Source organism: Zalophus californianus, chromosome 3, assembly GCF_009762305.2.
Source record: "Zalophus californianus isolate mZalCal1 chromosome 3, mZalCal1.pri.v2, whole genome shotgun sequence".
Classification (NCBI taxonomy): Eukaryota; Metazoa; Chordata; class Mammalia; order Carnivora; family Otariidae; genus Zalophus; species Zalophus californianus.
This window is the reverse complement of record NC_045597.1, coordinates 121,202,766-121,274,854: the sequence shown is the minus strand read 5'-3', so window position 1 is coordinate 121,274,854 and position 72,089 is coordinate 121,202,766. Positions and strand designations below refer to the sequence as shown.

Here is a 72,089-nt window from a genome sequence, read left to right as displayed (position 1 = left end):
AACAAACCTGAAAACAAACAATAAGAGCGCCCTGCAGAAGGAGACATGTGAAGACATAAAATAATTTTAAAATGCCAATGATGTTTGCAAAGGAACCAAAAAAGAATGAGGAAAATGTTGATAGAGACCTATATGTGTAGGTGCTCAAGATCATTGGTCTATTGAAACCTGCATGTTATTTAGCGTCCTTCTTAGGGTAAGCTGGTTTGTGGTAATAAATGGACTAAAACGTCTTAGGTTTAACACAGCAGGAATTTATGTCTAGCTCTGGTAATGGTCCTGGAGAGTGCTTAGGCGGGCAGGGTAGCTCTGCTCTGTGTAGTCACCCAAAGGACCCAGGTTCATCCAATATTAAAGCTCTGTTATCCCCTAAAGTGGTGTTTCTCCATCTTGGCAGTACTGACTTTGTTTTGCGGGCTGTCCTGTTCATTGTTGCATGTTTAGCAGCATCCCTGGCATCTAATCACTAGAAGCCAATAGCACCCTCCACTGCCCCTTCTTGACAGTCAGAAATGTCTTCAGCCATTTCTAGATGTCCCCAGTGGGGCAAAGTATCCACTGCTCTAAGGCCTCATTACCATTTGCATTCAGCAGATGGAAGGTAAAAGAACACAGAAGAGACATACCCATTCTCTTTCAAGCTCAGATCCAGAAATGGGAGATATCTTTTCCTCTATATTCCTCTGGGGAGACCTAAGTCATACAACCACCTTGAACTTAAAGTGGGGCTGGGAAATATGGTCAATCATGTGCTCAGCTACAATCTTGTTATTATGAAAGAAAAAAAAACACATTTTGGTGGCTACTAGTGGCCTTTGAAACACATTTCAAAAAATTAAAAGCTATAGTTATCCCACAGTTTGGGAGCCTATGAAGTAGCTGTCGCTATCAGCTTGTTATGCTTGTGAAATAGTTGTGTTATACTTAATGGATGCACAGCCTTGTCCTTGGATCATCCATCGTTCCTGTCTCTTCACAGTGTTAGTGAACAAAATCACATGGAGGCTACAGGCTTAGTGAGAGTCACCGCAATCCTGAGGGAGCTCTCCAGAGTGTGTGATGTGGTACTCTCACACTGCTTACAATTTTACTTTGAATAAGTCTGGTTTTAACTATTGCATTTTAAAGATACACAGAGAAAACGATAGAAGGCTAGAGGAAAACAACAACAAGCATTACAGGAAAAGGAAATAGGCTCACCAACGGAGGTTAAAAAAATCTTTGGATAGCTAGCTAGTAGATATCTTTTGTTATGTAAAGGAGTTATATTTTTTAAAGCTGCAGATGTAAAAGTACTCCTCATGGAAAACTAAAGGATGATACACAAATTTTGGAGTAAGTAAAATTTTTTTTTTAGATTTGAATGAAGAATTTAAACATTGAGGCAATAAAATACTAGAGTGGATCATATCTGAGAACAGAGAGAGAGAAAGCAGAAGCAGCAGAAGCAGGAGGAGGAAGAGGAGGAGGAAGGAGAGGAGAGGGGAGAGTGTCTCCTTTGATGGTATGTTTGGCTATTTATCGAGGCAGGACTGAGCTCATTCTTCCTTATTCCTTTCTACCTTCCTAGTATAAATATGGCACACATACAGTGACTCGAAATGGAGTTAAACAAGTATCTCCATGCTGGTCTTTGTAATCAAGCCAGAAAGTTGGTTCCTTTGAGAAAAATAGACTGTCCTGAGGGATTTGGTGTAGTTCCTGTGCTTTCGAATCAGATTTCTTGGAATTAGACTTTCCCTTCAAGAAATTCTTCCAGATATAATTTTTAAAAATATTAATGGAATTTTATCATGTTTTTGTCAGGTAGGTTGTAGGACACACTCTTAAATAAACATTTGGTGTCTTTTTAATAATAAAAATGTAAATTTTGGCTAAAGTGGCTTCATTGTACATTTCCAAAGAAAGATTTCACATCACATATGTTCATACACTCATGCGCCAGAACTTCAAAATCAACCTCTATTCCACTTTTGATTTAGTATGTTCTCTTTGGCAATTTGCTTGCTCTAGAAGCCTACTTCCTAGATCTGCTCTTTCATCTGGAACTAAGTTTCTTATTATGAAACTGTGCTACAGACCCACCATTGGAAAACATCCCTCTTTAGGGCGTAACTTGGCACCTGCAGACTCTTGTACAGCAACAGGATGTGACAATTTAGGACGAGAAAACAATGGTATATATTGTCCTACAATAGAGTTCGACATGACAGAAGCAATTTGAAGGGGCCAAATGTAGCTTGCCAAGACTTTTGTTCTCTAAGGAGTCAGCACTGACTTTCCTGATACACTGGTAGCACGTTTAATTAAAGCAAGAAATAAACACTTGAGTTTTGTCTTTAAAGTGTAGTAACTGGTTACAGTTTTTAAACCTCTCAATTTGTAGATGAAGAATGGGTACAAGTTAGTTCCTAGTTGCAGAGTATAAACTTCAGTGGGCTAGCTTATTATCCGGGATATTATTTATCTAAAGATTTTGAAAGCAAATCAGGATCTTAAATGAAGGCCGGAAACACGTGGGGGAAAACTACCTTCTTACTGGTGGGAATACACAGTGATAGGAAAGTTCCCAGTTAAAATGACTGTAGTACTCTTAGCTCCCTTAGGCCATGTTCCACATTTTCTCACTTACTTCAAGACCCCAGCCTGTGCTCAGTGCCTTCCCCAACTCCGTGTCCTCCCATTCCAGCTCAGCTCCCCCCGCCACCCGTTTTACACCCTTGAAATTCATTTTCTCCCTCTTTTTTGGTCCTGAGCATCAAGTGTTTTCCCCTTAATCCCCTTATTTGTGTTTTTAATGTTATAGTGAGTGCATCTGCCAGGCATGAGCGCTGTTAATTTCTCTTTTCAACGGTCTCCCCCCATCCTACAAGATGGGATGTGGAAGATTACCTCAAGTCCTTTAGGCAGACTTTTCAAGTTACTCTGCCTTCTCTCTCGCTCTCTTCTTGAAGTTTGCAGCCTCCAGTACCACATCATTCAATCACTTCTTAGTCTTTGCAAATGAACTTCTAAGTGGTACCCTCCTAGGTTTTTTATACACCTGTTAACCATTGTTTCATTCCTTTTCCTCTTCTATATCTTCAAAGTAGGTGTTTTCCGAGGTGCAGGTCTTCATCATCATCAGTCTCCTTACTTCTCCATATCGACAATATCAGGCACACACAACTCTTACCTTGAAGTAGATAATTAGTGATGATGTTATCGCGATGCCTCTGTCTAGATGGAGATTATGTTCTACGTTGTCAACTGCCTGTTGCAAATCTCTAAATGTGGTATGTTCCAAAATAATGAAAACGCAACTTCCTCTCCATCTCCCCAAACTGCCTCATGTTTCCAACTGTCCCAGTTCTTACAGGCAGTCAATTGCTAAGTTCTAAAAAGTTTACGTCCACTACTTTCCCATCATCCTCTTCCTTTCTCTTGGCACCTCTTAATTAGAATCAGTACTATTTTACTAGTGTTCTAAATAATCTTTATGCCTTCTATAATCTTTTTCTTTGAAGTTATTTATTTGTTTTTTACTATCATCATATTAGATTCCAAGTTGCTGTTTCACATCAAAACTTTCAGTGGACCTTTCTTACATACTGAGTGTATTTCAAAACCTCTTAGCTTGGCATCAAAGTTGTCCCTTCGTGCTACAGTGGGAAAGAATAAGACTTCTTAAGTGTCCTTAGGAGATTAACTGACCCTCTGTGAAATCAGGAAAACGAAAATTTGAGTTGACTAAGACAGTTTTCTCTTCTTGCTCATGTGGAGTGGTTGTTGTAATTTGGCTTTGAAATACTTTATAAAACTATTCGTTATAGAATTTCAGGTGAAATGGATGTCAGTTTGGTATAGATCTTCAGTGTTCATCAGTTTAGATTGACAAGTTTTCTTACTGTTTGCCCTCAACCATAATTGCATTTTATTGCTACAGTAACTATTTAAATTCCTTTTAAAATATAAAAACAAAACATTATCTGCTCTAATTAGGATGGCTGTCTTCATTTGAAATGAAATTGCAGCTGAGATGATCATTGTCTTTCCAGGAGAATTAACAATGATGGAAGTAATAAATGATACTCAGATTAGGATCAGATGATTTTTCTACCAGTTAGAATGAGTTACGGTTTTGGTAACTGCCATATTGCCATTTAGAAATCAACTAATCCGAAAGCTAGAAAATGTTTATGGGCCCATACAACCTTCACTGCCTGTTTATTTCGAAAGCAAGAGCTAATGGAGGTCAATTAGAAAAGACAATAATCACCATCACTTCAACAGCTTTCGCATCCTCTTACACACCAAACGTCCTAACCAGACAAAACTAAAAATACAATCTGGAGAGGAAGCCTTTTCTAAATCAAATTACATGAAGTATTTAATTCCCTGCGTTTTTTGGTAAATGGGTCATAACATTTGCCTCAAGCGGTCACACCTTGAAAATGTACTTGTCCTAGACAAGGTTGCTGATGTCACGCTTAGGTGTTCATATCCTAGGAAAGGTTTGCTGTTGAAGCTGAGGTGCATCTGATTCAGCCCTGAGGCAGCAAAACTGGATGAAGCAGTTTTTTCCCCCCTTCCCCTTTATAGTGTGTGATTTGTGCAACAGCTTTGGCTTGGCAAACAGGGAAGTGTCACCACTAAATCGGCTTTACTCTAAGGGCACAGTGTGCCTGTTTCTCAACTCAGTGACATCCAAATCCAGGACCATTTTACTTCAAGTGGAATACACACACAGAGCAAACATTCCCAAGGTCAGATGTGTGTGTTCCTTATTTTCCACTGCAAGAACCATTTCCCTGGTTCAGCAAGAAGCACAGAACTCATTCATGCTACAGAACAGTAAACTCGGGCAGGGGGAGGGGGAGTTCAAAGGATCACTCTTTTTTAAAGAGACGATATTAGGCAATCAGGATTTATGGGATAATCCAATTTGGAGGAGGAGGGTGGCAGCCCAGGTTTACCTTCCCGAGTACACAGTTGACAGTCTATCTGGGGGACAGCCAGATGGCTAGGGCAGAAGGAAGAAGACAAGTGAAGCAAGTAACTGTGCAATTCCAGCAATATGCCATGACTTTTCAATTTCACTAGTTCAAGCAGCGGTAGGGTTGGGAACAAAGTCGTTCGGATTATTCCTTCCTTTCCTATGTTCTCTTGATGGAATAAGGAGTTGTACAATGATGTGCATTTTGTGTGTGTGTGTGTATGTGTAGGTGCTGTTACTATTATTTTGCAGTTCTCACAGCTTATTTGTGTGTAAACAAGATCCAGCCACTTGCTCAAGGGGACCCTAATTGTCTGGATGCCTGTTGGGGAACGGACAGTGTGGATTTTTCTTTTCCTTCAATCTCCTGCTTGTAAGAGACAGCATCACAATTGCAGATAGATGGCTCAGCAAATACCTCTGGGCTCCCCTCCACTTCTCAGTGATGAATGCTCTCCTATGGTTTCCTTTCGGGTTGTGCCCCTCTGTATCTCTTACCTTTTTTCCCCTTAGTTTTATGTAAATTGTGTGTGGATAATGGAATGAAATGGTTTCCATGGAGCTGAACAAATATAGGTCATAGTGTAAGGAACTCTTCCTCTCTTGAAGTACACAGGTGAATTTGCATACAATTTTAATTATTCAGTTCTATAAGTAGGACTGAAACCGTTGAGCTTCTTGTGAGGTAGACCTTCATTTTCCCTCATAAAACATGTATGTATAGATACAACAAAAACTCTCACTACACAAAAATGTTAGAACTTAGTAGAGAAAAATCAGTTGGGGAATCTGTGTTTTCAAATATATTTTTATGACCTATTAGCTGAGTGACTTTATGCTTTACTTCTCAGTGCATCAGCTCCGAAACTCTAAATGCACTTGTCTTTTTACGCCTATCATACATCTAGGCTACTCCCCTTCATTTATTAATGTGCTAATTAATGCATTCGATAAATGCATAAGCTTTGGAATCGGACAGACCTGCAATTTAATCCCAGTTACACTTCATACTGGCTTTCATTTGGGAAAGATAGTGAAGCTCGCTGACTATGAATTTCTTCAGGGGTGAACATGGGATGATCATTACTACCTTACAAGGCTGCTGTGATGCAGAAGGACATGTGTGTATACCCTACATGATCCGGGGTCTACCACATGACAGGGGCTACAGCGGCTGTGAGAAAGCAACCCACAGAGTTCCAGCAACAGGGAACATTTCTGATCAAGAACATCAGCTTTGTGATCTGAAATTCATGAATGCATGGGCAATGAAGCCATGTGTAGGCTGCTCCCAGCCAACGACTGTGTACATCAGGGATAGTAAAGCAGGGTTATTCCTGGAAGACAAGGGCCTCCTTAGCATGGGTTGCTTTGGCTCAACGACACCTTGATCTTGGTCTTGAACCTTCCTCATGCTGCAGGGCAGCCTTGGACACTTCCACATAACCTTCCTTCTCTTTTACTTGCATTGTGGTCTGAAGGCTCTCCCAGCCTTTCCCAGCTCCTTCCTCATGTTCTCTCGTAGATGTTTCTCCTAATAAAACGCTTGCATCTTGCTGTCTGCTCCTTAAAGAACCCACACTAATACAGGTGCTCATTAATAATGGCTGTTTTAAAGATTATGCTTATTACCTGCTATGTGCAAAGCACTTTCTTGGGCTTAGTGTGGGACACAAAGCTGAATTAAACATATTTCACTATTTCAAATAAGTAGGATCATGATACTGATGAGCTGTGTAATAAGGCTAAAAGATATAATATTGAAAACTTTTACCCCTTAGATGAGAAGTACCATAAAAATTAATGATGGACAAAATAAAATTAAAGGGCACCTTTTAAAGTAGTCATTTAGAAATGTGACACCAGTGCATTTCTAGTCTCCTAATATCACTTTGCTCTAGCATAATTCCTCAGGCTAATGTTTGAGACAGAGATATACAATAAAGGATTTACAATATGGGCTTAATTTACTCTAAGATAGGCTATGTAGTTTGGTAATCATAGCGCCATCAGAACTATGAACAAGTTGGTAGTGGAGAGAGAAAGAGGCTTTGATTAAATAGACTTCTCCCATTATTGTGATCTTGGGTCCTTACACTTCTTATTTGTCAAAGTAAGTTTGAACCAGACGAGCAAAAGATCCAACATTCTCTGAACTAGGTTCAGTAGCTCCACACCCTTTCAGACAGATTGATAAGGTGACGATTGGAACATTGAGATGCGTCATTTTATGAAGGCTTCCATAACTGAACCAACCATCCCCACTGCTAACCTTTGGAGAAGAGTTTCTGGAAGGAAAATTGGCTTTCTTCTTCCTCTCTTTGCTGTCTCTCAACAAGTAAAGATATGTGTATATGTGTATGTGTATATATTGGCATGGATGTGTGTGTCTGTTTTGGAAATAGAAGAGAATTTTGTTTTTAGTTAGAAAAGAGTTATCGAATACTGCTTTTAAACTTTCTTTATGTTTTACTTTTTAATAATTATTTTAAAAAACCTATAGACCACTGTAGACATAACTCATTAATTTTCACTCTCCCAGGCAATGGGACAGGGAGGCATATGTTATTATTACAGTTTTACAGATTAAGATCTTAAGAAACCCAAATTTGAATCGCTTTTTCAGCCTCAGGGATAGATCTAACACATGCTGATTTCCAATTTCCATTTGACTCTACAGATATTTCCTATAATTGAGGAAAATTTTATTAACAAGTCCAAATATCTTGAATTTTTGCCTTTCATCACAATTCTGCTGGATACCAGGAAAAAGCATTAATAGCTTGACTGTGTAATACACATACCAAAGGGTGGATTAATGAGAATTATCATCCACGAGACAAAATAATTCAATTCAGTTATTTCAATCAGAGCAATGATTCTTTCTTCATGTAAACACCAAAGTTCATAAATAAGCTGTTCAGTAAATTCATGTTGGAGGCAGGAAGTTTTCAATTTGTATAACTTTCCTGTCTTTTTCTGCAAATCCAAGGTAATATTTTGCATAAAATCTGAGATCATTCCTGCTGCTTTGGTTACTGATGACAGTTCTTAGGACTGCTGAGTCTGGACTTGAGTACATTTCAGACTTACCTTGCCTAGTGCATTCCTCCTGACCAGACTTCACCAGGCCCACGGACCCTAGATTGACTGCCTGCTTCTGTCTGCATCATCCTTGTAGATTCTGCTTGGGTTTTTTCACAGAATGTACACTTTTTTTTTCATACTGAATGATAGAGTTTTGTACTTCCCCTGTCCTCCTCCTACTTTTCTGGCCATGCTAATATATAAAGTGTCTATGGATTGATGCTATCCCCACAGCACTGATATTTAGTTCCTGGAAGCTCTCTCAATAAGTCATTTGTGTAAACGTGAGTTGTTCTTAAATATGTCAATATTTTTTTTTCAGTGAACGTATAAACCAGAAATACACCTGAGGTGCTACTAGCTTAATTTTAATGTGGAATTATGTCCCTTATTCTTTAAGCCTGTGGTTCATTCCAGAACTTTTGTATATTCTTTTCCTAAAGTTTTTATATCCACCTTAAAGTTTCCAGCGTCCTTCTGCTCTTATGCTCAATAAAGCTCCAGACTTTTCTTCCATCAATATGTACACAGAAAAGTGATAAATATAGCCTTTTTCAATTTTAAGGTTTTTTTCTATAAATATTCCTTAAACTTGTATCAGCTGCTTTTGCTTGAATTTGTGTGAGACAAGATCTGAGTTGGCACAAAACTGCACTAGTCATTTGAAGTTTAGCATCTCAACAATTTCTGGTGTTCCACGTAGAGCAATAACTCTGGAGCATCTGTTATCTGAAGGGTGAGGACCTCTTATTTGGAGAAGTGTGCCTCCCAATTTATCCACAGTCACAGACTTGACACCCTTCTCTGAATATCTACAGGTCAGCTCTTGGGATATTTCAGGGGGAAAAAGCTTCCATGGCCAAATCATTGTAAGAATTGTTGTGTATTTGAACTCTTCAGGCCTTTGTTTTTTAGAGGGACCTGCCCTCAAACTTTGATTAGGAAAAAAAAAATTGTCCACAGCCTATTTTCCACCATTTGGGGAGAGAAGTTCCCATGGACTCCTTTTGTAATATAGTTCAGCATCTTAGAAAATTTACTGACCAGAAATTCTAATATTTAATCTAAGCAGCCCCTGTTTTGGACCTATTGTTGACTCCAATTTGCCATTGATTAAATGCTGTTATTTAAATTGTTAATTTCTTGAGGGAAGAAGGAATATCTTTACATGACTTCTGTGACATGTTGACATACGTTAAATATGTGAATAAAATTGGTACTTCTATCAAATACATTGGTGTGAACCAAATAAAAATAGAATACTCTTGTTATATATGTAGCTACTTGGGTAATGGGAAAGGCCAGCATCTCTTTCTAAAGACCCTATGCCTTAACATGGGAATTTTTTTTTAAAGATTTTATTTACTTATTTTGAGAGAGAGAGAGAGAGAGAGAGAGTACAGGCAGGGGGAGGGGCAGAGGGACAGGGAGAGAGAGATTCTCAAGCAGACTTCTCACTGAGTGCAGAGCCTGACTCGAGACTCTATCTCACAATTGTGAGATCATGACCTGAGCGAAAATCAAGAGTCACACACTTACTTGACTGAGCCACCCAGGCACCCCTTAACATGGGAATTCTTTTTTTTTTAAAGATTTTATTTATTTATTTGAGAGACAGAATGAGAGACAGAGAGCACGAGAGGGGGGAGGGTCAGAGGGAGAAGCAGACTCCCCGCCGAGCAGGGAGCCCAATGCGGGACTCGATCCCAGGACTCCAGGATCATGACCTGAGCCGAAGGCAGTCGCTTAACCAACTGAGCCACCCAGGCGCCCAACATGGGAATTCTTAATCCTGGCTGTGTAATAGAATTACTTGGAGTGATTTTAAAACTTGTGATGCCCCACAATTACATTGTCAACTGATTTTTGACAAAGCAGGAAAGAATATCCAATGGAAAAAATACAATCTATTCAACAGATAGTGTCAGGTAAACTGGACAGCAACATGCAAAAGAATGAAACCAGACAACTTTCTTGACCATATACAAAAATAAATTCAAAATGAATGAAAGACCTAAATGTGAGATAGGAATCTCTCAAAAGTCTAGAGGAGAACACAGGCAGCAACCTCTTTGACCTCGGCCTTAGACACATCTCTGGAGGCAAGGGAAACAAAAGCAAAAATGAACTATTGGGACTTCATCGAGATAAAAAGCTTTTGCACAGGGAAGGAAACAATCAACAAAACTAAAAGACAACCTACAGAATGGGAGAAGATATTTGTAAATGACATATCAGATAAAGGGCTAGTATCCAAAATCTAGAAGTAACTTATCAAACTCGGGGCGCCTGGGTGGCTCAGTTGGTTGAGTCTGCTTTTGGCTCAGGTCATGATTTCAGGGTCCTGGGATCGAGCCCCCACATCGGGCTCTCCCCTTAGTGATGAGTCTGCTTCTCCCTCTCTCTCTGTGATCTCTCTCGCTTTTGCTCTCTCTCAAATAAATAAATAAAACCTTTAAAAAAAAAGGAACTTATCAAACTCAATACCCAAAACCCAAATAATCCAGCTAAGAAATGGGCAGAAGACATGAACAGACATTTCTCCAAAGAAGACATACAAATGGCTAATAGACACATGAAAAGATGCTTAACATCACTCATCATCAGGCAAATATAAATCAAAACCACAATGAGATACCACCTCACACCTCTCAGAATGGCTAAAATTAACAACACAGGAACCAACAGACGTTGGTGAGGATGCAGAAGAAGGGAAACCCTCTTACACTGTTGGTGGGAATGCAAGCTGGTGCAGCCACTCTGGAAAACAGTATGGAGGTTCCTCAAAAGTTAAAAATAGAATTACCCTAGGGGCACCTGGGTGGCTCAGTTGTTAAGCGTCTGCCTTCTGCTCAGGTCATGATCCCAGGGTCTTGCTCCACGGGAAGCCTGCTTCTCCCTCTCCCACTCCCCCTGCTTGTGTTCCCTCTCTCTCTGTGTCTCTCTCTGTCAAATAAATAAATAAAATCTTAAAAAAAAATAGAATTGCCCTAGGACCCAGAAATTACCCTACTAGATATTTATTCAAAGGGTTTAAAAATCTGATTCAAAGGGACACATGTACCCCAACATTTATAGCAGCATTTTCAACAGCAGCCAAATTATGGAAAGAACCCAGACGTCCATTGACTGATGAATGGATAAAGAGGTGGTGGTGTGTATATATATATAATGGAATATTATTCAGCCATAAAAAATGAAATCTTGCCATTTGCAATGACATGGATGGAACTAGAGTGTTTTGTGCTCAGTAAATAAGTCAGTCAGAAAAAGACACCCTATGATTTCACTCATATGAAGAATTTAAGAAACAAAACAGATGAACACAGGGGAAGGGAAGAAAATAAAATAAGATAAAAACAGAGAGGGAGGCACACCATAACAGACTCTTAATGACAGAGAACAAATGAGGTTTGCTGGAGGGTGGTGGGTCGGGGGATGGGCTAAATGGGTGATGGGCATTAAGGAGAGCACTTGTTGGGGTGAGCCCTGGGTGTTATATGTAAGTTATAAATCACTAAATTCTACTCCTAAAACCAATACTACACTATATGTTAACTAACTTGAATTTAAATAAAGTCTGGGGAAAAAAAAGAATTTGTGGGGATTTCAATTCTGGCTAAACCTTCAGGTTCTTACCTCAGGGGACATCACAGTGAGAGCTGAGGTTTTTGTACCCAGGCGGTTTTTCCCCTTTGAGTAAAATAACATCAAAAACAAAAACCAAAAACAAAACAACAAAATGTGATGCCCTGGTCCCATCCCAAACTAGTTAAATCAGAATCTTTGAGGAGCAGGAGGATATGGGGCCCAGGCATCAGCATTAAAACTCCCCAGAAATTCTAATGCACAGCCATTGGTTAAGTAGTGAGCCATTTGTTGGTGAAATATGAACTCATTTCCGATGATTTTCTTTATGAAAGTTGGTGCCAAAGAGTTGGATTTTTCTGCTTAAGGGTCATCTGAGGAATTGTTGTGGACTCCCGGGACTTAAATTTCCCAAGGCACACCTTGGGGTATGAGATGACCTCTGTGTGTGCTGCCAAAGAGCTGACTTGACCAGCTGGGTAAAAGCCAATCCATGGGCAAACAGAGCCTGCGATTACCCCATGGTAAATGTTCTCTGAGCTTTATGTTCCCAGGATGGAGAGAAATCAGTTTGGACTCCCACAGGCTTTAATGTCTGAATAGAGTTAAGAGAAAAGAATTTGTGGGTTAGCTCCCTGCTTCATTCACATACTTGCAGACACCTCTTTCTATAACCCCAGGGTCCAGGCCACTTATTTATTTCTCAACTCCCTTTGGCAGTTAGGTCTGATCAACATCTATTGGCCAATTGAAGATACAAGTATGGTTTGCCAACATCATAAAGCATTAATGACAATATAATATGTTTACATGCAAAAAACCAAAACCATAAAAAAACCCAACCCTGCAATCCATTAACACCTGAGTAACATACATTTGGGTGAGTAAGCAATGGATAGTTTCTGTCAGATCACCCCCTGTGAAATCACCATCTTCCCCCTGCCCCCATGCTGTTGATTTCTTTCTCGGTGACTCCATCTTGGTTCTGAGTGTGGGGGACCTGCCTACCTTAGTCTGGTCACAGGGACCTGTCACTGTCTTGTCTCTCCCCACATGGGCAAACACCGAGGTCACATGGTAGGGGTGGCTGAGTGGTCTGTTGAGATTTTCATCTCCTCGACCTCCAAGGAGGCTGGATGGCCTCAGGGTGGCAGATGACACAGGGCAGCCTCCTCCTGGTACTTCAGTATGTTCTGCAAATATGATCACTTTCTATGTGTCCCACGACATGAAAGAGTTTTGGAGGTATATGTTTTCATGTCCAAAACTGAATTATTTTTTTGATTTGAGAATATATATATAGGCATAGTTAAAATATTATATCTACTTAGTAAATTCCATTTACTAGAAAATAAAAGTCTATATTTTATTATATCACTTAAATCTTGACATGTATTAATTATGTGTTGGGCCATAATGAGACCTAATTTCCATGAAGGAATTTCTTCCAGACATTTCTCAGGTAATTTGTCCTTTTTGAATCCTCAATCTTCAGAAAAATCGGTTGAGAATTCAGGAAAATTGGAAGAGGCATTATGATTCTCCTGTGAAAATTAAAGCTTAATAATCAAGAAGTTACTGGTTTGAAGGAATCCACTGATGTTAAATCAAAAGCAGGAGCAGAAAACACTGACAAGGGAGTTGGAGTGTCTAGAAACTGGAATGGAAGGAAGGGGGAGAGAAGTGGTCACCATCTAATCAGCCAGTCTTGCTTGGAGTTGTTGCCTGATTGTGTGTGTTTGTGGCCTTGTCTGCTGCTGACACAAGCCAGTCTTGCAGATGAAACAATTATTAATAAGTCCATGCACATAATACATTTTATACAAGTCCTATGAGTGGTCCTCCACGAGATAACAAGTTTTGGAAGAAAATAACTCTTTAAATTGGAAATTTTGACATGTGAGACTGTGTAGTGCTGTTAACTTTGCTAGGTGATCCAAATGTTTCCTTCTTTTAATACTACCCAATAATGTACTCTGTAGTTTTCCAGCATCTGAATATTTGCTGGAGGATACAGTTCCTTGTAAGTACTTTAGCAGAAAAAATACAAGGAAAAGAAGTGAATTCAGTACTCAGATAAGTAGGCAAAAACCAATCTAAATCTAAATTAGAAAAAGCAATATCAATTTCGACAGCAAAACCAAAATCAGAGCAAGCAGACAAAATATTTTCATCATTCAAAAAGGAATCAGTTCATATGAAGTAATTTGCACCCTAACACCCAGCTTGAATGTACTTTTGGATGTACTCTTAGCATTGCAAAATGAAAGCTTTTCTACATCTTTAATATTTGTCATGGAAAAAAAGTCAAGACTTTTGGATAAGGTAATTAATGCTTTGTATGTTTAAAATTTCATTTTAAGAGTAGCAGCTCTTAAATATTAAATCTTTATGGTAATGTTTTTTAATTTTTTAAAATGAATTTTTATTGGTATTTTTGTACTACTGATTTCTTTTAATGTTTCCAACTATCAGATGTTTATATCAGATAGAGATCATTTTTATGTTACTGAATTTTATAATATATATTGTTTTATAATGTTAACAAGTCATGCCTTTGTTACAGCATGTTTTGTTAACAGAAAAACCTCCCAAAGTTTAATAGAAAACCTCAATCAGAAAAATGATTTGCTATTTATTATCATGGTCACTCTTTTTTAATTAAAAACACATAAAATGTTATGAAAAATACATAATGCTATGATTTGGGGAATCCCAGGGAACTTTTTATGTCCTAGTATTGAAGATTAATATCAATAATTAATATCACTAAGATATAAATGTGATATCCTAGGGACCAGTACCAGGGAAAGAGAAGAGTTACATGAAGCCCCGGCAGGGAAAAGTTGGAGGGTTAAGCCAAGTTCAATTACAGGGTGTCAGGACAGAAGCCTCTAGGAGCAGAATGGCGTGGACACCAGAATTGGAATCCTGAAGACACATCAAAGTCAGGAAACATCAGAGGCAAATGAGGGGGCAGAAGGGGAGTTAAAAAAGAAACTAATTCCAGGGGTCAACATCTTCTGGAATCAAGATTGCTTTAAAATGGCTGAGCATGGATCTCTGTGGTCCTTGAGGCAAGAGATCTTAAAGGAACAGCCTATTGTCAAGTGCTGTCTCCTGCAGAGTTTAAGGATTTAAAGATACACATTTGATAAATTTACCTTCTGGTAATAGACCAGTGAGAGATGGTGCTAGGAAAGAAATCTATTTCTATAATCAGAATTTTCCTCACACTTCATGGATTATTTGGCATAACCTCTCCCCTTTCCTAATTTCTAAGCAGAGGACTAGGGGGAGCGGGAAGATAGAGAAGAGAGGGGACAGGGCTGATGGCTGAAATCTGGGGAAGTGAAGTCATTCATTAATCTGAGCAGGAGAGAGAACTGAGGTTTTTATTCTTTTTCTCTTCTCATAGGAGAGGGAAGGGAAGTATTCTTTGTCCAAGTTAGGTGAGAGACCTTGACGCAAACAATGAATCATGGAACCCTACATCAAAAACTAATGATGTAATGTATGGTGATTAACATAACATAATAAAAAAAAAGCGAGGGACCTTGAATATACTTGTAGAAATTGGAGGTGCCTAAGAGAAACAAAGATTGGCCTCCTGGTCCTCTTTAGACTTCTGTTAATATGATCTCTGACTACTTGGGCAGGAGGAAAAGACAGTTAGAGAGAAATGTCAGGCCAAGAGAAAAGATGAATAGCCCCGTGTGGTGCGGCACAGTGGTTGTCTGCTCCTCTGGGCCCCTGCAGTCTATACTAAGTGGCTAGACCTGATCTGATTGGCTGAAGACACACCTAAGAGGACTGGAGGAATAATCCTCCTGCAAGAAGCAGGGAGGAAACCTACCCACTAATTTGGAAGAGGTTGATACAGGGACATCTCCCATATTGGGTGTCGGTGGAAGGGGGGATCAGCTGCACCTGTGCCCACATGGAGCTCCAGCACTCATGTCTAGGCCACTGGCAAGTCTTCAGTTACCCAAATCAGCAGAGCTGATTCCAGCTGCACATCTAGGGTCTTTCCTCTAGTTTCTTCTAGGCAATCATAGTCCAGAGGTGTTTCATTGTCATTCCTGCCTTTCCAATTGTATTGATCTTTTCAAGTTCTTTAAATACACCACACCTCTATTTGTTTCTGGACTTCTATGTATGCTGTTCCATTTGCTCAGAATACCTCCTCTTGCTCAGTGACTAACAACTCTTATTAATTCAAAGTTTAGTTTAAATGTTGCTTCTTTAGGGAGGTCATCCTTAAATCCCTAGTAGTTTTGACCGCCATAAGATATGCTTTCTTACCACCCTGAAATTCCACTTTTTAACAAATATGTCAAGGATCATGCCTGTCTTGTTCAAAACTGCATTCTAGGATCCACTACTGAGCTTAGTGGTGTATGGGTAATTAAAGTACATTCTTCATCTCAACAAATGAAAGAAAGTAACTATAGTCACAAAGGGAAGAATGAGAAACCAGAATTCATACTATGAATAGAAATCAGTTGTATCCTATAAACCACTTGCACTTTGGGAACATTATAATGGCCTGATAAAAAGTCAGTTAAGTTTTTGTCTCTAGCCATTTACCTATAGGCAATCACAATTCCTATATCAGCATTAACAATACCAACTTTGATTGTTCTGTCTGTCTATCTATCTATCTACCTACCTACCTACCTACCTACCTACCTATTGGCATGGCGCATGGTTGGGAAGGAAGTTATGATTACACCCAAGCAGGTCTTTCACAGAGATGAAGTGAGCTGTGGTTGGTTTATGTGACATGCGCTGCAGCATCTTGAAGCATCACTTACCTTAAAGATCTCTACCTCCTTAGTCCTCATTGTGCTAGAAATCCCACAACTCAATTAAATACTCCTTTAAAGTGAAGGTACTAGGAAGAGATGCATTGTGGGAGTGTTGGGGTTAATATGAATTATGAAACAGGTTTCCTTTGGTCATCTTATGTTCACGTACCATTTCTCCTCAAGGTCTGAATCTTTCCTGAATGGTGAGCAAAGGGGCCCTGAAGGACATTAGGGACTCCTTAGCTTCTTTCTTGGGTTCGTCTCCAATAGCTTTGGCAATCCATGATTTCACCTAAAATGGGTCAAAAGATCGAGTCTTTTGTCATTAACAACCTTGGGGAGTGTCTGGGTGGTGTAGTTGGTTAAGCATCTGACTCTTGATTTCGGCTCAGGTTGTGATCTCAGGGTTGTGAGATTGAGCCCTGCATCAGGCTCCATGCTCAGCGTGGAGTATACTCAGGATTCTCTCTCCCTCTCCCTCTTTCCCTCCTGCTTGTGCTTTCTTTTTCTTCCCTCTCTAAAAAAAAAAAAAAAAAAAAATCTTAAAAAAAACCCAATCTTGGATGTCTGTTAATTTCTCTGAGGTACAGTTTATTCCTCTGAAAATTAAGGGTTGTAATTTATGATGTCTCAGGACTTTTCCAACCTTATCATTTAGTAAATGTTGATAATTATTCCCAATAACAGAATATAAAGTAATGAACTTTGAAAATTCTCTTATAATAATGCAATTATTCCATCTATTAATTAAAAGCATGGGCAATTGGTAATAAATATATTTTAAAAAGGAAGAGAGAAATTTATCTAGAACCCACCAAAGTGTATTAAAGAAGAAATCTCCCAAACATGATTTTTTATTACAATGTCCAGCTTTCCTTTCAAGGAAATCAAAGGAAGCACCCAACATTTGAGAAAGATGATCCAAACAGCAAAGTCTCTGGCTGGTTAAGAGAAGGAGAGGGAAAAACAAGATTACCTTTATGAAACACATTTAAGAGAGAAATTCTAGATGACTTTGGCTTTGACAAAAATCTCCCCAGGAGTTAAAGGTCATACAAATTTCTCCAATAGATCTATGAATGGATTGATGTGTTACCATATTACTATTACTTCTTGAGTGAACCTCACAACTCCAGGTTCTTTACTTCCATATTAGGAATTGAAAGGGATAAGAGGGATTAAGAAAAAGTTACCCTTTTGTAAACATTTCAAACCAAGTTTGCTCCCACCATGTACAAAGAGGTATTAGCGAGGGCTTACTCCCTGTGTGAGAAGTTGCTGCATGCTGCAGAAATCTGTGGCTGGGTTCTCAAGATGTCTCGTTTAAGCCAGAGGTCCCATTTCTCCTGAAATTCAAAGGTTATACTTTTGCTATAGGAGAGAGGCACACAAGGAAGATTCCTCCACAAAAGGTTGGGTGTTGGCCCTTCCTCTGAGACAGATACCATCACAGGGCAACAGGGGGTCTCAAGATCAGTGGATTGAATTTCTAGCCTCTTTTTAGGGGCCTTCAAACTTACAACAATTAATCCTTTTGATTGACTCTGGCTTCTAATCTTGAAGATAAGCTCAGAACATTTACCAGTTTTCAGCACTGCTCACCAGGCCAAGTCTTAGCACCAAATTATGAATTTTGTCATCAGTGACATTTCCAGTCTTCCCTTTATACCTGCCCACTTGGTAGCTCAAGTCGTCCTCCTTCTTCCTCTGTGGAAATTTATGTCAAAGTGTTCAGGATTGTCAGGGATTTAAAGAGATCAAGTCATTCAGTCATTTCATTTTTGGAAGAGAAAACTAAGATCTGAAGATGTTAGGTGACTTCCCTAAAGATATGTTTTTAAATCCTCTTCAGGGTTTCAACATAAAGTGTCTGAGTTAGTGACTGACATTGGGGGAATCATTATTCATTGGTTTGACATGTAGGTCACAAAAATTTTAACTTGGTATCACCTATCATTTCTAGATATTCAAGTGCCAATGCAGGCATGTTTCAAAATAATTTAAATATCTTTGAATATTTAAATCTTCTCCTGTCATTCATTTTTACAGCTTCTTAGCAAAAACGTTTTTGGGATATAAGTGTTCTTTGCTACTATTTTGAAAACAGTTGTAAACTATGAATTAAAAACTGGTTTCCACTTAAAGAGCATCGTATCTAAAAGAGAAGGGGTAAATACAAGAGCAGTTTGTGAGCCCACATTAATGAGTGACTTTAGTGATTCCAACACAATAGAGTAGGAAGACTCACATCGGGTGGAACCCTGTGAAACTCATGGTTATTTGCTTCTCGGAGTAAGCATGTAGGTAGTCTTCTTGGGGCTAGTACGCAAGGATGAATAGACTGGAAGGCGGAGGCATCTGACCTAGGATTTCTTTTTTTTTTTTAAGATTTTATTTATTTATTTGACAGAGAGAGACACACAGAGAGAGGAAACACAAGCAGGGCGAGTGGGAGAGGGAGAAGCAGGCTTCCCACTGAGTAGGGAGCCCGATGCGGGGCTCGATCCCAGGACTCTGGGATCATGACCCGAGCCGAAGGCAGACGCTTACCGACTAAGCCACCCAGGCACCCCCTGACCTAGGATTTCTAAAGTGCTATAAATCTTGCTCAAGATAGCTATTACCAGGATCTCAACACTTTTGTAATCCTGCTTGATGCAAAATGGTTCCCTGGAGACTTGCACTTGCCAAATGAAGGTCAACTTCTTTATAGAATCGCTAACATCAAACATCTTATGAGTAGGCAATCTCAGTGGAACATTTTGTCATCAACAGATTGGCTTCACTGCTTTGGGCTCCACCCCCCATCCTTATTCTCAATGTAAAAATTTACCCACCTGCTGCGTTGCTCTTCTCAAAGGTATTTTGTCAACCTTGTCAAAGAGAGTTATGATAGATTTTTAGTGTGGAAAAAAATTGTCGGTCTTTTAGGTAAGTGACGTGTCTATGGATATATTCCCAGTAAAATATTCCAGTGCTAAAATAAACAAAATTGTATAACTTTTGTGAACTTAACATTTCCCTCTAGATGTCAAATATTATTAATTTCTTAATATAAACATTGAAACATCTATAAGTTACTAAAAACATGTTCTTAAAATAATGAGAGGTAATAATTTAACACTAAGGAAAATATTAAACTTCAGCACAGTATGTGATTCTTTTAATTTAATGATTATTTTACACTCATTTTTAATACCCCTTCTGAAAAAGCCAGCATAAAAATTGTTGGTTAACATTCTAATCCTGAATGGAATACCAGAACACTCAGGCCTCTTGCTTTTACCACATCTTCTCTTAGGGCACTTTTCTTTCCTCAAGCACAGTGGGCTAGAAGATATAGCTTCACAGTAGAACCTTTTTCTGGTTGCTTTGCCCCCCGTCTGCTATTTACAACCTCTGGTGACTCCTGTACCCATTTTCAGAAGTCACCTTTGAGGAAATCATATTTCTTTTTTTTATGGAATTGAGACAATTTGAAAAGATAAGTAAAGCCTACCAAATAAAACCATGGACTTTCTGCTTTTGGTCCATATCTGTGAGGAAGTTACTCTCCCTTCTTTCTATTCTTGCCACGAATGGGATGCACTTGTATTACAGGTAGTTGTATTACTTTCCTTGAACTCATCTTCTCACCCAGTTTCCTAGAATGTATGTGGTGCCCATGCTGGGTCTGATGCTACGGGTTCACTGCTGCACAGACGACCTTGCTCTATTCTCGCTGAAGTACGAGAAGATAATGTCCTGTGTGCATCCAGGATTGAGAACAATAGAAGGTTAGTCTTCTCTACTGAAGGGGACTTAAACATCAATCCATGGACAGGAGGTTTCCAAACTTGGGACTGCCAGGGACCAAATGCTACCATCTAAGACCAGAAAATCGGGACATGTTCCATTAATAATTGACTTCAATGGTGCTGACTCTCCATCGAAAGGCTAATGAAGAGGCTTTCAGAAACCTTGGTTCATGTGGGACACCAAAGTGCCAGTGAGGATGAAATTAATAACTCAGGCTTTTTCAGGAACAATGATACCTTATCAGATCTTAAGCCCTGGACCACACTCAGAACTCTAAATATGAGGGTACCTGGGTAGGCTTGGGGACAGGGCTTCCAAATTCTGCTTTCTGTATTGCTGGCTATGCCACACTCATTGCATCCATCCTGTGTGTGTGTGTGTGTGTGTGTGTGTGTGTGAGTGTGTGTGTGTATTTCTACTTCTTTCTCTGAAACTAGCCTCTGTAGCATTGTTTTTCATATAGTGCTCGGAGCCTTTACAAGGGAAGAAAACCAAGAATTCTGAATAATTTGAATTTCCTCCTATATAGTATGTACCTTCTGGCGATTCAGTAGTACCCACCATATGCAAAATGCCAAGTTGAGGCAGAGTTAGGGGTCACGGGGGAATAAGATAGCCCAGTGTTTGGGGGATATTATCATCTGGGATGGGGAAACAGGCAGATCTATAAGTATTTATTGTGCAGGGCAGACCATGCTGACCAGTCCAATAGAGGTAGGGATAGCATTTAGAACATGAGCTCTGGCTTCAGAATGTTGTGCAAATCCAGTTGTTGTTATTGTTGTTGTTGTTTGAAGATTTATTTACTTTTTGAGAGAGAGAGAGAGAGAAAGCGGGAGCAGGGGTGGGAGGTGGGGTGGGGTTGGGAGGGGCAGAGGGAGAAGCAGACTCCGTGCTGAGCAGGGAGCCCAACTCAGGCCCCGATCCCAGCACCCCCATCCCAGGATCCTGAGGTCATCACCCGAGCCGAAGGCAGGCGCTTTAACTGACTGAGCTACCCAGGCGTCCCATAAATTCAGTTTTTATTGCTTAACATGCATGTGATTTTGGAAAGATTATTTACTCTCTAGCAGCCTTAGTTTTCTCATCTGAGTAACTACGGTTAAAATGGGATCTACCTCATGGAGTCATTGGGAGGATAAAGTGAGAGAAATTACACTGAAGTTCCCTTTTTAAAACCCAGTACCTGCCACACAAGCCTTACAGCTCAGTAAATGTGAGCTGTCATTATAAACAAAGTCCCATGGAAATAAGGGGGGAGATAAAACCCACATATCATTGAAAGCGTTAAAAAAAACCTATCTCCATAGAGGATTATAATTTAAGGCTACCTAGAGGTGGCTTTAACTTACACATACTGGTAAGTTATGCAGGTTTTACACGTCTGCTCAGTCTGTTAATTCAGTGACAAAATATGTACTTACAAAGGCAATTAAAGCAACTTAAAGTAACACTGTAATACATCATAGAATACCTCTGTAAGGAAACACAGTTGCTATAGATAATTTTAGATGGTTATGATTTTATGAACATTTTAAGAAGTAAAAAAAAAATCAGTAAGGTGTAGTGCTATTATTTTTAAACACAGACTTCAGAAATCTAAAACTGTATCAAGGAAGAGCTCTAAAAAGCACTTTTAATAAAGGAAGATGTCTCACTGCATGAAGGATTTACCTTTGAATACACGGATTCCTGGATGAATGGAATTTGGTAACATCTCAAAAAAATACATCTCAAGCATTGTTTTTAATGTTTCAATAAAAATTTGCAGATGTTAGCTTTTTGTACATGAAGGTCATAGCCAGGCTGAAAACACAGAAGGACAGACAATGTTGAGATGATATGAATAAATACCTGTTTTTGTTTTTTTTTTTTTTTTAAAGTTTGCCCAGGGAGAAGTCCAAAAAGGAAGTCTGACAGTTACACGGACTCTATCACCACAGGAATTGCTAGTGATAGAAGACGCTAAGAGAAGTAGGTTTGTTTTCGGTTGTGGTTGAAGCAGAGGAACTCACCTTCCTCAGAAATTAATGGAGGCTTTCAATCTTGCTGGCACTGCTACTTTATCATTCATATGACTAAACAGACAATCAATTTAGCCGCAATGTATGGGAATGAAGGGAAGTAGCAAATAAGCTATGAATGATGAGAACAGAAAAATCAAAACCCCCTTCCTTATTCTTTTTTAATGGCTAATACCAACAGGGACAAGGCCAGTAAAAAGAGGTTAATGAATTGCAAAGATTCTTTAGAAAGTGATTGACTGGTATTGAAGCACAGTCAAATCAGTCATAAATATTTACTTTTATTAGCAACAGTGGGTTGCCTGTTATTTTCAATTGATTTTTAAAATGGGCAAAAACCTACCACTGTGACTATTATCAAATGTTCCCAATTTTGTCAATATTTCTCTGCTCTAAACAATTCCAGAACACACATAGCCTCCTAGACCCTTATTTCAAATGTTATTGTTTTCAACACCCTTTCCAAAGGATTACAAATGACAAGTTAAAGTGAGTTTCCCTATATCATTAAGAATAATTCTAATCTTTTCATTTTTACAGTTTCTTCAAGTGGATAGAATGGCGGCAGTTGTGGGATGAACGTTCTTTGAGAATCTATATTCTACTAACATTGACTTGCTAACCTGCGGTCGTGTTATTTGCTTTACCAAGTGAGAATGAGCCATAAGAGAAACGTTTTTTTTTTCCTTTTTTAATTTCCAGCGACTGGGAGAGCTACAAGAGTTAACAGGGCAACATCGTTCCAGTTCTGAACAGTGTGCGATACTGCTGTTTGTTTACATCACTGGATAAAATGCTGCTTTATTTTGTAAAATCCAATCCAGTATAAGGACATTTTCCTGAAACTTGCTGTCTAGACCATAAAAAAGATGGAAATCATTTTTAACAGGGCGTTTGTAACATGAGGATCCAATAATTCAATTCAAAGGAACATAACAAAAGGAATTTCCTACAGATAACAACAAAGAGTTAATATTTCCCAGGGCAGACAAGTTTCCAATTCAATTAGTTTTAATGAACCTTCTGCTCACTGGTTACTGAACTAGAAAGAACAGCAATAAATGCCCAGAGGAAAGAGGGAGAGGATATTAAGGGAGGGCCAGTGTATAGTATATAAATTTCCAACTTGACTAAAAGAGTAGCCTTGATGTAGTTTTGGGAGCTAAAGACAGAGAATCAGATCCCTCTTCCAAGTTTAGTGTGCAGGGACAGCAAATCTCAGCCGGTTCTGTGCCATGAAACAAATGTACTAGTTCATCCCCCCGTCTGATGCTAAAATAGATAATACAATAGATAACACAATCATACAGTTTCTTAAAAGAGCTGAGCATATTCTATATGGAAAATACAAAATGAATTCTTTACCAATAATCGGCAGACTGGATTTGTTACTTTATAGATATGTACAAATGCATATATGTATATATGAATAAATGTGTATATATATCTTCCAATATATTTTTTTTCAAAGAATTAAGGTAGATTATTTTTTCAGTTTGCATGTAACAAAAATTATATACTCACTTGTATAGGGAACCATGTGGACATAACACTGTGAAAGTAAAAACTGCCATCCACAAGCAATTTCCTATTTGAGATCCTGAGAACGAGTTTTATCTGAAGAATGTAATGGATTTCATATTTTTATTTGATTCTGATAGTCACCTTAAACCTGTACTCTAGCATGGCAAACTTATATTTCCAGGATCAAGCTGCAAGTCATACTCTGTGGTTAAACATGACTACCTTCACAGATCTGATTGTATAAATATACAAATCCACTCCAGTTAAATATTTGAAATAAAGAGTAGAGTCCAGTGAGAGCCTCCGTGTCGATTATTGTTTCAAGTAAGCATTGTCAGCTATTTTTCCATTTCTTACACTTCTGAAACATTTTTCATTCCCCATCACACCCTTGTTATATTGAACTATCTTTTAATTTTTAGTTCCAGCCTAGTTCCCACCCATGCAGTGGAAATCTTTTTCTGGATGCTGACTCTGGAAAGTTCTGAATGCATGGTACTAAATGGCCCCGATGTATCCCATAAGGTGCACAAGGATCCACCTAAACCTGGTGAGGCCCACTTTTCCTGGTGTCAGAGTTAAAGGAGCACAAGTGCTTTGTAAAGGTGACCCCCAGGTTGCATCCCTGTCAGCTTCCTCAGGATCGCACTTGAGAATCTGGCTGCAAATCTGAGTAGCGGCTACAACATTTCAATGACGCATATTCTTCCTTGCAGATGCATTTCTCTTTGAGTTTAAAGTCAAGCTTGTGTTTGTGGATGGCTGCTTTGTCAGTGAGGGGTTGGATTTTGAAAAGATAGCACCTGGGTTGGTTTTTGAAAGAAAAATGATTTTCAGCTCCATAATCATACGTTTAACCACCCCCTGGACAAAATTAGGGTACAATGCGACCAAATTGAATGCAAAGTTTTAGTTTTATAGCACAGGGTCTCTCTTTAAATGTTCTTTAAGGAAGCCCATCACGTAATTGAGAGAAACATCGAAACAGGTCAACTTCTATCTGCAATGCTATCGTCCAGTCCAAGCAAAGACTGTTTTAATACTTTAAAAGTTGTTATCAAATTGTTGCTGTTATTCAATGGCCTTCATTTATTTAATTTTAGTATTGCATTTTTAACATGAAGAGAAAATATGCGCTCATTGCATAGTTCCTAAGAGATGACTTCTTTCAGTGGGATGAAAGTGTCGAAAGAAAGGAAATGATACGAAATACAGAGCACTAATTTCCAGCACGAATCCTTTGTCTTGCGATTATCTTTGTCCTGGCCAGATAAAAATTATTATAAATAATCAAGTGACCGCTAGCTAGTTAAAAAGTAGAATATGATAGGGCTAACCTCTTTGAAAATATTCATATTCGTATTTATACGAAGAGGGTTAATTCTAGGGGCGAAGTTTAAAAATTCATTTTCAGTTTGGACAAATGTTTTAGTTTGTCTTAAATTCATTTGAGGTTCTTGTTGTACATAAGTGGTTGGGTGAGTTTTTAGAGCTTCCGAAGGAAAAGGGTTTGGGGAATATAAAATTCATTTGCACTTTTGGTAGTGGCATAGGAAATGACACTTATGGGAAAGGGCAAATTTTTTATCAAATGGTAATTTGCATATGAAGTGTGATTATGAACACATCAGTGGAAAAACAACCTTACTTCCACGTGAGGGGGCCTCAAGGTAGTGGGATTCAGAGCCTACTGTTGACTGGCAAGACAAAAGCAGAGGAACTCCTTCCACAGTACAATAGAGACACGTGAATAGGCAGAAGTAAGCACAAAAGGAAACAGATATTAGATGAAGGCATTTAATTGCAAAATAAGAACACAAGTGTGCAAAACACTAAAGCCCTCCGATACCCAGTTTTCTTAAATAGCAAACAAAACTCTAGAACTTTGCCTCTGAGGTATTACAAGAAACTTTGTCAAGTTGCACATGAGAAAATAGAGCCCACAGCCATATAGTAAGCAAAAAAATTCTGTTTGAGTATTGACATGACAGTTTTTGAAAGTTCAAGCAGAAAACCAATTATAATGAGCACTGGAAAGCCTGGAGCCCTGCTGTTCAATAAATAAAAAGTACAACAAACTATTTTCCAAAAAGGTTCTAGAGAGTTTCTTCTTGTCCCACTACTTACAATCTGATTACATAAATAGTCTCTATTTGCTGTTGAATTGCCAGGCAGCTGTATTAAAGTACAAATCAAATCAAGTCAGGATTAGAAAGTAAAAGAGCATGGTTTAAAGTAATCTATCCCCCAGGAACTGTGCTCAGATTCATCAAACAGAGCTTAAAGTACAGTATATCTTATACCCTCGTGTTTCCATGCTGCATTGCTGCAAAACCAGTTATTATTTTTGATATCCAGAGAATGTTGCTTGTTGCTGAAGAAGGCTCACTTGCTTATTTAAAGGTACTATCCGAATGTGCCACTTGTTTATTACTTCTTTTGGTTCAGATTTGTGGGAAGGACATAAATACCAAAGACTAGTAGTCTCTTTATTGACCATATCCTATCTGCCTCAGCTGTGAATTGTCATGAATATTTCTTGCAGACAGAAGGATGACTAATTTATTCCAGATTTGGAGTGATACACAATTGTGATGATATTAAAGAAAAGCTGGTCTGTCCTTAGATGCTATTGGCTATTAGGTATTATGCACACCTGCCCTTGCAAATCCTGTTCCATCCAATTATTACTGAAGGAGAAGACGATTTAGTCATTTCAACCCGTGATTGTTTCTGATGGAGGGCTCTATATGTACTTGTCAATGGACTCCTCAGTCTTTGGTATTTACAAAATTGTTGTCACCTTCAAGTAGAAGGAACACAATTCAATGAACTTTTATCCATGACCATTTTCTACTTTCCTGATCTGACAGGACAAACTTGTTTAAATCTACAAATATAAGCTTATATTTCACCACATTCCTTGTATTTATATAATGGCCAAATATCTATTCAGAGATGTTATATTGGCTTCAGTTATCATATTCAACATTTATCTCCAAAGGGCATAAAAGCAGGCTCTGAAGATAGCTGGATATTGATTTATAGTGATAAATTTATATTTTATGTGTAACATGGAGGGGGAAAACAGACAAAAGTGTGATTTCTGTGAGCTGAATGGCTTCAAGAAAATGGGTAATGTGTGTTTTAACCAGCCAGCCCAATGATCATTTTTCTTCCCACATCCCTAAGCTAAGGGAGAAAAAGTCGACGGTTGCCATTAGTTAACATTTCTCATGTAAGTAGCTCTACTTGCAAATCATGCCACATTAAAACAAGCATTCAGTGTCATCATTGGGCACCAGCATATTTGAAATGCTGGCACCTCTCCATTGCAGTCTGAGGCTCCTCAGCCCAATTTAAAGTTCAGTTCCCTGCACTTTGCTAACCTGATCACTACCAGTGACGCAGAGCACCTGCGGTGAGAGGTAGCCAGGTGACCTGGGCAGCGATGGGAGGGGACGTGCATTCATTCTTACGGGACTCTTGGAGGTTTCTCTGTACGGGACAGAGATTCCTGTCGGAATTGTTTAGAAAAAAATGGGGAGGCTTAATAATCTTCCCTTCATCATCCTCTTCTAGGTTTATCATGAAAAGGTCAAAAACGGAATTTGCTATTTATTGCCCCTCGAAAGCCTATATGGTGAGTGAGGACCTTGCCAATTTACCAGGGAGGCGACTGCAGACGAAGATCCCCTACACCAGGTATTTGCGAGGCGTTTGTGGTGCTCGCAGAGTCAGGCCGGACCTCGTTTCTAAGAAACCGGCTGCCAAACCGGTTTGGCTCTGCGTTTGAAACAAACAATTTTTGAAAATCTTTTAATGAAATATTGATTTTATCAAGCACATCAAACTAAAGGCAAATGCACCATGGTGTCATGATTAAAAAATAACAATATATTACAGGTAAACTAAGATAAATGAGTTAAGTGTTCAGTTTGCGGTGCAAATTGAAACCATATATCACCACCTTTCATTATATTGCATTACTGCTGGAGTACAGAATATGGAAGTTGATTGAATAGTAATATCAAATTAGTAGGGAGCTCTACCCTGCTTCGGTTGATGGAGGACTTTGGAGCTAAAAGGGGATTATTTCCATAACAAAAGTTTCTTAAACATATTTTTGAAGTGAATGTGACTGATAATCAGGAAGACTATGGCACTCTGAAATTGCCCTTCCCAGATCTCACATGAAGAAATGAAGGGGTCTGTATTAATTTTAAAGCTCCCTTTGATTGGGTGAACCTGTCTCCGTTTTGTATGACATTGTTGCCACAGGTCATTGCCTGGTGCGGTGTACCATGAAACAAACAAATAGAAAAAGGCACCTTCTGGCACTTTAAGTCTCCCTGCCATCTGACTACTACCCTAGTGGTTCAGAATGATGAAAAGCAGAGGCTGGGAGAAATCTTCCTATGGTTAGATTGGGAAAAATGAGCATGATGATCACATGGGCTGGGAAGGGCAGGAGAGACAGCCGAAGTCATCTCAGAACTCAAGAGAAAAGGAGAAGACAAGAGGTCACAATTATATGCTAGTATCACACTCCTTTTCACAGAGATCTGATATATTCAGTTTGTTCTTGTATGGTGCTTAGGGAAGTTCTAATTAAGGGAAGAAAGAATTTTGACACATGTGAAGCAGAGATCAATATTTAGCACTATAATCAGCAATTCCTGATGGTTTGACAGTGTCACTATACACATTGTAACTATCCATTATTTTCTCAGGGAGGAGAGCCAGGCAGAGGCTAACAGGCTTATGGCAAGCTATCATGAATCACATAAAGCAGTGTCTCATTCGCTTCTATTTGTCTTGCTTTTCATCTTCATTCATCCTTATAAAGGAGGCTGTGTTGCCATCAGCCCCGAAACGCCACCCTACCTCTGAACTGCAACAACAAAAAGCAAAAACAGTTTCTAAAATTGTCTACTGTATAAAGTACAATAGCTACGTTCCAGAGAGATTTAAAAAAAAAAAAAAAGGAAGTGTTGGCTGTTTACCCTCTGAAAACATGCATGGTATGCTCCCTTCATGTTTAACCTAAAGGGACTCTATTAGCCACTAGAAAAATATTAATTTAAAACACTTTTGGGGGAGGTTATGTTTATAATAAGTTACAGGTTTAGAATATATTGATCTCATTTTTCACCCAGACTAAACAGTGTCTGTTCTACAACAAAGAAAATCCCACCATCACAGAACTGAACCAAATTCTGTATCAAATTTTGGGTTTGGCTCTTGAGATGAAACTGTAATACAATATCAGAATAGCTAGTCATCTTAACTTGAGGGGTGCAAGCAGATGGTAGAGCTCTGTGTTCGGGTTTTTGTCCCGCGAGAGATTTGTCAAGCTGTAAATCTTTCTTTATGTTCACCGATGTGAAAAGTTTAAGTTGATAAAGCTCAGATTTTGGCTAAGAAGTTTGTTAGTTACCTAGTCTACCCGGATTCAATTTGATTTCTATTTAAGTTACATAGATGATACCATGATAATCAATGATCATTTTAGCACATTTGATAGCAATGCAAAATAAAATGCAAATCCCAAGGCGATTGTTCAGTTGATTTTAAGTTAATTGCATTCCATCACTCCAGTTAACTAATTATAAAGTGTTAGTCTCTGTGTTTTTTTTTTAATATTAAAAAATTGTGCCAGGTCTGTCTGGTTAATTTTTAGGATTTCGTTGCCAGCAAGTGAGTTCGAAATTTATCTTATTTCTTTTTGCCCATTTGCTTTTGATGGAGAACATGGACCGGATGACTTAAAGAAATAAATACCCTGTAAGATGTGATGGAATAATTTGACTCCAATTTACATACAGAACATTATTTCCAACATTTTTCCTACCATTCACAGGCATGCAGCATGCAATGTATGACTGTAGGTGGAAGTGGACCTGGTGTCTTGCATCTCAAACTGTCAGCTGATTCTCACTGCTCTATTCCTGTTTAAGTGAGATGCTGACACAAGCTCACACACTGACTATCCCAAGTAGCACTAATTAAGGGCTGTCCAACTGTGCTTTCTGTTGAGCAGTTTGCTCCAGTGGGTGACAGGAAACAGCCTGAGCTCTGTCTGCAGAATGACATAACAAAGAAGGTTTAAAAAAAAAAAAAAGAACACAGATCTGGTGGGCTGGATAAAAAGACCTAAGAGAGAGCTAACTTGCCTATTTGTTGCTATGAATATATAATTTTAGATGAAGAAAACTTGCCAAGTCACTCTTTATTGTCCATTTATTAGGGCACTTCTTGCTAGAATTAGGAATAATTATAGAAGAAGAATATGGATTAATAAGGAACTTTGGGACAGAGCATTCCTCTTATCCAAAAGGTTATCAATAAATCTCTTTTTAAAAATGGTGGTCAAATGTTGTCATTATGGCCTAATGGTGTTATTTGTAACTTGGAGAATTTAGCTTAAAAAGCAAAGACTTGAAGGGAATGACTCCCTTGGGTATGACTGTGAAAGTTAATTTATTAACAGCCAGGTTGATTAGGAAAGTGTTATTAAAATAAAAGAGAGAGAGAAGAAAAAAAAAAGAAAGAAGGAAAAAAACAGAACAAAACAAACATTCCTACAAATGAGGAAGTAATGAGCAACGTTAACCTTCAGTTCCTTCCCTCCATTCGTTTTTCTTAAAACTCCAGTGAATTCGAACCCGAGATTCTGTGTTTCTCTCTACTGGCTCTAAAAATAACCCCATGTAGAGTCTTAAGAAAAATATATATAAATGAGCCAACTGCTCCCCACCCCCCCACCCCGGGGTATTATATCATTACTTGAAAGTATAATAGATCAGCATGGGTATATGATCGAAACTCAAGGGGAGGAAAAACACCGACTTGTGTTCTCAAGGTGTTACTGTGTATTCTCATGAGGATATCATCACCATCCTCATCATCCACCAGCAGGCATGGGACTTAGAGCTGAATGCAGTCGATTTCTTGACAGCACTAAACGGTAACGCCTCCTGGCTGCTATGGTGTGCTTGAGGAATTGGCTGGCCCACCACTGTCCTTTTACAATGGTTTCATTTAATTGTAATCCAAAGATCAAAGGTCTGTAACTCTTTAACCAAATTCCAATGTCTGCCAAATTCAATAGCTGTCATTCTTATAGAAAAAGGCAGTGTAATATGTGTGTCCTGATCTAATTTTATAGAAAAAGACCCAATTTACATACTGTTTATTTAGTTAAGTCCCTAAAATCAATACCTTTGTCTGTACCTCTTTTGTTTAAAATACATCATGACATGGCAAACAGCTATATAAATGAATTTTTCTAAACCACACGCATTGTTAATGTTTCTCTATTGCACACTCAAAAAAGAATAGTTGAAATCAGAGCATTTTATAGATCAACCTAAATGTATTTTAATATTAGATTACTAAAGAATGTTAAGTTTTACATTTCTAAAATTATAAATTTCGTTTGAAAAGGTCAGTCATTTTCCTGAGCCACATTTACCAACAGGAGAACATATTTCAACCATTGGAATAAAAGGAAAAGTGATTACGCTCACTATTAAGAGAAAATAATTCTTAAAAATGTGTCTCTGTAACAAACAAGTAAAAACCCAAACAAATATGAGCTCCTGAAAAAGTTTCAGGATAGAATGGCAGGATTCTAAAGGAAGAAAAACCACTTTCTGTTGATAAGAAATAAATCCATTCAAATAGTTATCTTACAGATTAATCCATAATTCATTACACCTAAGAAAAGCATGGTTTTGCTTTGTGTTACAGTCACAGACATCCCTTTACTGACATTCCTATGGTCACGGTAATATTTCTTTGAAATGTGAAGCAAATGACTATCTTTAGAACAATTTTTTTCCCAACTCTAAGAATAGCTATTTGTGTGTTAATTTTGCATTTTAATGACATGTGGCTTTTATATTTTGATTAGCTCTTTAGAATAATTTCCTTCCTTCATTGTCTCTGGTGTGTAACCATAATTAGTTGGCGAGGTTAAGCAAGATGGATCTAAGTGACACATGCCCTGTGGTTAGGGGTAGTGATCACGTGACAGTGAATACTTAAATGTGTGTGTGAAGACCTGAACAGTCTCCCCTTTAGTGAAATTTGGTGATTTTGTGCTTTAAAAATGTAAAGTTTTCTGTTATTCCCTTTCAATTAATCAGAGTTAAAGAGCAAATGTATTTATATATTTTCTCTTTTCACAAGAGAAAATCGGGACATGTTCCATTAATAATTGACTTCAATGGTGAGCATTTAGTTTCCTGTCAACTTTATTTTTCTAGGAAGGATTTTTCCAAGCTGAAATGAGACTAAGTCTTTTAGGACAGGAAACCTAAACCATGTATTTTCCACATAAGGACAATTACTAAACCTAACCACCCTGCTTTTCTCATGGGAGGGAAAAGGACTTGAAGGCTCTTGGTGAAGGGAGGGGCCCCAAGTCCGAGGTCTTAATGTTTCCATTTATACTTCAGATTTGTAATTGAATTACTTTGCACTTAACCTTGATAAAACAGCGCTGCTATTTTTTAGTTCATTTTCATAGATTCTACACCCTCACTATATTCTAGTCCCTTCATTTCAGTGCTTTAGGGTTCTGGTGTTTAGGTTAATAGTCTGGCTCGAAGGTATTCTGTAGCTTTGTCTGGAGAGCAGAAATTTCTCCATCTTCCAATAGGGAAAATCTTTTAGGCGTTTCCATGCTTCAAGAAAGAAAGTTTGCCTGGGAACTGAGGAATGTAAGTCATCTCTCTTAACTAAAGGACATTTCTAAGTACCTGTCATTGCCACAACTCACCCATGAATATTTGCTTAGCCATTCATCTTCCTCCCTGTCCCTCCATCTCAACTAGACTGAATCTCTTCGCTGTGTCAAGGACCATGTTCAGAGCTGCAAAATCAAAGATGCCCGTGTAGCAAAGCCGCTACTTTCGAGGAATTCCTGCTAGAGTGAAGGAGACAGTCACATAAAAAACTAAACCAAACCCGAATGACCAAACAACCCCCACTTCCAGCTACAGCTATGTTTTCATGTATCTTAAAAAGAGTTTCTATCTTTTGGTAGCCGGAAGCGTCAAACCTGTCTGAAACCTCGGGCATACACCTCCTTCCCTGAATCTGAAATACTGAATGATACTAATGTGGAGAAAAAGATGTTAATGGTTCATTCCTGGCTTATGAGTTGACTTTGGGAAATGAATATCTCATGGTAACTTGAGTAGGATAGTTGTGTCTAAGGAATCCAACAGGTTGCTGATTTCCCCAGCCTAACATTGGAGGAAATGATCCTAATACTGAATAGCTGTAGTGTTTATATTTCACGTTCATTATGTCGTTTGCCATTTGTGCTTCCGTATCACTTTTCGTAACAACAGTAAGGCCCTCCTCCCTCATCAACAGCACTGTGCCCTCACCTCCCCTGCTGCCCTTATACGCCATTTCCAAGGGCAGTCTCCCGAAGCCCATCTTTTCTGTGACTGTCTTAGGTGATGTGTGGCCCCCTCCAACTTTCCAGCAAACAACTGCCCATCCCTGATCTCCTGCACAGTCTGCAATATGGGACCTACTCTGTTTCTTGTTACTTATGACCTTGTTTAAAGAAAATAAATATCTTCCAACCTTAAAAAAATTTCCTGGACAAATATATTGTCCAAATAGTTGTGCAAATACATGGACAATTGGCAAAACCTTACATCGTTTAATGACGTGCTAAGAGTCATGCAATTGTCTCTGGCTTTTGATTCTATTCCCTGTGACATACATATGCTTTGTTTAAAACATTTTTCTAGGAAAACTGTCAGGGCACCAAATTGGAAAAGGGGTAGCTCTTGCCTGCTGGGTTCTCATACTCTGTGAGTAATACTGATAAATCCTCCTAAAACAAAGTAGATTAAGAAAATGCAGATGATGCCATTTTTATAGCATCAACAAAATATCAGAGTATACTGAAGTATTTCTTGATGAGTCACTTATATCCCAATCTCCTTTTCAGACCCTGGAACATGAGCAGCACATGTCTCCTTCAATGTCACATGGCAATGGCAAACTCTCCCTCCTATACTCAGTGCAATGTTTCATTCATTAGACCACATAGCCTTCTTTTTGTGATCCAGTGCCTTCTTGCTCCTGCTCTTCCTCCTCCTCCTTGTCTTTCTTCTTCTTCCCTTCAGGGATCCATGTTCTTTTTATTAGACATGTGCTCAGTTCCTTGGATTTTTTAAAACTTAATTGGTGAATTAGTTCTTACTGCTTGTTCTGGGACCAATCCATCACATGATTTGAGAGCAATTCTCTTCATTCCCAGTAGGCAATAAGAATGAAAGAACTAATACCACTGAAAATATTTTTTTCTTTGGAAATTAATTCACATTTTAATTTTGCATGATATAGACTATTTTGTCCATTACTTTGATATAATGCTATCATTATTTGGAGCTTGACTTAATGCTTGAAGTGGGCAATAGAAAATTGGATTTACTGATCTAACCAGGAAGAATTGTTTCCTGTTGCCATTAATAATTCAAAAAAGAGGACCATGTTAACTGAGAAGACATTCCTCTGAGGGTGGAAGAAGGGCAAGTTGGGGCCTGAGTGTCCCCACTTATTTGATCCGTTTGACAGATTGTTTCAAATCTAAAGTCTTGAGACTTTGCTGATTATAAGCTCATATTCAAGCTGGAAAAAACGTTTTAATTTATATCTTAGATGCTGGGACATGATTATTGCAATATAATTACATGCTGCACTATCTTAAAACAAAGAAGGAAGGAAGGAAGGAAGAGAGGAAGGGAGGAAGGGCAGGAAGAGCAAGTCAACCATTGAGCTGGGCATTTCACAGGCATTATTTCTAAGCAAGGTTAGATATTATTATATTCATTTTACAGATTAATAAAGAAAGACTAGGTAATTTAAGTAGTTTGCCCCAGATTACACATGTAGTAAGTGCTGAACTGAGCTCTAAAGTTAGGTTTGACTGACTTAAATCTGCATGCTTTTTTTTTTTTTTTGGAAGTAGGATTCATGAGTAAATGCTTTGAGAGACCTGGTAAGTAAAATAGGTGTGTGAAACACTCAAACCAAACAAGAGACCCCTAGTAAATTGCAGAATTCTGCATAAAGATATTTGGTTTCAGAAATTTTGACAGTCCTATGCTGGCCAGTAATTAAATCCAAATAACTGCAATAGTCACCAGATGGGCAGCGCGAGTGAGTGAGCAGCAGCTGTGGGAGCCATATTCTATATTCGCGGTGTCCTCTGCTTTCTGCTAAACTCTCCTTTCAAATGACTACCCTGTTTTCTAGATTTTTATTTCGGAAACTCATAACTGGAGGATATGCTCATTGCCTTTCAATAATATCTGCTTTCACTTGTGGTATAACTTGCTATGTGTTGGAAAGAAGTCAGAGATGGCTTGAGTCCTGTGGGGATTCATAGATGGAAGAGGAGGGACAAAGGGCAGATGTGGCAAGTGGGGGAGAGAAGGGTTATTTTTTCTTCCATTTACATAACACCTCAGTAATTCCCATTACGCTTTTGATCTTGGCTTAGGCATAACTTCATTCAAGAAGCGTTCCTTGATCCTGCTAAGGTTGTATTCTTCTGTAGCACCGTGAACTTATTTTTTCACAGAATGTTATATTCTCTATTCAATTGCCTATATATTTGCTCTTTTCTCCTCTTACTATCAACTTCGTTGGTAGGAATAACACCTAACTTGCTCATCGTTGAATCTCTAATATTGTATATGGCATCTCCAACAGAGCTGGTGCTCAAGAAAATATTTGTTGAATGAATGAGGGCATAAGTAAATATTAAATGTTATACTTTTCTCTTTATGCACATTTATTTATATTGCTTTGGAAAACATTTAACTCTTCCCATGACTGCTAATTTGTAGAAATGAGAGCCTTGTACAATTTGTGGAAGCAAAATATCCTGTGTTTATTCTAAGTAAGCTGTAGGACATTCAGAGCTTGGGTGTTACTAGTCAAGGTTTGGTCAGGAAAACAGCGCTTCAGGTGTTTCAAACCAGGAAGGGTTTATTTTGTTTTACATTTTTAGGAAGGGTTTAAATTCAGGAGCTTAAGATCATTTGGGAGAGCTGAGGATGTGGTAGAAGTCATGGAAAGCTGTTGCTAGGTTTCAGGAAATCAGAAATTTGTGGGAATTGCAGATGCCCACTGCCAACGGGCCTCGCTGCCTTCAGCATGAAAAGCTGAAGTATAGAACAGGTCCTAGGAGCCACTGCCAAATCCTCTGTGCCTGAACATTACCGTTAGAAGGGTAATAATGACTTAGATTCTCTACCGTGTCCCAAATTTCATGTGATTGCCCCCTCCCAAAGAGAGGGTGTTTTAGTTTTCTGTGGGTGTAACAAACTATCAAATACTTGGTGGTTTAAAACAATGTATATTATTCTCTCAGAGCTCTGGAGGCCAGAAGTCTGACCCAGGTTTCACGGGGGTGGAAATCAAGGTGTTGGCAGGACCATACTTCCTTCAGAGATTCTAGGGACAAATCCATTTCCTTGACTTTTCCAGCTTCTGGACAGCATCCCTATTCTTTTGTTCATGGCCTTGCATCACACCACTTTTTTCCCTCTTCTTGTTTCCCTTCATCATACTGACTTCTTGTGTTTCAAATATCCCTCTGCCTCCCTTTTCTAAGGACATGCACGATTACGTTTAGGGTCAACCTGGATAATCCAGGATTATGTCCCCATCTCAAGATTCTTAATTTAATAACATCTGCAGGGTCCCTGTTGTCAGACAAGGTAACACTCGCAGGTTCTAGGGATTAGGAGCTGGATATCTGGAGGTGAGGGGGGTGAGGGGTGGAAAGGGGATTATTCAGCAGTATAAGGGAGAGCATACAAGGAAGTGAAAATGAACGATGGCTATAAAACAATCAATATCCAGCACAGAATTCAGTAAGAGTAAGTTGTCAATAAAGTTAATGAATTTTTATTTTGGGGCATAAGTGGAAGGTATGTGTCCTGAACAAAAGAGGAGGCCATATTTCTGTTCTAGTCTGTATTGGTTGGATCACATAGAGATCAATGGTTTTAATTCTGAATATAAATCTTTTTTTTTTCCTCCTGAGTGATTCTAAGGTAGGAAGTAACTAGAAGCTTTAGTTCAAATGAAAGAAGGACTTTCTAATGGTCAGAGATTTTCTATAATGGAATATGCTGCCTTGTGAAATAATGACCAAGATATTGAAATTAAGAGAGTGTATAATTACCATCTATGAAACCCTTCAAGTTCTATTCATACCAGTTTCACTTAATGGTTCTGCAATTCATGAAGAAAATATTTTCAGATTCATTTAAATTTTCAGGTTTCCCAATTTTTGAGTTTCTAATGAGCTCCTCATATTTATTATTTACTGAGGTAAGTACAATTTCTTTTTAGTTTGCTCTAAATTTAACGGACTTAATTGTCAATGGATATCCCTTGCCCCATTAGTTCTGAATTATGCCAATTATGACTTTGGCATAATATAGCTATCAACTAATCTCTCAAATCAGAGTTGTTCATAACTTCTCCTTTCTTATAATATGCACATACTTTTCAAGCAAATCCTATGGTTTCTACCTATTAAACCTATATTTACTTGATTGATATCTTTATACCTTTAATGAGTTCATAGGTTTTACTAGTGCATTCTTTCAGTTACCTGTTATTCACACAAAAAATGTGTAACTATTTTACTTTGATTTTAGTATAGAGTGAATGTTTTTATGCCCCCCAAATTCATTGGTTGAAACCCATCCCAAAGTGATGGTGTTTGGAGGTGGGGCCTTTGTAAGGTGATTAACTCATAAAGGTGGAACCCTTGTGAATAAGATTAATGCCCTTTTAAAAGAGACCCCAGAGACCTCCCCCCACACCCTTCTGCCATGTGAGGACAGAGGGAGAAAGATGGCCATGTGTCAACCAGGAAGTGGGCCTCTCTACATACCTAATCTGCCAGCACCTTAATCATGGACTTTGTAGCCTCTAGAACTATGAAAAATAAATTTCTATTGTATATAAGCCACCCCACCTATGGTATTCTGTTATAGCAGCCTGAATAGACTAAGATATATTGCTTTCTCTGACTTCAATTTGTGTTTTAATTGGTCTCTGAAATTATTCTGGTTCTACAACATCATTCTTGAGGTGAAAAGAAAGTATTCTAAAAGAGTATTCAATATAACTTATTTTTAAGTGTTTGTGTTTTATTTCAGTACCTCTCTTTTTTTAAAGATTTTATTTCTTTACTTGAGAGAGAGCGAGAGAGAGCACAAATGGGGGCAGAGAAAAAGGGAGAAGCAGATTCCCTGCTGAGCTGGGAGCCAATGCAGGTCTCGATCCCGGGACCCTGGGATCATGACCTGAACCAAAGGCAGACCCTTAACTGACTGAGACATTCAGGGCCCTGTATTTCAGTACCTCTTGATGCCTACTGATCTGTTGAGCAAAATGTAGCATGGTGAATATGTTTCAGGTTGTGACTGCAGAGAAAGGTTTCATTGTTGGGGTATCTTTTTGCTAAAATATTTATAGGTGTCATACAAAAGAAAGACTGAGTCCCGATTTGGTATACACTTATGAAATTTTGTGGGTTGTATTATGCATTACCATTCCAGAATGTTGCAGATAAGAGACATTTCCCCAGTTATGTTACTCTTCCTAATGCTTCTTATGTTTTGTATACTTTCTAAGTATAGGTCTAGTTACAGTGATTGCATGCACCTAATCAGAGCCCGGGAGACAATGAAAAAATTTTTTGAAAATCCTGGAAAAGAGTCTTTGCCTTTTTTTAAAATCAAAATTAAACATCTTGTCACACCAAAGGCACAAACAGCAAATGAAAAAAATAGACAAATTGGACTTCATGAAAAATTTAAAAATTGCGTTAAAAGATGCTATAAACAGGGTAAGAAGGCAACCTACAAAATGGGAGAAAATATTTGCAAATCACACTGATAAGGGATTAATATTGAGAATATATAGATAACTCCTAAAACTTAACAACAACAACAAAAATAAACAATCTGATTCAAAAATAAGCAAAGGACTTCAGTAGACATTTCTCAAGGAAGCTATACAAATGGCCAACAAGCACATGAAAAGATGCTCAACCTCACTCATCATTAGGAAGTGCATATCAAAACTGCAATGAGATACCAACAAACACCCTTTAGGATGGCTTTGATCAAAAACAAATGGAAGGATTGGAACTCTTGTGCTCTGTTGGTGGGAATGTAAAATTGTAAAATGGTGCCTGGATGGCTCAGTCGTTAAGAGTCTGCCTTCAACTCTGGTCATGATCCCAGGGTCCTGGGATTGAGCCCTGCATAGGGCTCCCTGCTCAGTGGGAGGCCTGCTTCTCCCTCTCCCACTCCCCCTGCTTGTGTTCCCTCTCTCGCTGTGTCTCTCTCTGTCAAATAAATAAATAAAATCTTTAAAAAAAAAAAACCCAAAAACAACAACAAAAAATCCCCACAAAAGAATTACCATCTGACCCAGCATTGCCACTTCTGAGTATATATCCAAGAGAAGGAAAGCAAGGTCTTGAAAAGATAATTGTATACTTATGTTCATAGCATCATTGTTCACAAGAAGTAAGATGTGGGAACAGCCCAAGTACCCACTGGTGGGTGAATGGATAAGCAAAATGGGGTATATGCATACAATGGATTATTATTTAGCCTTAAAAGGAATGAAATTCTGACATTTGCTACAATATGAATGAACATTGAGGACATTACACTAAGTGAAATCAGCCAGTCACAAGAAGACAAATACTGTATGATTCCACTTATGCGAGGTACTTAGAGTAGTTAAGAAGGTGGAGACAGAAAGTAGGAGGGTGGTTGTCAGGGGCTGGGGGAAAGGAGGGATTGGGAAGTTAATACTCACGGGGTCGAGAGTTTCAGTTTTACAAGATGAAAAGAGTCCTGGAGATGGATGGTGGTGACAGTAGCACAACATTGTGAATGTGTTTAGTACCACTGAACTGTACCCTTAAAAATAGTCAAAATGGTAAATTTTGTATAAATGTGTATTTTCACACAATACAAAAATCGAAAAAAAAAGGTCAAATGAGAACATAAGATAAAGTACTGAAATGAGGGCATAAAACCAAACACCAAATTTCGGTACCTTGCTGCCACCAGGGTAACCCTGAAGCTGTCAACAGTCAACATGTTGTGCTTAGTGATGGAAGGCAGCAAACTAGAAGACAGAGACAAGAGAAAAATCTGGTTTCAATGGCATGATTTGAACTTCTGAACTCCTGCTGTGTCCGAAGCCCAACGTACTCCTTGGACCTTTCAGTTATATGAACCAATAAATAATCTTTGAGTAAGCCAGCTTAAATTGGGTTTTAGAAATAAAAAGACTCTTAATGGATACATCCTGGTAGATATCGAAATCACTGTGCATATATCAACTGTATGTCACAGCTTTATTTAGACTTACTTTTCATTTATCCACTTACTGCATTCCTGGGCTGCCTTCCCCAGGATCTAGCTAACCATTCCTCTCTTCACTGCCTCACCAGAACATTCTGCAGTTCTCCTCCCCCTTATTCTTTATCTAACCATATTCCCACAGCATCTTGACTTTCCTGACATCATTCTCTCCAATAGAAATAAGCAAAGGTTGAGTAGCTTTTACATTTATTTCTGCCACTTCCTCCCTCTGAAATCAAGTGTAAGTACTGAGAAGAGAATTTCCTAGAACATTTGAAGACAGAAATTGCATAAAAGTGTGTGAATGGTCACAGTAATTATGGGAGTTCCTATGGGGAAGATCTGGGTTCTCAAGAGTTACAATAAAAGATGGATGGTAGTTTATTAGGGCTGAGTAACTTTGGGGGTGGTGGGGATTACCGAATGGCTGTTCCATGCTGATTTAAATTCTGGTTTGTTTCTAGTGAAGATGTTGTGCTTTTTTTTTTTTTTTTTGTACAAGGGGTCACTGAAAAGGTGGGTATTCCTTACTACACAGCATGCATGAAAAGCTGATGCTTGGTTTCAGGAATCTTCAAAGAAACTGCTGTGCACTCTCTTAACTCAAAAATGTGTGGTCGCCTGGAGTGCTGGTTTGGAAAGAATATCTCTGTTTCTTATGGCTACTTATCTGGAGTATCTTAGTGCTGCTACTTGTTCCAAAATTTCACCAAATGTCTTGTTGTTTGAAGCTAGTACTTTTGTGTGTGACTAATGTTCTGCATTCCTCTTTCTTACGGTTGGCCTATTTCTTTTTGCCATTTTATAATTTGTTGAAAGCATTTTATTCTTTGCAGTTACTTGGTCTTTAAACATGCTCATTCTTCACCTAGGTGATGCATACTTATCCTTCTGCCATAAGGCACTTCTACGAGGAACATTCTCTAGCCCATTCCCCTACCTCCCAGTTCCAAGGGTGGGTTGTATGTTCCTTCTATATATTTCAGTATCATACTGCACTCTCCCACTTTAAAGCATTCAACACACTGCAGTGTGTTGACCTACCTATTTATTTACCTCCCCACCCAGTGACTGCGAGCCTTATGAGAACAAGGATTTTATCTTGTATCTTATTTGTGCCAGTGCCAAACACAATGCTGAATGCTTGCATTTGTCGAATGAACAAATGAATGAATGAACATATGATTATTTGAGTCTCCTAAATTATTTAATCTCTATTTTAAGGGATTGGGTCCAGTGGGCATTTTTGAGAATGCTTACTTACCAAAATTTTTCATAGAATTCATTTGTAGGAAAGGCATATTTTTTTTGATTTTGGGAAAACTATTAAATATTGAGGATTTCATAGACTAGTTTAGTTTTAGAAAGGTACTTTGTGGATTATCTTGTTGCTTAATCAAATTCTCTTCTTATATACGTGAAATCATCTCTCTTCACCTCACCACACAAACCAGACAAACCTTATAATGGTCAAAGCCTCCATTGCTGACAAGGCCTGGAAATTAACATAAATAATTTTTTTTAAAGATTGAACCAACATAAAACATTGGGAGATTTCACATCAAAATCGAGATTTCTAGCTTATTTTGGAAAACTAGAAATTTATCAACACTGAACCCCGGTTCCTACAAAACAAAAATTAGGTGGAGATGGGAAATGGATTCCCCTCTGGAACAGAGCACATGCCCATTAACCACGATCCCTGACATTCATATGAGACACATCTGCCATATGGAAGTGTTACAGATGTCAGTTAGGATACCATAACAACCCACGTAAACTCATCACATGCTTGAAATATGGATAGACAATGGTTTTTGTTTATTGTTGACAACCATTCACAACAAGTTTTTCAAAGAAAATGAATTTTGTTTCTACTAATTGCATAGAAACCAATTCAAGACAAATGTCTAAAGTTGTCAGCAGAAAAAACAAGATTTTCATGGCATTTTTATACATGGCTGGCATTGTTTCCATTGGTCTTCCCTCTTCTCTACTTGCCCTCCTCAGAACTCTCTTTGGTGTGATTGTTTCATGTCATAAATCTGAAAATGCCTTTCCCCTAATTAAAACAATTGGCCTTGGGGACCTGCGTCCAATGTCTCCTACTCCTCTCTTCATTTTCTCCTGGAATTATTCTCCCCATTTCTCACCAAGCTTCAACTCTAGCTCTTTTAGTTCCATAAATTAGTCAAATAATTTCCTCGCAAAGCCTTCACACATGCGCTTGTCCCCCAGTTCACCAAAAAGCTTCTTAGAAACTTTCTAGAAACTTTCCCTGACCACACAGTTTGGAGTGGGTCTCCTTCCTCTTCCTTATTTCCAAAGTACTCATCAGAATTTATAATTAGGTATTTATTTGTATATTTACTTTCCACCCTATAATATTTTAAACTACATGAAGGTAAGGCTGACACGTGTCTTACACGCTGCTCTACATAGCATATCTACCAGAATATAAGTATTTATTTTGAATAAATGAATATGTATTATATAGCCAGGTAAATGTGAAATTCAAAAACAGTAAACCTTGCATGAGTTTGAGTTCTAGTTGCCAGTATTTATCACCATAAATGATTTCTAAAATATTGAGTATGAATTCTGAGATAGGCTTATTTTGAGATGTGTGGAATAAACAAATGCATGTTGAAGTAACTCCTGTTTGAGGCAGTAGGATGTACCGAATCACAGCATACCATTTCCAGGTGAATGCAGTTCCGTGTTTCTTCCTTTTTCAAATGCGAAATGTAATCTCACTTGGGAAAACACTGCAAGAGTCCATAAGCATGTGCATAATCTCCGTCTAGTTGTGCTCATAAGGGATTTTCAATTTAGCTGCTAGGTAGATACGCCTTTTTCCATTGGTTGGGATTTTCTCCTATAAAACTGAATCTTTTCCTACCAAGGAATGCAAATTTGATTAAGGATAGCTATGCACCAATATTCTGTATTCTTCCTTTATCTATGGTGATGGAATTATAAAACAACTTGGTTGGGCTAGACTTTTACTGGTAGGTTTGTTGATAAGCATTGTTTCTTGAATTCTGTGAAATTACATCACTGGCATGTAGAATCAGTTTTTCAAGGACAGCTGCCATGGACAAAGAGTGAAATATGTTTACATTTCCTGGGGGGGGGAAGACCTTATATATGTATGCATTTGCACTTAGGCTTAAGATTTTAGTGTTGATTACAAAATATTTACTTTGATTAACATTTTCCATTGATCCCTGAATGCATTGAGGTGTTTTCGTTTCTCAAGGTGTTTTCCGTGAGTGGAAATTTGGAATGAGAAGATTTAAGTTTAAATCTAAATAAAAGACAAATTAAATGAAAGTCTCTTTGACCTTGTTGCTTGCAGGTGTGATTTCATTTAACACATACTGCTAACCCTACATTTACTCACATACACATATGCAAATATATGGTTGTATGTGTCATATATTCTTTTCTTGGTTTTGTAACATGAAGAATTTTCAATAGACATTAAAGCAACTTAAGGTATTCCTTTTGGGGAAGAACTGTCAGAAAACTGTTTAGTTTCCCATTACAACAGCATTCAAAATTCAGAATAGTTTGGGAGAAATCAACTTATTTGGTGACCTCAGTTTTAGACTGCTAAATTGTGGAGGTTTTACTATAAGCTAGGTCAGTAAAATACATATAAACCCCACCAGAGCAGTGGCTTAGCTTTGGTCACTGTTGTATTCTCAGTGCTTAAGAGAATGCTTGGCCCATAGAAGGCACTCAGCACATATTTATCGAATCAATGAATCTTTCTTCTATTGCCCAGACTGTCCGTATTTGTTGGTGATACTGTGTGATAGTGACAAGCAGCAAAGCTGAGAAAATGCATTTCTTTAGCTGACTGACCAGACTTTCCACAGATAATAACAATCTGGTTGAACTGGACTGAGCAAACCATCCTGGGAGTCTTTGGGAACATCTGGAGGGAGAATGCTAATCTTAGCTAATGTTTGTATAGCAGTTTACTCTTCGAAGGGCTTTACTTATATTAACTCGTGGTATCCTCACAACACCCAAAACTAGAGGTAGGAAATATTCTTCACTTTACAGAAGAGAAACCAAAACACCGAGAAACTAAGTAACTTGCCAGAAGTCTCATCTCTAGTAAGGGGCAGAAGTAGGCTCTAAAATTTGCTTTCTTAACTCACAGCGCTATTGTGTCTCTCCAATCTGAGTAATATATTAACTTCAATACTGAAAGACAAGTGGTATATTTTGAGCCCCAGGATAAAAAAGGATATGTCATTACAGGCACTTTTTGGGTGAGAAAAATGGGTTAACTTTGTGATGACTCTGTTTTGTCATTTTCATGCATGTTGATCCAGACACATTGTATATGCATACATGCATACACACCCACAGATATAAAATCAGGCATGTATATAAGATTTCTTCTATTTTGTGTTTGATTATAGATATGACCTTTTGTTTCTCATTTAGTTTTGTGTGTATAGTATATATTAACTTTACTTTTAAGATTTTATTTATTTATTTTAGAGAGAGAGAGGGAGAGTGCAAGCGGGGGGAGGAGCAGAGGAAGAAGGAGAGAGAAAATCCCAAGCTGACTCTCTGCTGAGCGCAGAGCCTGACGTGGGGCTCTATCCCATGAACCTGAGATCATGACCTGGGACAAAACTGAGAGTCGGACTGGGACTTAACCCACTGAGCCACCTAGGTGCCCAACATATTTTAGCTTTTTAAAAAAGCTTTTAGATGCAGATTTTCAGAGAGAGAAGGGAAAACAAAAGCTACCATCATCTTGCTTAAACAATCAATTCTTTTATTAAAACATTAAAAAAGAAGTAATTGAGTATGTGTAGAAAATTAAAATGATTCAAAAAGGAAAAAATAAAATTGAAAACTTCCCTTCCCCTCATCACAGACCCCTGACTTTGCTCAAAATTTAGCAGGGAGGACTTTATAAGGGAAACAATAGATTGCAGATTCCCAAGAAAATACTATAAGTAACAGGTGGGTAAGCTAAACTAAAGAAAGGAGGTCTAATTACATGATAATTATTTTTGGTAGTTTTCCATTGTTTAGATTTGACTACCACTTTTAATTACATTTTGGGACATACATTTAAAAAAGTAATACATTCTTTGTCAGGTTCTCTCTAGACCTGTTATTATTTTTTAAGCTGAGACTTTCGTGGGTAAATTCTCCATGTTTACTTTCCTTTTGACTTCTAAATTTTGGGAAACCAGAATTAACACGAGAATTTCTTAAAAGATTCCATGGGTAAGACATGAACAAAAATATTCCATACTGTGCTCTGATTATAATGAAAATAAATGCTCTTCCTTTTACTTATAATTTTAGCTCTGAAGAAGCAACTGAAGCAACTGAATCATTTCCTTTTTTTCCATTTTTATGCACTATAAAAATTTCCATATTATTCTTGGTAAAAACATGAACAAAAATATATCCATCGAATCCTTAATTTATATAGTTGTCTCTTTAAATACTTCTTTTTAATCCTAACATGCTCCAATATTTTAATTCTAAAAAATTTTTAAAAAACTCATGGAAATCTGAATTTAATTTTTTTATGTGTAGTTGATATTAATTACTCAACAGTGAAGATATTTTTGGGTAAATGTGCCCCCATAAGAATCCATTAGTAAAAATATTTATACAGAACATATCCATATATTTCAATTCACATATATATAACAAACTCCTTTTTATGTGAATCTATCCTTTAATATTAATCCTGGGAATTTTTATTGCTGTACCATATCAAATTCTTGAATTTCATTGAAATATGTTAGTTGTTTTCATACATTCGGAAGCCTACCATGATATTAATTTTATCCTTCCTGATTTCATTCTAGAAACTATTCTTTCTCTCAGTGTCCATGTTGTCATTGGCAATCCCATAATTTCAGGACATCAAATTTATTTTGAAAATTGGATCTTTTGGACTGTTGTCAATTACTCAAAATGTATAATTTACGCAGAAGCAACTAATTGGTTCCAAATAATCAAAATTATTCCAGCTTTTAAATTCTGTAATCTATGTTTACTTTCTAGACATTTCTAAATTTCACCATAATTTCAGGTTTTACATGATTTCAAATAATTTCTGTATGCATTTTTCCTCTTAAATTTTTTAGTTAGAACTTGAAATTTTGACTTATAAATTATGACATTTTAAGTAACAAAATTAATTTGAAAAATCAAGCCAAATTTTTCCTAAAAATGTATAGTGTTCAGTCAACATTTATATTTAGGAAGTTAACATAGAGAAAAGGGATAATTTTTCATATCGCATTTAGAAAAAATTGTTGCTATTATAAAGATCTTAGAAATATACTCTAAATGTAATTGTTAGAATCTTCATTTCTTCTCGTATTAAAACACTAACAGCATGCATATTTTTAAAATACGGAAGCTATGGAACAACTTTTTGTGCACTTACAAATTAAAAAATATTTCTGTATGAATCAGAAGCTAAAAACTTACTATACTGTGCACATTATTTACTGAGTTTCTACAGATGCTAAGTGACTTTTGATTAAAAAAATGGTATTAAGGAGCTTAAATTTATAGTATTGTTAAAATAAGGAAGTGGATTCTTCTGTGTAATCCAGATCATTGAATTAATGACCCCTCTCATTGTAAAACATCATATTTTAAACGCACCACTGATTGTATTACTCATTCATTCATTCATACATTCCATAAAGATTTGCTTACTCATCTGGTGATATATACTAAATATATATTATGTACAAAACAATGGGAATATTGACGGGAAAAAAGAAAAGATTTCTCAACTTGTGGAAAAGAAAGAAATATAAACGCTTAAGATAATAGTATAGTTGAGGACAATGACAAAAGTGTCCATGAGAGTCATAGAAACCAAGGAGATGTGCATCCTCCTTACCAAGAATACTAAATATTAGATTCAGGCAATGGAAGGGAGAGGCATGAGAACAGAGGTAATATTTTGTGTCCGGGAGAAATCTCTACAGATTCTGAAATATAAAAGGCAACTGACAAGTGTGAGGAGAGAAAGAGACAAAAAGAAGTAGCAAAATCATCAGTGCCAATTAAAACACATTTTAAAAAATGCCCTACATAATTTTGGGAGCATCACCTCATATGCCCCACTATTGCTAAAAGTTTTTGCTCACAAAATTAAAGCCGTATTTTTCCCTAAGAGAATGAATCTGTAGTTCTTCATTTAATTTACTTAAGGAATAAATATTAGTAAGGAACGTAGGTGGTCATTTCAGCTTTGGGATATCAGGGCTCAGAAATTTTCATCTTAAAGAAATAAAATGCCAAAATGTACAGTGAAAGTTAACTAAGACAAAATGGGAGCATTAGATCCAGTCACCTTGGACATTAAAAGTCAAAGTTCTTAAGTTTTGAGGACACAAATTTCTGTTGGCTGGCTCTTTGCAATGTTAATTGGTTCTCAAATGAAATAAATTTTATAATGCCTAAAGCTCACGCCTAATTCTTTTGACATTTGAGAAACTAAAGTATTTGTAAAGATACATTCCACCTGCTGACTTCTTCAGTAATACCTTACCATTCAGTCTAGGTGTTTTTTTTTTTTTTTTTTTAATTGTGCTCCTTCAGTCAAAAGCTGACACAACTGTCAAAATATAGTCACTCATACACTAGTCAGTCACACTCCGATAATGTGTCTGTCATCATGTTAAAACAGTCATTTGCTGACATATTTTATGGCCATGAACATGTTTCAGAAACCAGCAAAAAGGATTGGCCTTTAAAAAATAAGCAAGAGTAGCATTTCCTTCTAGTGAAACGACATATAATTTGAAATAATAGTGTGTCAATAGTGACTATAGGAAATTGCTAGAAAGTGGACATTTCCACGTCCACTTTTATCTGGGAAAAGTAGTTCTTTTAAAAAATTTTTTAAAGTAGTTCTTTCTAAACCAGCACACACTTTATTGAATTAAAAGCATCTTTGTCAGATTCTGAAAATGTTTATTGCACAAAGCATGGAGTTCTGAACTTATCTAAATATGTGGAATAGCAAGTTTTTAAAGAATAAATGTAAATGTTGTACAAGATAGCAGTCTATTCTCAATACCTTTTCATTTGTATTAGAACATATCCGAATTGAGTTTTGCATTTAATAACCTCTCGGCAAGTGTTAAGAATAGTCAGGGAAAATTTATACGGAGAAGCATAAACATTCACATAGATCAGCTTGTGTCCAATGGTTTACTCCCAAAGTTTTTAAAATATGTCATGGATAAACTCCAATTATGTAATAGGTAGGAAATAGTTTTGAAAATAATAAAGCTTAGACAGGTCCGACAAGCTTATATATATACAAAAGCACACTGATTTTTTACTTGCCATTGAAATTGGCAAAATAAATACTTTAATGGATCCCTAAAGAGTTATAAGAGTAGTAGCTCCTTAGAGTGAAGAATTTACTTGTTAAAAATGCCTGCTAGTTCCCACTCTGCATTAAAATTCATACAAAGAAGAGCTCACATTCTGTTCATAATACTATTATGTTTTGATTCACCGGAATCTTCATATATAATTCTAAGATCTTATTTTTGAAATATGAAAACCATTAAATATGGAACTATGAAAATGATTTACTTACTTCCTAAAATGCTCGCAAAATTAGGAAACTGATCACAGTCCTGAAAACTACTACGTCAGCATTGGTACCCTATTGAAGTTGTGGGTAGGAAGATCATACACTTCTATATCAAACGTTCATGAAATTGTAGTGACTTTCTTTCTTTTTTTTTTAAGATTTTATTTATTTATTTGAGAAAGAGAGAATGAGAGACAGCACAAGAGGGAAGACTTTCTTATCCATCAAGATTTATTAGTTTTTTTTGTTTTTTAATTTTATTTTATTAAGTTATGTTAATCACCATACATTACATCATTAGTTTTTGATGTAGTGTTCCATGATTCATTTGTTAGTTCTCTGAAAGCAATTATTTAAAAGTATTTCAGTGTTCCTTAACACAGACAATTAAATCTATTCTCAGCTCCCTAGCAAGCATGGAAAGCCAAACTCTCTTTCAGATGCTATATCCACAGAAGCAGTTTTTGTAGAAGAAACATTATTTCACTTCATTTCACTACCTGGCTTCTTTGTTCATTAAGCTAATTACTCTAGTCTACATTCGTGCCTTTCATCTACCTTGTTTCTTGAGCTTGATCCTTTCCCAACCCTGAATCGACTGTTACTGAACAGTTGAAGCTGAACAGGAAGGAATTGCAGGTGTCAACTCACAGTTTACAAATATGACATCTCCTCTGGCATAGCTGGAAATATGAAATATTGATTTATGTGCAGTAAAAGGTCTTATAAAAATGATCACATACACATGAGAGATTAATGCGCAGGAGATCAATAGAAATTTCATTCTTGACGCTAGACTGTCACCTATGGTGAAATGCTAAAATACAGAAATCAATATTATCTATGAAATGTCAAATTTATTATAATTATGAGGATGAAAGCTGGCCAAGTGGCTCCCAGGAGAGAAGGAAGGATAGGTTACTGGGCTGAAGCATCCTTCATGTCCCTTGTTCACTTGCTGCCAATTTGAGAGCAATATTGGTGCAGGGGGTTTTCAGGCATTATGTACCGCTGTGTAGTAACAAATTCCTGCTGGAATATTTAACTCTTGAAACTGACAATAATACAACTGTCCACATAGTCAAAAGGTGCAGAACTTTTAGCTCCAAAATATGGAGAATGTTTTAAGCATAGATCTTACTGTGGTATGTGTACCACAGCCCATTGCTTAAGAAAATTGAGCTTTTACAGACTGAAGATTAATAAGATCTTGGTGCAATTTTATTCAAGCTCATGTTCTGTTCTCTCCACTGGTGGGTGGGGGGGAGAGGGGAAATCCTAAATTATCTATTAGTGGGCTTCACATTTTCTATAGTTTAAGCCATTAGCTTGATTCTTAGAAATTGCCATTCAATTTCCACTTCTAGGCAGCAATTCTTTGAAAAGATTTTTATGAGTTTGTGGCAGCCTACCAGTCTCATGTATCAAGTTTAATAGAGTCTTTGAAAAAGTAACACAAAGCTAAAATTTTATGAGCCTATAAGAAAACAATAAAATGAGAGTATTTTGTCTTGCCTTTTAAGTGGGGAGGGGGATTTTTCGAAGTTGAAGTTAAAAGCATAAAAGAAAAAAAATGATTCTTTTTACATATTCTCCATGTCTACAGAAAAGCAGAATATTAAACCCTTATTAATAGCATTATTCCTCATAATAAGTATAGGTTTTACAAATTAATGTTGGTGATGATACACTGTGATTCTTGCAGGGATTGGGACCTGGTGTGGGTATAAGAGAGGATGAATGTGTCTGACCAACAAATGAATTAGGAATCTTGAAGGAAAATCTGTATTCCCTTGTAGGTAGTATAGGTGATGAATAGATTGTGTTATTTGTTGTCATTTAACACTATTCATAAAGCCCTTCTGATTCAAATTTTAATGATTCAGTTTTAAATAAGCAGTGTGCTCTGCCAACCATGCTTAGAGGAAGGCACAAAGAGCCTGTTCATTTTGTTACTCTGTTGCCTCCACATAGAAAGTCCTTAGAGATTTGTGAAATGAATGAATGAATGAATGAGTGAGTGAATGAATGAATGAAGGAATGAATGAAACATTACTTCATCCTATGGTGCTCTGGTACCACACGAGCGGTGGGGGATAGAATTTCTTCTCATTTGGACTTAACATTCATTTATTTTTAGAATTATGATTCTCTTTTCTTTTTATACCCTTCTCAGATCTAGACAGCTTTTTGGTAACCAACACTTCTACTTGGAACATGGGCTTGAGTACTAATTGCTATATATGAAAATTTCAAAACATAACATCAGCCTTGTATAGATAGATGTCTTTCACCACACACCCTTTAACGTATGGTCTATCACTGAGCTCTTGCCTGGAATTACATACAATATGGGAAATTTACTTTCAATTAGCAATATTAATTTGTTTTGTAATAACTATCATGAGTTAACAGTCTTGTTATTCTATGTTTCTGTGCATCTTCCTAGGTCTAAATTAATTTTAGAGCTTTGTCTTTAATCTGATCCTTAGGGAGATGTTTCTTGTCTAGACTTGGATTTAGTTGAGGACATTTTGACTGAAAGGATTTCTCAACACTAATATCTTGCATTTATTCTTGGTTTTTAGGTATTGGTACAAAAAATGAGCAGTGCCACTTCAATTAGCAACAAACAGGCCCCCGTCCCACAAATAAATTACCATTTTTCTTGGGTTTCGGTTTTTCAGGGCTATTGTCTAAATCGACTGTTTTTGTTCAGGTTGTATATTTTCCAAGTAATACTTCTGTATTTGTCATGGAGGAGCACCTACCAGAGGGGCCACAGAACTGGCAGAGTTAGAGATCTCTCACAGAGAAGCACAAAGAAGAGTCACAGGGAGGTTCTATAAATGCTGAGAGAGACTCCATGTGCATGTGATTAAGGTCAATAAGCATAAGTTGAAGGTCTACCATATACAGGAAACTGGGATGAAAAGATGTAAAGGGCACAGATAGAGCCCTCAAGGAGTTCACAAAATAGTACAAACTGGGTGATATTTAGAAATGGGAAATATTTAGAAAAGGAAATTGTAAGACTTGGAACCTATACAAGATATCCCGAATCCTTGGATTGGTGTGCTCTCGGCTCAAATAAACCCATTTCCATATCCTTTAGAGAAGAGTCAGTCCCTAGATATTCTGGAGACATAAATACAAAGTTCTTTCTCATCTATTATTACTGAATTATTTACTCTTCCTAAATATTATCTCTTTTGGCCAGAATTGTAGGATTATTATTACTGCCAAATATGATGGAGGATTCATAAACTTTCCTCCAGTTGGTAATATAAACACTTTTTTTTTTAAATCTGGAAAAGAGATAAAGATTTATTTACTTTTTAAAAAACACTGTAGCATTTACACAATTTATAAATAGAGATTTGGGAAGATTTTCCACTCTACATAGCTTCTTAAGGCTTTTCCCCCCTGCCTTCTGTACCTCAAGTACCCAAAGCAGTTCAAGTTAATACTTAATGCAACCTAGTTGAAGAGATAGGCATTTCTTGCAGTCAGGTCTCAATTAAGAGATAAAAGACAAAAAGTGCAAAGCGCTTGATAAAGCTAAGAATACAAGGCCAGCCATGGATGTGCTTGAAGCTGTCCATAGCGATAACTGGATAGTCAGCTGGAATCTTCTTGGATTGAAGTGGGTGCTCTAACTTATCAAATTCCACATATGGGGAAATTATTGGTGCCTACAGTGGTGATTAACACTAACCCACTGGGTCAGAAACAAGCTGGGATAAAGGTGAAAACTGTATCTGACTATCAACACCAAATACATCCATTTAGAGAAAGATAGCAGAGGGTTTTTTTCTCTTTTTATATCTTCAGTTGTGCAGGTTGTCAGGCTGGTCACACAGTTAACGCTGCATATAGAGTGCTCTCTATAATGTGCAAATTGCAATGCACATTAAAATGTAATCTACTTTAATAAGTCACATGAAGATTACATTTTAAGATAATTGTTTGTGTGTTTATGCTATACACCAAAAATATTTTCCTGCTTTGTTTACAGTATTTTCTCTTTGCCTTTAAACGTAATGATTGCAACCATTAGCACTAAATAACTCCCTTCTTCAAATGGTTGGGGGTAAAGTTATGAAGATTCAAATTTTGGATTCCTGGAACCATGGTTCACGGGAAAGTGTTCAAACTGCTTAATCTTACTGAATTTCCCCAAATTAAATTTGTTATGATGTTATGATCATCAAAAACCTTACTCTGCATCAATAATTAGGACACTTGACTTGAATTATCCAGATAGTTTTGTAAAGTTGCCCACTTTCCAATTTCTGTGTAGACAAAAATATGACAATTTTTGAAATTCTTATAATGAACCAGAGCTTTCTGACAAATCTATTCACTTGGAATATGGCCAATTATCAATGATTTATTAAAATGGGTGAGAAGGAAATTAGAGGAAAATGGAAATGACAAATAATCTCCAAATTTCTCATTGTTCATTCATTTAAAAGTCCTTTTCCATTCAGCCACCAGTAAAATCATTTACAGGTGATGACATTTAACTGAAAAGATTTTCATCTCTTTTCCTCTCTCTTATCCATCTTGCAAAGGAAGTACCAGTGAATACTAAAATAACCCATTGGGTATAAGAGGCAAAATAAGTGCTTATTAATCTATGTAGATATTGTACATTCAGCAAGAAGCAAAATGACTGGCCTACAGCTGGTATCCAACAAACATTCTTTAAATGAATAAATGAATGAATGAATGAACAGAGAACTGAAAATATAACTGAATTATGAGTTGACTGAACTATGTGTTTTTTAAAATCTGAAATTATTATACTGCTCAAAATTTGCTGCATTTATTTTGATTGGCTTATGTTTATCTTTGAAGAATAGGCACATGACTTAATCATATGTGGCCATTTATTTAATTGTATTAATGTTACTACTATATATCATGTTAACCCAGAAAGATTGTAATAGCCTTGCTCTGGAGCCATGGGACACTAAGTTAATGCAGTTGTTCCTTCACTAATCTCTGGATTAACAGGTAAAATTTCCAATCTACTTTCTGTTGAAATAATTCGGTGATCACTGTTTTTGTCTGTTTGAATATTATGACATGAGATCCTGACATTTTGGAAAAGTAATGGAGGAATATACTGACAGAATCTTTCAGTCCCAGATGATAGAAAACTCAATTGAATCAGTCTTCAGAAAAAAGGAAATATTAGTTTATATATGCAACCAAAAATTTGGCAGGAGGTCTTCAGGAATAGCTAGATACAGGAGGTCAAATAATGTCATAAGAATTCATAATGTCTTTATTCTTGGCCATGATTTCCTCTGTATTAGCATTCTATGTGGGCATCTCTTCCCACAGGAAGGTTAGAAAGCTCTCAGGAACTCAAGGCTGCTTTATTGCTAACCTCAATCCAAAGGAAAGATAATCTACATTTCAATAATGCCACCAAAAGATCTGGTTGAGCTTCATTGGCTTGCTTGGGTCCTGTGCCCATCCTTGACCCAAACACTCTGGCCAGACGGGTGAAATACCCAGTTGTAACATCTGGATCACATCTCCTTTCCCAATTCAATTTGTGTTGTCAATGGGATGTGGTGCTCTGTCTTGAGTCCTATGTCTAATGCTTGGATTCGGAAGAGGATTAGTATAAACTGAACCACAGAACTGAGTGTGAAGGAAGATGACTCTCTAGAAAACATAAAGGTACATTTGCAGGGGAAATGGATCTTGGGAGTGACAGGAACAATAGATGATATTGCAAGTAGTGTAGATGAAGAAATAGAAATATTAGGAGAAGGATTACAAAGAATGGAAGACTTCAGAAGCTCTGAAATCGTATCTACTAAATGACTGAAGTTTTCTGGAAGGCTCTCTCCTACTGCTGTGCCCCAAACTGTAGAGCATTACTAAAGATCCAGGTCTTCCAAAATATTTTGGAATATATTCATTTTTTTTTTTTTAGTTGAGAAATGTGATCAATACATTGTATTTTTATTTTGGTTCCTAAGAAAGGAACCAGCATAGATTTTCCTGTTTTTAATTTAACCCGGACTATGGTTTTGAAGGCAAATGAGAGTCAAAGCTGGGGTTGAACAAAAGGGGCTCATTTTCCCCATATAGTTGACTCTTCATCTGGGGGCATATGCTGATTGCTCACATCACACTGAATTCCACTGCCCCTAGAGGACATTATTTTTAATGTCAGGAATAAAATCACATTATTGAATGAGAATGGAAAGAGAAGAAAAATGATTGCTTTGATGAGTTTCAGTATCTCAGCTAAAATAATGTTCAGATATAAGATCTCATCAATAACATTAAACAGCATTTTATTCTAGACTCTTAATGTGACTTAATGAGTTAAGTAAAAGATGGCATCTGAAAATTTTGGGACCTAGAATAAATTAACTTAAATTTAATGTAAATTGTGAATGAACTCTTGTATATGCTCTACTTTAGTTTGGAAACTTTGCTCTGTCTTTTGGTAACTACTATTGAAAGCAGAAATTACTGTTTATATGTATATTCCACTGTTTCTAGCAAAAGAAATTGTTCCTCCATCCCAATTCTAAGCACTATTTTACCAGAATTTCTAAATTCTAGACTTTAGAATGACAGTGAAGTCTCTGTGATCTTGGTATGATTGAACAGACTCAGGGTTATAAATCTGTTTTGTAAATGATTTTTCATAATTCCTTCTTGATCTACTATTACAAATATGCAGTATTTCTCTTCAACAAGCCATTGTGTTTTACTAAACTGTGCCAAACTGGGTAACCTATTGCACTTCTTAATCATTTTCTAAATGATCTCAGGTCAAAATCTATATGATTTTGGAGTACTTGTTTACAGAATTAAGATAGTATTATAAGATTTGTATTGAATTTTAGATAAGGTACTACATTTCAGTATTTCATGAATTGTTTTCACAGTTTAGTCTGGACTAACTTTATGAGCAGGAACCTATGTGCTATAGTTGAGGGGCAGCCAAATTGCCCTCTGGACTTACAAAACTTCCTTCATCACAGCGTCTCTTGAAATAAGCACTGTAATTCCTATCAAGTGGGGTGCCTTATCATTAGCTCATTTTTCCTAGAAAGCCCTGTGAGGATGACATATATGGCCATTAACAGAACCATTAACATTTGAAGCCAGGGAAGGTATGGTTGCTGAAGAAGGCATGGGTAAAGAATAGGGTCTCAATCCCTGTGGTTTGAGGAGGAAGATCCTGTTTAATTGCAGAAAAAGAACTAACTTTACAATTTTGTCTTCTTTGCCACTTTGTGTAGACTAGAATCTAAGCTGGGATTGTATAAAAAAGAGAAATTGGCTTGAGATATAAAGATTTTACACAATATTTAATTCATATAGTTTTGGAACATATAATTTGTTGTTCTAGTGATATTTTGTTTATTCATCTGTTCATTTTTTATGTAACAATAGTTGTTTTTCAAGTTTACTGTGTGTCAAATTACTACGTGTAATTGTATCACATGTATTATCTCATTAAAGCCTTCTAAACAACACTTTGAGATAGGTAGTATTATTATCCCATTCTACAGGGTAAAATGACTAGCATAGACATTAAATTAGCTACATCACATGCTAGTAAATGATGTGTGTAGGAGTTGAGGAGTTTGAAAGACAGCAAACAAATAACAAGTACATGAAAAACTAGTACATGTAAAAAAGAATCAAAATAGGCGATGTGAAAGAATAATGAGATTTGGGTGCAGGAAGGTAGAGATTATAATATGTCAGGTGGTTAGAAAAGTATTTTGGAGAAGGTGACATTTTAGAGAAAGCCTGTAGGATAAATAGCAATGAGCTATGCAAACGTTAGTGCAAACCTCTTAAAACAGTCAAAGCTTGGTGTGTTTGATGAAAAGAAAAGGGAACCATGTCTCAAGTATAATGCTTCTCCTACAGAATCTTTGTCTACTTAGAGATCTATCAAGATCAGAGGAAGAACAGTAGTTGTTTCTTAAGTTATGATCAATTTTATTTGTTCTCCCCATATCAGCAAGTCCTGGGTACTGGAGTATCTTCTGTCCTTTTGGAATTCACATGGAATTTCTCTTTCTAGCCTTCCCCATCCAAATCTTTCTCCTATAGGTGTACATACTAAGGTTCCACAGCATTGAGCTGAGGAGCAACTTCTTTCTGTATTCAGTCTCTGTTAAGATCAGAGTCTGGACTAGGTTAAGAAAGAATTGTATAAGACTGTTGAATCACAGACCTGTACCTCTGAAACAAATAATACATTATATGTTAAAAAAAAAAAAGAAGAAGCTAGCAGGAATGGAAAAATGAAGGAGGGGAAATCGGAGGGGGAGATGAACCATGAGAGACTATGGACACTGAGAAACAAACAGAGTTCTAGAGGAAGGGGGGGTGGGGAGATGTGTTAGCCTGGTGACGGGTATTAAGGAGGGCACATACTGAATGGAGCACTGGGTGTTATATGCAAACAATGAATCATGGAACACTATATCAAAAACTAACGATATAATGTTGGTGATTAACAAAATAAAGAAATAAAGAAATAAAGAAATATTCTTCCAGAAATGTTTTTAAAAAAAGAAAGAACGTGTTTCCTTAATTCACTTAAACACTAATTCAAGATCTAGTTAATATATATACTCAGGTTAATACTAAAACATATTCGTCATAAACACTATCCTTAAGAAGTTTAAAGTCCAATATAATAAATATTAAAAAATATTTACTTTTAAATTTTTTATATCCTATCAATCATTTTGTCTTGTGATTCCACTATCTTTGGAAACTGTGGACTATTCAGAGAAAACAAAGAAAGTAGTTATTCATGCTTAAGTTTCAAAAATGATTTTAAGTTAAGGAAACAAGAATATTAAAAACACGAACTTTGTTGAGAAGCAAAATGGTGTTCAAAGTCTCAGAAGTTTGTCTACATATAACTATAAATATAGTTTTATATATATATAAAATGAGCAAAGCTTGGAGATCTTAGAGTCTTATAAAGGATAGTGTATGGAGATTATAAGACATGTAACAAAAGTTCTTATCCAAGCAGCAGGGGAAAACTCTTTTTGTTCTGGTGGTTTGAAAGTACAGAAACCTTAAAGAACTGGGGGAAAGAGAGATTACCGAGGCAGCTCAAAGGCTCTCTTTGGCTTGGTCCTAGTTATAGAAAGAAGGAGGAAATGATGACAATATATAATTGAGATAGAAACTATGGGGTTTTGTGCTTCCTTTCCTCTTGGGAACTCTGGGAAGAAGACTGTCACTATAGGTCACCATGTACCTGTGAGCATAACACAAAGTTGGGGATATTAGTCAAATTATAGTCTATCTCAATTGTGTCTCTGGAGTTGTACATTGCTTAACTGTAATTCTGAAAATGGTGTCTTTGACTACCTGCTCATCCCAGAACAGAAATGGCTGCATAGGATATTTAGGTAAAGAGGGACCAAAAATAATTCTCATGTGACTCCTTCATTCACATGTGATAGAAAGGATTTGAAAAATTCCACATATCTCCAGTTGAGGAATGCAGAAGGAAGATAATGTTGGGGATTTAATGGGAATCATGGCCAGAACACAAGAGATTTGTAACACCAATGAGAAAAAAAGGGGATCTTGGAGAACAGTTGGGTGGACAAGTTTCCTGGGAGAAATTACAGTTCCTTTCCCTTAGGAGGGAACAGAATAGGTAAATTAAACTACAGTCGCTTCAGGACGAGCCAATGAGGACAGAGGCTGTTTGCTCCTTGGAGGCTAGTGGGATGAAACACCAAAAGGGAAGTAGAGCACAAAGTCCCTTTTTCAATGCCATGAGGTGGGGCCAGCTTCTCTTCGCACCCAGATACCATCTTGGGAAGGAAAAGATGGCTTGAAAGGAAGTTGAACTTTGATTTGTTTTCATAATTACCAGAAATGAATGATTCTGAACCAGAGGAGATGAAATTAATACTATTTGATAAGATGGAGTGTTTTATTACTTTTTTACCTCTGGATCCCTCTCACAATAAAAATAGTTTCTTTTTTTCTCCCTTCCACCTCCATATATGCATATGTTGCTAAATATAATACAAAATACCTAACAAAATTTTAATGAAGTTATTTTGAGTTCAGAGGAAAACCAGATTCTTTATAGGTGGAAGTAATCTAGTTTTATTAAAATCTGTGGGCTGCTTTTGTTTTCTTCACTTTAACAAATGATTTCCACGATGGATGTTCAGTTAATTTATGTACTTGGGGCTTTTTATGCTTTATTGATCAACTTTTAAGATTCATTTGGATTTTGAATAGATAGTGCTTTCAACAGTTAAAGAGGGATTAGTTTTATTACTGAGAGCTGGAGTCCGTTTTGTTTTCCAAATGCATTAAATTTCTCCACTGTGTAACGAAAGTAGAGGCCTAGATAGATTTTCATGGCCTCAGTGGGTTAGTTACCTAGTGCCAACAAAATTGCTTTAGGGTTTTCCATAGAAAATGGGGCAAATGAGATCTTTTATGAGTATCTGCAATGAACTCAATTTAAATTTCTAGCAATAAAATTTGGTTTATTCTAGTAAGGTTTGGTTTCATCTTTTCTTTCCTGTTAATTCTTTGGAGAAATCTCCCAAAATTGTGTTTTTAAGGTGAGCCTCAAGCAGTATTTAAAATGTTTATCAACTATTATGTCTTATTACCAACCAATTAGACCCACCATAGACTGAAATGAACCAATATGGCTCTCTGCACTAGGGCTAGTGGATTGTTAGCCCTGGTTTGGGCTAAAAAAATTCAGCTTGATTTGTCGTTTATTAGAGTTGACACTAGTAATACCAAAAAGTTGATATTATTCTGAAAAATGGGGTTTTCTGATACTCTCTCGTCACTTTTTGGGGAAAGGGCACATACCCATCCATTTCTGAGGTCCTGGGCCATATATGACTAGGAAAATCAAGTTATTTGTTTTTTCTCCGTTTAGCTTGGTAATGCAGACAAAAGAGAAAGATATTGTTGTAGCATAATAACAGAGGAGTTATGTAATGGGGACAACCAATCTCAGCAGGAAAGGGCTTGATTTGTATTATAAATTATTTTCATGGAAGCTATACCAGGAAGGACAATTTTCCTTCATGTCCTTCATCAGAATCTGTTAGTCTGTTCCCTTTCCCTCAGGTCACTGGTAGATAGACTACATGGGCCAAAGCATAGTGGAGGAAGACTCAACCTTGGTGGAACCCAGAGGGAATAAAATACAAGGAGATTTCAGAGGACAAGGAGAGGAATGCTCAGAGAGGGAAGTGATCCTCAATGTCCACAGGAAACACACTGTCACTGAGAGGGAATGGCAGGCATACATCTATATTCTGCACCAGCTTTTGGGACTTTTCATGCTTGATTGTCTAATAGTAGTGCTTTTAGTAATGGACTGCATATTTTCATTCTTTCTAATATTAAGGGCATAGCTTAATAATGTGTGTGTTTGTCTTCCCCTTGAACTCTGTGACAGAGTTTGAGGATTGCTTGAATTGTGTTTTCCCATCAGCACCTACCACAGTATCTGACACATTCTCAGTAAATGAACAAATTACAGTGAGTGAAATTCCAAAATTATATATTTGTTCTTTATGACCCTGACCATCAAATTTTCATCTAGTTATTGGCCAATGGATCCCTCTAGGGCACTTGAAGATCCAAGGTGATCAAGATGCAATTTGATACAAGTCTCTTTAAAAGCAAACTCCAGGGCACTCCAGGTAAAGAGGGCAGAGCGTAGTTTCGGCTTTTCATTGACTACATTCAGCCCATCTGGTAGACTTGTCCAGATTGAATATGTTTTGGCTGGTGTAGCTGGAGGAGACCCTTCAGTGGGAATTAAAGCTGCAAATGATGTGGTATTAGTAACTGAGAAGAAACAGAAATCCATTCTGTAAGATGAGCCAAGTGTACACAACGTGGAACCAATTACCAAGCATATAGGTTTGGTGTATAGTGGCATGGCCCCAGATTACAGAGTGCTCATGCACAGAGCTCGAAAACTAGCTCAGCAATACTATCTCATTTACCAAGATCCCATCCCCACAGCTCAACTGGTACAGAGAGAGAGTAGCTTATGTGATGTAAGATTACATTCAGATAGTGTCCACCCATTTGGAATCTCTTTACTAATTTGTGGTTGGAATGAGGGGTGGCCATATTTATTTTAGTCAGATCTACCTGGAGCTCACTTTGCCTGGAAAGCCACAGCAATGGGAAAGAACCATGTCAATGGGAAGACTTTCCTGGAGAAAAGATATAATGAAGACCTGGAACTTAAAGATGTTATTCATACAGCCAGATTAACCCTAAAGGACAGTTTTTTTTAAGGGCAAATGACAGAAGACAACACAGAGGTTGGAGACTGCAATGAAGCCAGATCCAGGAGGCTTACTTCCACTGAAGTTAAGCATTACTTGATTGTCATAGCATAATAACGACTCAAGGGACTCAAAAATCCGGAATTTCGGATAATCCTTCTACTTAAACATGTTTAAAATACATTTTGTTTTGCAGACTTCTTGCATACTTTTTTCTGCATGGTTTGATGGACTGATGTTTTTTAGAATGACACTTATAAATCATAATTACTTGTTAAATAAAAAAATATATAAATAAAAATGAACTCCAAATGTTGTATGAGGTTTTCTTTTTTCTTTCCTCTTTTCCAAATTATAAGGAAAAAGTAACTTGAAAAAAATCTCAAATGACTTAGCTTATTATAGAACAAAGATCAAATGAGCTCTTGTGTTTATAGCACATTGTTGTAGAACTGTGGTAAAATGTATTGAACTTTTTCCATTAGGGATAATCTTTTACATAGTAATATACTGATACAAGATCATCTTAGCTGCCTTCCCTTTGGAACACTCTTTGGCCACTTAATTTATTCATTTCACAAATAATGTGCCTCTACTATGTGCAAGTCACTATCAGTCAGGCTAGCAATAGAGTTAGAGTAGTGAACAAGATACTTTCCTGCCCTGGTGAAGCTTAGATTCCAGTGGGAGATATGGGAAATAAACAGAGTAAACAAGTAAATTACAGGATATACTATGATTACTCCTATCTAACATTGTAAAATATTAACTCAAAATGGATCAAAGAACTAAAATGTGAGAGTTAAAACTGTAAAACTCTTAGTAGAAGACATAGGAATACATTTTTATAACCTCAGATTGGGCAAAGAATTCTTATATATGACACCAGAAGCCCAAGCAACAAAAGAAAAGTAGATAAATTGGTTTTCATCAAAGTTGAAAATTTTCATGCATCAAAGGACATTATCAAAATAGTGAAAAGATAATCTGAAGAATTGGAGAAATATTTGCAAATCATATATCAGATAAGAGTCTAATATGTAGAACATATAAAAAATTCTTATCACTTAACAACAAAAGAAAAGATGAACATCATAGTTAAAAAATGGGTAAAAGAGTTACACAAACATTTTTCCAAAGAAGATATACAAATTGCCAACATCTATATCTAAAGATGCTCAACGTCATTAGTCATTAGGGAAATGGAAATAAAAATCACAACAAGACATCACCTCACACCCACTAGTATGGTTATAAAAAGAAAATAAAAAACAAAGTAAGTGTTGGCAGGATGTGAAGAAATTGATAATCTCTGTATACTGTTTGTGGGAATCTAAAATTGTGCAGCTACAGTGGAAAGCAGTTTGACCGTTCCTCAAAAAGTTAAACGTAGAATTACCACATGATCCAGCAACTCCATGCCTAGGTGTATACCCCAAAGAATTGAAAACAGGTGTTCAAACAAAACTGTACAGGAATGTTCATAGCAGCATTACACACAATAGCTAAAAGGTGGAAGTAACACAGATGTCCATCAATGAATACATGGATAAAGCAAATGCAGTATACCAGAACAACGAAGTATTGTTCAGTCACAAAATGGAACCAAGTACGAACAAATGCTACCATGTGGATAAACTCCGAAAACATGACTCGAGGCGAAAGAAACCAAACACAATAGACCACATCTGGTATAATTCCATTTATATGAAATTGCCCGAGTCGGCTGTAGCATAGGTGATAGAATTTGATGACGGATTATATATGCTATATTAGAGCAAGAAGAGTGATGAATGACTCCAAAATCTTTGGTTGGAATAACTGGAAAGATGGAGTTGCCATTCGTTGAGATGAGGAGCGTTGGGGGAAAATGAAGAACTTGGTTTTGGAGAGAAGTTCAAAAGACCTATTTGATGCCCCAGGGGAGGTGTTGAGTAGGTAGTTGGATATTCTATTCTGGTATCCAGGGGAGTGGTGTGAGCTTGATTACATTTAAAACTGTACAACTTGAATCAAGTCACCAGAGTGGTTAGATGTGAGGAGGGTTACAAAGACTGAGAGCTGGGACATTTTCACCTTTAGAGCTGGGGAGCTGAGGGGCTGCAAAGGAGCCTAAGAAGAAGCCAGCTGGGCTTTTGTCCCATTCTGATGGCTCTAACAATCATTTTTCTTCAGGTAATTATTAAATCTAAGTCACCAGCTCCAACCTCTCCCTAAGCCCTGGATTGCATTTTTTTGCTGTCATTCAGACACTCTAACTTGGTTCTGGCAGAACCTCTAACTCAATATAGTATGTTGCTGATTCTCTGTCAACCCCTCTGTACTATTCAGTCCTCATTCCTGCTTTTCGTGTGCATTCCATGGGGAATAGCAGCACCATTTTCTCAACGACCCGGGCTTGAGACATCAAAAACGCAGATGACCCGTTCTCCCTTATCCCACATCGTAATTCTGACTCTCACCTAGACACTCACCTGGACCTTTACAAGAGGTTTCCAGGATATCTTTCCTTCCTCTCGCTCTCCCTTCCAACCAGTCCTAGGTACTGTTGTAAGTTTGAAGAATAACAGTAATGTTATTCTTCTCGCAAACCCCTTAATGTTTCCTCTCTGCCTACCAGATGAACATTTCCAGGCCTTTCCAAATGCAGCCACATCTTTATTTACAATCTTGTGTTCATTTACCCTGTAGACACACTCCTGCAAACGCCAAACTCTTCTGCTTGTTGTCCCTTTCCTATCACTCTCTCTTCCTCCCTAATCTTTATCTAAATCCTAACCATCTTTCAAGGCCCATTTCACATGTGCATTCAAACCTGGAGCACATAACTTTTATTATCCCCAGGCCACATGCTCCTGAGAAGGGTTTACATTTGATATTTCTTATAACCCAGTGAGGTTTGGTTCATTTTGTCAGTTGAGAAGCTAGGCCTCTCTCTCGTAACAACATCAGGAGTTTCTCTTGGGGGAGCTATTTATTCCATATTCTTCTCCTGGATGATTTGGGGGGTACCAAGCGTATTCTGTTTGGTAGAGAGACAGTGATGGATTCTAGGCTTGCCCAAACCATTCTGCTAAAGCTTCAGGGATGGACAGGCCACACAAGCTGGGCAGGTGAGTCACTTTTGATCCTTTACCCTGTTTTATTTTTTTTAATAGCCCTTATAATGAATAATTTTACAGATTTATTTCTGTATTTGTCTAATATATGTTTCCCCTCCTAGAATATGAGCTCCATGAGGGCAGGTGCCTTGTCTATTTTGTTTATAGTTACTGTATCCTCTAAGTCTGGAACACTGCCTAATACTTTCTATGTGTTTAATATTTGCTAAGTGAATAATGACACCAGGTTTACTGCAAGAACTATTAGGGAAAAGACTTGCTTAGCTCCGGGTTTGACGATCTGGCAGAAAAAAGTATGGAACTTGGAGTGGTGATTTTGCCACCACATAGAGGAGCCTGCCTGAGAATGAAGCCAATCCTGGGCCAAGATATAACCAAAAGACGGATATCTGTCAACATGATTTGAATGCCTGAACTCAGCTGGGTGTGGACTTCCTAACGCTTGAAGAATTTGCCTTTTGTGAAGCAATATATTCATCTCTTCCCCACATTTTTTTTCCTTAAGCCAGTTTTAGTCATCTGCAGTAGTCATGATATACCATTTATATTGTACTCCAATTTGTATAGTGTATCTTAGAACTGGAAAATTTTTTAGCTCCTCTGTTAGATGTCAGCTGCCTGAGGGTAAAGACTATATCATTATACTCATCTTTATATTCATATAACACTGACCCACTGATTTCCTGTAGTCACCTGGTAAACATCTGATCAACGTTAGTTGAATTAAAATAAAATTATCTGTCTTCATGTGAAAGTCAGAGATATGTTTTCTTACATAATATCTTGAAGAAAGGTATTGATATTCCTGAAGAAAATGTTTGCAGTATGTCCACATTTCGGTGTTCTTGAAAGGATAAGCTTCCACCTCTTGAAAATATTTTCACTAACATTTTATACTATATTCTATAATAATATATTAATCATGTTAGAATTTTGGATGAATCAAAAAAGCTTGTTAAAATTTGGCTCCTTATCAAAAGCCTGGGAAAAATTACTGAAATATCTCTGAGTTTGTAACTTAATATGGGTGCTTCTTCGGTGTGCATGGATTAAAAAAGGGGGGGTTCTACTCATTTAACAGAAAGCATGATGTGTTTTTGGATTCGTAGATTCATGTAGTCCTAATGGTCTGCTCTCAACATTCTCATATTTTGGCCTATATTTCTGCCTATGAATTTTGGGCCAAATGAAAGGTTATGGCTGTGCCCGAGTTCATTAATTCTCTCTCGCTCTTGCTAGTGACCAGCAGTACCTATGGGTCTGCTGTCCAGAGTTAGAAGTCAAATGATCTCCCTCGGCAAGAAATCAGCAGTTTTGATCTCCAAAGCTCAGGGTTTTAAATGAATTAAAATAAGCAGCCAAAGATAAGAAGGTAGTCTATTCTGGTTCATTAGTATTTCAAGAAAAAGAAAACAAAGACCATCTACTGCCCTCGAACATACCCACATGCCCATGCCTTGCCTCCTCATTCTCTGCGTCCTTGTCACTTGAACCTTAACGCACGTATGCCTGAAATTGTATTCTAGCCAAGAAGTCAGAGAAATGTTTGACCCAGAAGGAGATTAGAGATCCTTGGGTGCAGAGCACAGACCTGAGGTGTGCTAGACATCCGTGCTCTAGGGAGAAGCCTGAAGAATTAGACCACGCCTGCCTTCTATGCTCACAGGCAGTGTCTGACACATGGTAGAGGCTCCACAACCTATTATTTTGATTAGTAAATGAATAGAGCCCAGCCACTGTCCTTGAGGCAGAATTATAGTCTATAAAACTCAACTTGTTTTTTGTTTTGTTCTGTTTTGTTTTATTCTTTGAGGTTTTCTAAGTGGATTTGGTACTGCTCACTGATTAACAATAATTAGAGTCAAGATTTTTCGTATTACATTTCACTGATACATTTACTGTTGCCTGTCAAGATTATTATTATTGTTATTATTTTTAGGGCAGTGCTCCATAAAGTCAGAAAACAGCTGCTCAACACCTTTTTTTTTTTTATAATTTCAATTTATTCATGTAGAAACCTCTCAGACTTATTTTCCCCTCTAGGTTAAGAAACCGTAACTCCTCAGAAACCCCCAGCATTCTTTTTTTTTTTTTTCCTAATTACCTTTCTCTGGATAATCTCCAGTTCTTCCAAGTGCTTCTTTCAAGGGTGTAAAAATCCATTACTGCAGGCTTTCTTGGACAATAACAATTCTGTCCTTGCCCTTTGGTTGACGGAGTAACGTGCCCAACGTTATGGTGATGTGAGGGCCGAGGGACCCGAGAGTTGTTTTCTCCCCATACTCAGTTGCCAGTTTAAATACTATCAGTGTTTCCAAATTTACTGCACTGTGGTCTCACGTTGACTGAAAATTCTTATATGGAAGCAAAAGTTTTTTTTTTTACCATCGTCTACCAGTTCTTGTAATATGAGAGGCAATTTTCCAATTCTTGCAAACACATCTGTAGAGTGGCGCCTCAACGTCAGGTACCACAGTTCAAGCTTATTTAAATGGAAGAAGCTGGTCAAGTACCAAGCACCTGCTCTAAGTATCCCATATGGTTTTCCTCCCAGAAGGAATGACCCATCTGAAGCAGCTGTGGGTAATTTTATTCGCCAAAACAAGCTGGAAGCAAAAAGGAAAAATAACATAATTAAAATCTTAAATGGAACTCAGTACAATCTCCTTAATAAGCTACAAAGCATTTAAATAGCTAGTGTGCCTATGTTCTTGCCAGTATTACCACATCATCAAGAAAGTGAAAAATGGACATACATGTTATTCATTAAATCCTCAAAGGTAGGAAACTTGTGGGCTGATTAATTCAAGTAGGTAATTGAAGCCAAGACGTATGGATCACTTGATGGAAAATAACCAAGTAAATCCATCGCTAGCTCACCTGTCTGCTCGGTGTATGATATAGAAGATATATATATTAAATATATTTATTATATATAATTAAATATATATTTTATATTCAATATTTTATTTATTTGAGAGGGGAGGGGCAGAGGGAGAGAGAAAATCTCAGATTCCCCAATGAGCATGGAGCCCAACACAGGGCTCAATCTCACAACCCTAAGCTCATGACCTGAACCAAAACCAAGAGTCAGATGCTTAACTGACTGAGCCACCCAGGTGCCCCGAGAAGACATATATATTAAAGGGTCCTATTAGAAAAGGATACATTTGCATCCTCATAGAAAACTCAGAGCAAAATTATGGGAGTTATCAAGTCAGGGAACATTTCCTGAATGCCCACTCATTGTGTTTCAGGCGCATTGTTGATTGCTGGTAGTATTCTCTCAACTCCAGAATGCTAAAATTTAGTAAGGAAAATGTTCAATAGAAAATCAGAAAATTCCAACAATCAGTAAGCCAGAAACAATTTATAGTAGGTAACTAAAAACTCCTCCTGTTCCTGTATGGAGATGGCTTTATGACGTGATCTTGCTGGTCCTCTCAACCAGTGAACTTTATTTCTTCACCAATTGAATCTGGACTTGCCCTTGTAACTTGCTTTGGCCAAAGCAACGTTAGTAAATGTAATTCAAGCAGAGGTTTGAAAAGTCTGTACGTTGAGACCTGTGACGGTTGGTTGTTTTGTGTGTCACTTGATTGGGCTAAGGGATGTCCACTGAACTTGTTAAATATTATTTCTGGGTGTGTCTGTGAGGATGGTTCCAGAAGAGATTAGCATTTGAATTGGTGAAAGACATGGCATTCTTCAATGTGGGTGGGCATCATCCAAACCCTTGATGGCCTTACCTGAACAATAAAGAAGAGGATGGGCAAACTCACTCTCTCTCTTCCTGAGCAAGGACAGCCATCCTCTCCTGTTCTTGGTTCTCAGGCCTTCAGATGCAAACTGAGTTATACATTTTGAGAACAAAATGGTTCTCCATTTTGTAGATGGCAAACTGTGGGACTTCTCCACCTCTGTAACCACATAAGTCAATTCCTATAAAAAAATCCTCTTATATGTGTATCTCTATATATCCTATTGATCCAGTTTCTCTGGAGAACCCTATTCTAGGGTCTTACTCTTTCTCCCTGCTGGAAACCCTGAGAACTCCAAGTGAAGAAGCATGGGCTATTCTAGGAGAGAGACCAGAGAGAGAGAGAGAGAGAGGGAGCAAGAGAGCAGCTCAAGCACTTCATTCTCTCTATTCAAACATCATGCAGAGAGAGGCTCAGCTGTTTCACCCATCATGGCCACGGCCCCAGACATTTCAGTGAAGCCAAGGTTGACCACCCAGCCCTCAGCTTAACCACCCTAGACCAGAATTGCCAAGACCCCCACGGAAACATGAGAAATAATAAATTGTTTTTGTTTTAAGTCACTAAGTCAACAGCAAAGGCTAATTGATACACAACAAAATAATTATTTACATAATTAAAATTCAACTGTAAAATGTGATATGTGGTGGTGGAATGATTAGAAGAATTATACAAAGATGAGGTTGGGCTAGAAAAGCCTCAAAAGCCAGTGAGGTTTGGTGATTTTGTGCAGAGCATTTTGCAAGGATTTTTTTTTCTGCTTCATTTTCATCCCCAAACCATCTGAAAATCCTGGTCACTTTATATTTAGATTCCTGCAAACACCTTCTTATGCATCTTCCATAAGATTTGTCGTTTTGTCCATAATCCAAATAAGTATGCTTAGAGCCATTTGAGTTATATATAAATTCTTTGAGGAATGGAACTATATTTAGTATCAAGATTTTTTGATTGTTCAAATAGAGTATTTCAGCTTAGAAGCTAAATAGAAAATGTGGTGACTTTAAAGTACGTTCACTGATTCCTTGACCACCACCCCCCACTTCAAAAGATGGAGCCCATTTGCGAAGTAATTAGTTTTCCAATCAAGCTAATCTGTTTAGTGGGTCTCTGCATAAAATTTTGTTTGCCTCTTGCTCAATTGAAAAAGGCTGGACTTAGGGACTTGCTTCTCATGAATAAATTATAGCGGAAGGGATGCCAAGTGACTTCTGAGGTTAGGTCATTGAAAGGATAGAGTTTCTTTCCATCTTGGATCATTCACTTTGGAGGAGGGCAGCAAACTCAGGGCCATCGAGTAGTCCTATGGAGAGGCCCACCTGGTGAGTGACTGTATCTCCCACCAACAACCAGAACCAACTTATCAATTCATGTGAATGAACTACCTTGGAGAATGATTCTCCAGCCCACGTCCCAAATCACAGCCCCAGCCATTATGTTGACCACTACAAAATGAAGGGCTGCAAGGCGGAACCATCAGCTCAGCTGCTCCTTAATTCCTAGCCCTGAGAAACTCTGAGATTTAAAATGTTTCTTGTCTTAAGATACCAAGTTTTAAGGTAATTTGTTTTATAGCAATAGATAACTAACATGGTCCTTTTAAAAATAAAGATTATAAATCAATCAATCAAATTTTGGTCCAACAGCTACAACAAGGAAAGTTCCAATCCTTTACCTTAAGAATCCAAATGTGGATTCACACACATTTTTAGTATTTTACAATGACATAATGCCATTATCTAATCAGCAGACCTTATTCAAATTGTGGCAAATGTTGCAATAATCTCCTTTAAAGAAGGACATTGATCACACATTACAGGTAGGTATTATGCCTCTTTAATGCCCTTTAATTTTGAAAAGTCACAAAGCCTTTATTTTTCTTAAATTAAAAACAGTATTTGTTTTCTTTTTCAACTTTATTAAGGTACATTTAATATGCAAAGAGTTGCACATATTTAATGTATGTACATTAATGTATATATTTTGGGTTTGGCTATTCTGCATATACCCATGATACCATCACCACAAACAGTATAATAAACATACCCATCACCTCCAAAAGATTTCTTGACTCCCCTTGCTTCCCCCTCACCCCTTCCCGTGGTAAGAACACTTAGCATGAGAGTTCAGGATAGATAAATATATAATGACAGAAAGTAGCTTACAGGACAACCAGGAAGTGATTGCTAAAAGGTATGGGTTTCTTTTTGAGATGATGAAAATATTCTACAATGGATTGTGGTGATGGTTGCACATCTGTGTGAATATACTGAAAAGCATACACTTTAAATGGGTGAATTATATAGTATGTGAATTCTATCTTGATGAAACTGTTACAAAAAACTTCAGCTAACTGAACACTGACAACATGCTTTCAGACTCTTTTTTAATTTTTTAAAAAATATTTATTCATTTATTTGACAGAGAGACACAGCAAGAGAGGGAACACAAGCAGGGGGAGTGGGAGAGGAAGAAGCAGGCTTCCTGTGGAGAAGGGAGCCCGATGTGGGGCTCGATCCCAGGACCCTGATATCATGACCTGAGCTGAAGGCAGACGCTTAAGGACTGAGCCACCCAGGCGCCCCCTTTTTTAATTTTTAAAAAATTTTAAAAGACTTATTTATTTTAGAGAGAGAGAGCCTGTGGGAAGGGGAGGGGCAGAGGGAGAGGAAGAGAGAGACTCAAGCAGACTCCATGCTGAGCACAGAGTCCGATATGGGGCTTGGTCTCACGGCCCTGAGATCACAACCTGAGCCAAAACCAAGAGTTGGACGCTTACCCGACTGAGCCACCCAGGTTCCCCCAGACTCTTAATTAATGTGTATGGTGTAGATACTAACCATTTCATCTGTGATTGTTAATTTTCAAATTTATGTTTCATGTTAGATTTGTGTTAGAGTATACATATCATAAACTTCAGGAATAAAGTTTCCCAAAGAAAGTTTTATTAGAATCACAAGACTAGAGTTGGTGTAAGCAGAGCAGGTTCTGGATTAGAGTTTTTGCTCACACTAACCGTGGATCCACTCTTCTCATACAAGCCAAGACATCATAACATCACAAGGCAAGAACAAGCTACATCACTAGCTAAATGAATCAAATCTTGAAAAGTTAAAGGCTTTTTTACTTTTCAAAATAAAATAGATGGAACACTATTCCAGAACTCTGGGGACAAAATCTTAGAATACAGATATTGATGTTGTTATTTAAACCATGTTTAAGCATGCATGCCATTATAATGGCCCTACACATCACCAAATCAGCTCAACCCCAAGACACTTTCCTGGATGGTTTCTCCATGTCTTTTTGTCTATATTTTCTTTTCTACAATCTATCACTAAAGGCTTCTTATCCCTTTACTACAGTCTACAAGCTATCACTTCTATCTTCTATAATATATCACTAAGCATTATTAATTATTCCTTAATAATGTATTAAAGGCTATTGTATTTCCTCAATCCACAAATATGTGGCCTACTTTAATGTTGAGAGACAGCTTCTCTTGGTGTATTGTCACCCACGTATGATAGGTTTATGTACTACTTAAGGCCCTTCAGGTCCAGAGATTCTTTAAATTAGTGTAAGATTGGGGAAAGAGGCGAAGATGGTTGGAAGGACAGGCAGACTTGATTTGGGGAGGCTCTAGGGAGAAGAAGAAGGGCGGAAAAATGGCGCAGAAGAAAAGGACTGGGGTGTGGGGGAATGGGGCATGGCCGGCAACTGCTGTAGTGGTTTCTTTTTCTTTTCCTTGCTACAAACCCTCGGTGTTGATGGCAACCTCTTTCCATCACTCCCTTCCCAAGACACTTCCCTTGCTTAGGCTACACTTGAGATTCCTGGGTGAGGTGAGCCAGTAGAGGTGATAATCCCCAGGAATGTTCCAGAGGCCAGAACGCTCAAGTGCCTGAGGAAGAGGGCGTGATGATACACAGCCAAGATCAGGTGCTTAAAGTCTGCAATCAGAAGCCTGGAAGTGCTGTAGCC

The 72,089-nt window shown here is 37.5% G+C and overlaps 1 pseudogene; it reads left to right on the top strand.

The window, feature by feature from the left end:
* Positions 1 to 27,447: 27,447 nt before the first annotated feature.
* On the top strand, positions 27,448 to 61,336 carry LOC113920374 (annotated as a pseudogene).
* The last annotated feature ends 10,753 nt before the right edge of the window (positions 61,337 to 72,089 follow it).